We start from the raw sequence: 70,896 nt of genomic DNA, 5'->3' as shown, positions 1-70,896 counted from the left end.
CCTAAAGCCTGAAATACTAACTTCCAGGGCTATACAGAAAATATCTGCCAGCGCCTGCTCAAGCTTCTGTCTCAGCCCTGCCACCAATGTGCTGTGCAATCCTGGGCAAGTGACAGAACCTCTCTGGGCCCCCTCACCTACAAAACTGGGATAAAATGTCTTCCCGTAGCTGAGTGTTTTATTTGTGTTCTATTGCTGCATAACAGATTACCACAAACTTAGCCATTTAGAATAACGCCTGTTTGTGATCTCAGGGCACTGCAGGTCAGAAGCCCAGGTGGGTTCAACTGGGTTCTCTGCTTAGGGCTCCACAAGACCAAAGTCAAGTCAAGGTGTGGGCTGAGCTGGGCTGTCTTCTGGGGCTCTGGGGAAGAATCCTGCTTTCAAGCTCATTCAGGTTGTTGACAGAATCCTGCTCCTTGTGACTGAGGACGGACGCCTTGTTTTCCCTCTGGTGGCAGCCAGGGACCGCTCTCTGCTCCCAGAGGTCGCCCTCTGGTCCGGCCCTGAGGCTCCCTCCATCTCAGCAATAGAGACCCTCTCTCAGCCTCACATCTTTGCACCTTTGCCTCTCTTTGACTGCCTTCTCTGCTCTCCTTGGAAGGAAATCCTGCTTTCGAAGGGCTCCTGTGAAGAGGTTAAGTTCGCTCATCTCTGTCTTAAGGTCAGCTGATTATAATCTTAGTCACATCTACAAAACTCGCCTTGCTGTGTAACCAAAAGGCAAAGGTCATGAGTGCCATCTGAGAATTCTGCCCACCACGGGGCTGTGCCAGGGGAGACCGGGCACGTGTGTCATAAACACTGTCGTTACAGGATCGCGCTCTGTGCGCCTGCTGCTGAGACCGCCCGTGTGGAGAGACGGCGTTCACAAAGAATTCAGAAACAAGGCAGATAGGGAGCAGACCTTGCCTCTGCATGCCCCAGGATTTCTAGGCGTACCAAAGGGGAGCCTTCACCAAGGCGTCTGAGCTGGGCTGTGACGCAGGCAGGATTTCCACAGGCAAGGGAAGGTCCGGGACTGGCGGTAGGCAGGACTGCTTGCTCAAGGCATGACGCAGATGACCGGTATTATGTCATTCTTAAGTGGACAATGGACATGTATATTTTTTTAACTTGAGAGAGAGAGAGAGAGAGAGAGAGAGTGCATGAGTGGGGAAGAGGGGCAGTGGGAAAAAGAATCTTAAGCAGGCTCCAGGCTCAGTGCAGAGGCAGATGCCAGGCTCGATTCCACCACCCTGGGATCGTGACCTGAGCAGACATCAAGAGTGGGACGCTCAACCGACTGAGCCACCCAGGCGCCCCAACAACGGACACATTTTTAAGCTTTTGTATAAACCAGCCTATTCAAGGTTAAAACAGCATCAAAGTTAGCATCCATGGACTGCCTCCCAAATGCCAGACATTATGTTAGTTACATCGTATACTTAGGTCCTGAGTCTCAAAGGGCCCTACGTGGTAGGAATTTTGTTCACAGCTCTATTGCAAAATTTGATTCACATACCATAAAACGTAACCATTGAAAGTATACGGTTTGGGGGCACCTGGGTGGCTCAGTTGGTTAAGTTTCAGCTTGGTTTCAGCTCAGGTCAGGATCCCAGGGTCGTGGGATCAAGCCCCACATCAGTGAGCGTGGAGCCTGCTTGGGATTGTCCCTCTCCCTCTCTCTCTTCCTCTGCCCTTCCCTGCTCGCTTACTCTCTCCCTCTCAAATTAAAAAAAAAAATTGTTTTTAATAAAATAAAATAAAAATGAACAATTCAGTAACTTTTAGTATATTCACAGAGTTGTGCATCCATCACCGTAACCAATTTTAGAACCTCATCACCCCAAAAAGAAACCCCGTGCCCCTTACCGTCACCCTCTAGTCTCTCCGTGCCCTGCCCCCTGCCCTAGGGCAACCACGAATCTCCTGGGTCCACAGTTCTGCCTACTCCGGACATCGCATATACGTGGAAACACCTATGTGGTCTTACACGACGACTTCCTTCCTTTGCATGATGTTTTCAAGGTTCGTCCGTGTGGTGGCGTGTAACAGCATTTCGTTCCTATCTACTGCCAGATATTCTATTGTGTGAATCTATTACGTGTTGTTTCCCTGTTCGTCCGCTGACGGACATGCGCGTTGTTTCTACTTGTTGGCTGTTATGAAGACAGCTGCCGCGACCACTCGGGTACCAGACGTATGTTTTCACTTCCCTCAGATGTACGACCTAGCTCATGCACTAACTCTCTACTGAACCCACTGAGGATAAAGGAGGAATTTTTATCTCCACTGTAGTTGAGGCAACTGAGGCTCAGAGAAGTGAAAACAGCCACGCAAGATCAGAGAACAAAGCAGGCTTAAACTCCGAGCCGTCCAACATCAGAGCTCTATAGGTCCTGCCTCTGCATAAATATATAAAATAGTACAGAAGTCTCTGAACCCTTCTCCTTTTAAAATATTAATTTCTTGACAGCGGAGCTCTTTGTCTGCTTTATCCGATATATCCAAAAAGTTCTGGTGCCCGGAAGAGGCTTGACACATAGTAGGTGCTCGATACATGCTTGTTGAGCGAAGGGGAGAATGAGTAAGGAAGTGTGGGTGCTTGGAGGTGGGAGAGTGAGGTGGTGGGAAATCCGCACCATAACTGTTGGGCCACAGTTGTGCCCGACGTGCTGCCAGGATGAGTTTTTCAGACTCTTGGAGCTGGTTCCAGCCACCCCTGCAAGGGACGTGCTCTTCCCCCGCAGTCAACCTTGAAAGGCCGGTCATCTCTCCAGTGGCGCACGGGTTCCTGGAATTCTGCGCCTGGGAGACTATTCACGGACAGGCAAGACGCTGCGTCCTCTGAGTTCCTGTTCTAAAAAAGGAAACTGCCATCTGTGGGTAAGAAGAGGATTAGGACTTCAAGGCCTCAGCTTCCTTGGAAGACATTTTCTGCCCGAGTGAGACGGCCCCAGGCTATTCTGGGGCCTCCCGTTCTGGAAGGGCTGAGAGTAGGCTGGCCGCCTTGGAGCATGGGGGAGATAGCCCTGGTCGGGTCTGAGGAGGAAATCTTGTCTGGGAGCCAAAACAAAGGGCTGAGAGCCGGGACAGTCTGTGGATGGAGGCCTGGCGACAGCCTTGACTCCAGGGATGACGTCCGGGAGCTTGGGCAGACACATAAAAGGGCTCAGATTCTGGGAAAGCCAGCCATTCTCTCTGTTTCCAGAGATCCTGAGAAAGATACGGCAAGCCCGCCTCTCAATATGCTGAAATGGGGTGGAGTGGGGGTGGGGGAGAGAGGTGCCCTAGCAGACAGGAGGGGCTAGTTTGGGTCCTGACTGTGACTTGTGCCCTTGGCCAAGTCTGTGCCCCTCTCAGCCTCAGTTTCCCTGTCTGTAAAAAGTTGAGGGTCCTCTTCAGCTCCTGGGCTCTATTCTGGGGCTTAATTCTCTTTCTTCCTTTCCGTGCTCCTCTTATCCTGAAGGACTCACTCGCTAGTCTACAAGTTCCCATCCAAGTCTTACTAGAAATCCTGGACACTGATGCTGTAGCGTCAGGGCTTTCTTTACAGGTATATGGAGGCTCTTCTGGAGTCACCTGCCTCTTACTCAGGATTTCTTGCATCCTGTACTAATCCACTCCCAGCCCCAGCCCCACTCACCCAACAGCTGGGCTCCCATAAGCACCTCCCACTCAGCCTATTCAAACCAAACCCTCACCCCCCCCCCCACTAAGATGCCCTGTCTCACGTGGCCAACGGTCAGCAAGTGGCACTCCCACTCACCAGCAGCAGCAAAGCCGGATGCCGACAGAAAGGTCCACGCTCGCCACCTTTTCTGGGCCTGGTTTCTCCACGGGTAAAACACAAGGGTTGCATGTGACAGGCGTCTATTGCACTTGATGGTGTCTAAGCCTTGCTGCAGGCCAGGATGCTCTGATTTTATTCCATACCTATCATTAGCCTGCAAAGTGACCCTGGCCAAGTCATTCTTCTCTGTGACCTGTTTCCCCATCAGTAGTTGAGACGGGTGGACCAGAGGAGTTTTGGACTTGGGGAAATGGAAAAAGCACTGACGTTGAAAGCAGGAGGCTTAGTTATCAGTTCGCCTTGCAGCCCTGGGCCAGTTCCTTCTGAAGTCAGGCCACAGTTTCCCCCTATATCGGATGGGGAAGGTTGGGCTACCTGCTGTCCTGGGGCCCTTATTCTCCTATGATATTCTGGCACTCTGAGATTAAGCCTCTTAGGTCATTTAGGTAAAACTCCAGGATATGTTTGTCTCCTCTCATCATTCTGGAAGCTTCCAGATTGTTCTTCGGAACAATTGAAGGTGCCTTAATCACCCTGGCTCCCCAAGCAGTTAGAGAAAAGTTGGCCAGCAGGAGCTTATATTCCATTATTTTAAACAAAAAAAAAATTAATATTGCATTCACAGCCTGTCTACAAAGCCCAACCAATTTTCTGAATTTCACTAAAACACCCTTGAACATCTACTTAACAAATCACTGAGCGTGTCTACATAATAGGAAGTACATAACCTCTATAAAATATGAGGTATTGACCTCATTGCTTGTTATTGACACACAGTAACATTACACAGTATTGGGCACACATTGTGTTTGTTTTCTTTCAAAGAACATGTACCATAATGTAAATTATAATGAAATGATATATCAAATAAGTGAATACAAGGACCACTTAACATAATAAAACAAGTAATCCAACTTGAATGATCACCCTAATCGATAGGAGAGTTTTTGGAGTGAGGTGTGGGGCAAGAGAAGACGGTACCGTGAGTAGTGGCTGAGGCTGCCTGACCTTGGTCTGTGTCCAGACCCAGGAACTGGCAGATGCCCTTCCCTTCTTGACACTTTCGACTCCGGAAGCGAATGTCTCTGACCCAGTATCCGAAGCCATGGATGAATCGTCGGGACAAAATAAATCAAAGTGGACATGTGTTTGCTTTTCCTTGGTTTACAGTTAGTTATACAGCTCTGGGACCACGGTCCCCTCATTGCATTTTTAACTGCGACATGTCTGCTCATGCCATGAGCACGCTCACTGGTAATCACAATTGGTTTGTCTCCTTGACAGGCATGAGTGATGGCCACGTGCTCACGGCCAAGCTCATTCCACCTGTGTGCCCCCACCCTTAACACCCTTCACCACGTCCGCTTTTTCGGCTAATGAGTGCCTCTGTGGGCCACTGGGGCTCACCCACTATCTTCGCAGGCTTTTCGGTGTATTTTTCGCTTAAAATGTGAGCAACATTGCTCAAAGATGTGAGCAATAATGTCCAGCTCTCCTTTGGCCCTCTTCTGCCCCCACTAATCCCATGTCCCCGAATGCCCCCGTTTCTCTTTCCAACAAGCACAGATCATTACCACCTGCCTAGTCCCGTGCTACTTTGCCCTTAAAAAATGAAAAGTGGCGAAAGAAATATACAACCAAGCAAACTCTAGCTTCCTCTTCTCTGATGCTTGCAGAGGAGGGCGTTGCCATTCCCACATCCCACCCTCAAGAAAAAATAATATGGCCCAGTCCCACTCCCATGTGCCCCGGGCAGAAGTCTGTGACCCCCACCCTCTTCGGTGACCAGATGTCCTCTGACCACACTGGACTTTGGCCCTTTCTACATTGTCCTGGTCACTGGCATGGCTTCAGTCACTACTTCTAAGCCCATAAACCTCTACATGCCCCCTCTCCCCTGAACTTCAGATCCACTGCCCTGGATTTCCAACACCACATGACCATACCCTCAGCACCCTCCTGAGGCTCCAGCACCCCTCCTTGTCCCTTCTCCTTCACCCTTCACATCTCATCAATAACCATGTTGCTGATTTTGCCTTGGAACCATGTTTCGTCCAGATCCCTCTCCTCTCCATTCAGAGACCACCACCCCTGTTTCCGGCCCCGGCATCTCTCCCCAAGACCATGCGACAAATGCCCTCCCAGCCCTGCCTCCTCTGTCCGGTTCGCCCCGCCCCACCCTCCTGGCAGCTAGAGTATCTACAGCAAACTCTCCTCTGATCGTGCGGTGCCCTCTGCTTGAGACGCTTCAGTTTGTCAGACACCCAACTTAATCAAGGCTAGGCAGGAATAAATTTAACGTTAGGGCAATGGACTCTCTCAAGGAACCATGACAAGGGCTGGAATGAAGGCCATGTTGCCTTGACTCAAATACTCCCAGGATTCTCGCTCGACGTTTCGCGTTTCTGCCTTTCCTGGTGCAATTGCTTTCACTCTCTCCTTCTTCACGCCGGTTCCCTCCATGGGAGGGGGAACATGGCCACTTGCCGTTGCCAAGCCTTATAGATCCTGTCTTCCTCCCTCTATCACCACCAACACCAACTACAAGCTTTAGTTCTAAGCTCAAAAGGTGCCAGGGGCAATCGCTTGGGTGAGGTGTCCGCCCCAGACCAATCAGCTGTAGCCAGGCAGTGGGGTCATGTAGCAGGGAAATGGCCACAGGGGGCCCATCTCAGCGTATCAGAGCGTTCCTAGAGATGAGGGAAACTGAGCAAGGCAGGCAGCCACTCGGGCTAATGGTAGCTGCTGCAAATGTCTCTACACTCATTTTAGTGCTGCTCTTAGGTTTCAGTCGGGGTCACGTGGCCCACGAGAATTTGATCAAAGGCACAGGCCTCCGTAGGAAGACGCACGTCCTCACAAAATTCTGCATACAATTTCAAGAGATGGAGGGGTGCCTGGCTGGCTCAGCAACAACGCATGCGACTCTTGATCTCAAGGTCATGAGTTCGAGACCCCAGTCGGGTATAGGGATTCCTTAAATAAATAAAACTTTTAAAAAGAGAGAGAGAGAGAGATTTGTAGACCGTCTCAAGCTCAATCTGTGGATTTCAACTTAAGAACTCATGCCTTGGAGTAAAAGTCCTTTGTCTGGTTTCCTGGCATGATCTGGTCTCCCCGCCTCTGCACTCCCCTCTGCCCAGAACCTATTCTTCAGCCACGCCTACTCCTCAACAGGACAGGGTTGGCTTCACTTTTCACTTTGCACCTCTCCATCCCCACACCACACTTTCAATTTATCCTGCAAAATTCAGCTCATGGGCCCTCTCCTTCAGAAAAACATCCCTCCTGGGGCGCCTGGGTGTCTCAGTCGGTTGGGTGACCAACTTCAGCTCAGGTCATGATCTCACGGTTTGTGAGTTCGAGCCCCGCCTCGGGCTCTGTGCTGATGGCTTAGAGCCTGGAGCCTGCTTCGGCTTCTGTGTCTCCTCCTCTCTCTACCCCTCTCCTGCTCACGCTCTGTGTCTCTCTCAGTAGTAAATAAAATTTAAAAAATTAAAAAATTTAAAAAAATTTAAAAAAATTAAAAAAAATTAAAATTAAAAAAATTTTTTAAATTAAAAAATTAAAAAATTAAAAAAATTAAAAAAATTGAAAAAATTAAAAAAATTAAAAAATTAAAAAATTAAAAAAAATTGAAAAATTAAAAAAATTAAAAAAAAAGAAAAACATCCCTCCTTCCAGCCTACCCAAGCTGAGTTTCTAGACTCAGATTGCCTCTAGATAGCCACACCCGTCATGGCAAATAATTCCTAGGAAGGCTTGGAAAAAATCTGGAAGCTTTCCGGGTAGCAACAGAAGCATAAAACACAGACATTTGTGAAGAGCCACTCTTGACTGTCTCTCAGTAGATGTTACTGTGGTCTGGGTGCAATGGGGCAAATCTGGTCTGCCTTCTGTTTTTGTAGTGGGAGCTGAGCCCGTGAACAGGCTTTGAACTCAGAGTAGTTTTTACAGCCGTAAATGGTTGGGGAAAAAAACATATCAAAAGAAGAAGAATATTTGGAGACACATGAAAATTACATGAAATTCAAAAGGCAGGGTCTATAAATAAAGTTGTATTGGAGGCGGCCAGCCTCATTCGTTTACATACTGTCCATGGCTGCTTTTGCCCTGCAGTGGCAGAGTTGAGTAGCGGTGACAAAAACCAGATGGCCCACCGAGCCTAAAATACTTACTTTCTGAACCTTTGCAGAAAATGTTTGCTGACCTCTATTCTAAACCTTCCAAACAACCACCATATCTCACTGACGGTAAGACGTCACCAGTCGTATGACACCATCGGCTTAAGTAACCACCGAGGAAGAAACGAGGCTGCTAATGAGACCTTTATAACAAACCCCAACATCAGAGATGTTACTGCTTGGGAGGGGGATGCCTCTTTGGAATTGACTAAATAGATTGTTCCTGAATGCTGATTATGTGCCAAGTAATACGTTAGCATTTTATATTCATTTTCTTAATTAATAATTCTTAGTTATTCCTTATCCCTAATGAAACATTTCCCAAGAGGAAATAGCTACTATCTCTATGTTGCAGCAGAGGAAACAGTTCAGAGAGGTTAAGTGACTCACCCAAGGCTACACGGAGGAGTCAGAGCGGCTGACTGAACGGCTGCCTCTTTTCCACTCCGCCAGGCTGTCTCTAAGTGCCTGTCCAGATGGCCGGTCCCTTCCCCGTGAGCTCTGTGCTTCGGCATAGTCAAGAGGGACTGAAGGCTCTCCTGGTCCCGAGGCTTTGCACATGCTGTTCCCTCTGCTGGCGCACCCCCGCCCTTCTCATCCTTCCCGTTCCAGCCAACACATCGCTTTCCTGAGGAAGACTTCTCAAAATGGATGAGTGCCCCCGTTTTTGGATTCCCCATAAAGGGCCTGCTTATCTCTCAATCTCTCCAGGGCTTAGATGACATTCTTCAGAGGCAGGAATTTTTCATCCCTACAGCCCAGTACCTAACACAGAGCTTCATGCAGAGTCGGTATCTGGTGCATGTGGACTGTGTGAGTGAACGAGGCCGTCCCAGACATAAGGAGGACAGCGGAGGAAGCCCCAGCCTGGCTGCTGAGGACTTGGTCACTTCTGTACAGCGGGGCTGACCTGGCATCTGCCGCTCCCCCACAAGGAACCTCCGCGTGCTTGTGTCCCTTGCTCTCTACTGCAACCCCCTCGACAGAGGGCAAAACGAGGCAGGGGGAGAAGACGCATAATAGCTCGCACTCACATAGCGCTTTGTGACATGACAGGCAGTGTTCCGAGCGCTTCACAAGATCACCTCATTTCATTCTCCCGGCAGCCCGCTTCCTAGATGGGGAAGCTGAACCGCCGCAAAGTTAAGTCACCTGACCACGCTAGCAGGCAGCAGAGCTGGGATTTGAACTCATACAGTTTGGCCCCAGGGTCTGGCCTCATACTACAGTGCTATACTTCTAAGTCAACAGAGCCTGCTGAAAAGGGCAGAAAGAGCTACTGAGACCAGCCTCTGGCAAAGGGCTGGTTGTAACCAAATCTGACTTCCGGTCATTCCCTGGCTTAGCAGGCATCCAGGCAAAACCAGCCTCACTTGTCTCTTCCCTAGGAAGAGAAAGTAGACCAAACCACAGAGGGTAACCTTTCCTGGGAATTTTATTTAAGGAGGCGTGTATCATGCTGTCCACCATCCGGGAGGCCCTGAGTCACTAAGCGGACAATGGCTCCTATTATGGTTTCCCAAGGGCCCAGATCTGCAGGAAGCCATGGCATCCTGGAAGCAATTGACTCTGCTTCCTTGGAAATCCCAACGTGGGAGTGCGAACTGGAGCCTTACTCATCGGGACAACCCAATGCTAGTGAGTTAACACACACTGGGCAGGTAGCAGAGGAAATCTTGTTCTACCTGTGAGAGCTGCAGTCACTGTTCTGAGCTCCTGTCATCTTGGGCCGATGGTTAGGACACTCAGGGTCCAGCTCCAGATGGGCCACATACTGGCTGTGAGATCCCGGGGGGCTCACTCACAATCCTGGGCCCAGGGAGGATCTACCCTCATGGGAGACACGCCCAGGCTATGGGTACCCGAGGGCAGGCCTCACATTCACCTTTAACCACCGCCCCCCGCAGCACTCAGCACGGGGCCAGGGACAGAGCGGGGACTCTGTAAATGTTGGTTGGAAGAATCCAACTGAGGTGATAGTGCAGTACTGGGTTTGAGGGGCTCTGACTAAAAATAATAAGAATAATGCAACCAGCTTCCATGTGTTTTTACTCCCCACCCCCCCCCAACAACCGTATGAGAAAGGAATGACCTTTTTTTAAATGTTGATTTATTTTGAGAGAAAGAAAGGGGGGAGGGGCAGAGAGAGAGTGACAGAGAATCCCAAGCGGGCTCTGTGCTGTCAGCACAGAGCCCGATGTGGGGGCTCGAACTCAGGAACCGTGAGATCATGACCTGAGCTGAAATCAAGAGTCAGATGCTCAACTGACTGAACCACCCGGGCACCTCAGGATAGGAATCATCTTTATCCCAATTTTCCATTTTTGGAAAGCTGAAGTTCTGAGAAGTTAAATGACGCACCCAAGATAGCACGACTCGTCAAAGAGTTGCATTCTTGCACCAATGGTGGCTGCCATCCGAACTGAGTTGTTTGAATGAGGACCTATGTTTTGTTCTTAGAATCCTGGCCTGTATTTCCCAGGTTGGGGGGCAGCTGCAAAATGCAGAGTAGGAAACACCAGCTCTTGGAGACGGCCTCCTAACCTGTGCATACTATGTCAGGGTTCAATTTGTTCAGCAACACAAGAATCCCAAACTTATCACGGGGGAGTGGTAATAATAAACACTAAAGGGGCGCGTGGGTGGCTCAGTCGGTCAAGCATCCGACTCTTGATCTCCACTCAGGTCATGATTTCACAGTTCCCGAGATAGAGCCCGGTGATGGGCTCTGTGCTGGGCAAGGCGCCTGCTTGGGATTCTCTCTCTCCCTCTCTCTCTCTCTCTCTGCCCCTCCCCCTGCTCACTCTCTCTCTCTCCCTCTCTCAAAATGAATAAACTTTTTAAAAATTAAAAATTAAAAAAAAAACAAACAAACCCTGTGAGTGCCACCTTGTGGTGAGTGCCGCTATCACATGTCTAATTGTGGTGCTTCGACAACTGAGGACACATTAATGCTGTGGTTTCCCAGGCCACAAGGGCCACAGGAAAAGCGAGGGCTCCAAAGACCTCCACACGGCTGCGTCCCCAGGGCCCGAAGCCCAGACTTCCAGGCCCAGAGAGTTCACAAATGGTTTTTGATGGCCCAAGGCCAAGGCCCCAGGCACTCCCCAGGCAAATGGGGTCAATGGGTCCTTGATCCCAGGGGTGCCATGTCCTGAGCTCCTGCCAGAGCCACTTCTCCCCTCCCTGCCTCAGTCTCCCTCCTCCCCATCCCCCATGCCCATCAATAGTACCCACTTCCACAGTGGGGATCCTCCCCGGTCTCCCCACCTTCCCATCCTACCCAATTGGCAGATCTAAATATTATGGGCATCCTTCCATTTCTCTCCTTTCCATCACTGTTCTAGTCCAAACCACCAGTCTCAATCCTGTACAACTTCTTTTTTTTTTTAATTTAAAAAAAAATTTTTTTTTTTACCGTTTATTTATTTTTGAGACAGAGAGAGACAGAGCATGAACGGGGGAGGGTCAGAGAGAGGGAGACACAGAATCCGAAACAGGCTCCAGGCTCCGAGCGGTCAGCACAGAGCCCGACACAGGGCTCGAACTCACGGACCGCGAGATCATGACCTGAGTCCAAGTCGGCCGCTTAACCCACTGAGCCACCCAGGCGCCCCATCAATCCTGTACAACTTCTAAGGCCCACTTATGGACCTCACCACCTCCACTCTTGACTCCAGGGCTATCTCTCTGTGCTATGACCTGAGTCAACTTTCTAGAAGGGAAATCTGAGCAATGGAAATTTCTCTGTAGAAAACCTCCAGGGGACAAAAGTAGGAGAAATGTGCAGAATGGATATATAAAGGATAAAAAATTAATATGTGAAGAAGTTATTTTTAATAGTACCCAATGCTTGGCCTATACCCATTAAATCCCTGCTCCTCAAAGTGCATCTGGGACCAGCAGTGTCTTTTGTCAAAGACCTAATTACAAGACATTAATAAAAGAAACTGAAAAAGACACAAACAGGTGGAAAGATAATCCGTGCTCATGGATTGGACGAATTAATATTGTTAAAATGTCCACACTACCCAAAGCCATCTACAAATTGGATGCACTCTCTATCAAAATTCCAACAGCATTTTTCACGGAAATAAAAAATACAGTCCTAAAAGTTATATAGAACCACAAAAGACCTGGAATGGCCAAAGCAAACTTGAGAAAGAAGAACCAAGCTGGAGAGATTATGCTCCCTGATTTCAAACTATGTTACAAAGTTATAGTAATTAGGGGCGCCTGGGTGGCGCAGTCGGTTAAGCGTCCGACTTCAGCCAGGTCACGATCTCGCCGTCCGTGAGTTCGAGCCCCGCGTCGGGCTCTGGGCTGATGGCTCGGAGCCTGGAGGCTGTTTCCGATTCTGTGTCTCCCTCTCTCTCTGACCCTCCCCGTTCATGCTCTGTCTCTCTCTGTCCCAAAAATAAATAAAAAACGTTGAAAAAAATTTTTAAAAACAAAGTTATAGTAATTAAAGTATTAGTAGTATTGTGATGCAAACGAACATGTAGATCAATGGAGCAGAACCAAGAACCCAAAAGTAAACCCATGCATATATGGTCAATTCATTTATAACAAAGAAGCCAAGAATATACAACGAGGAAATGACAGTCTCTTCAACAAATGGTGCTGGGAAAACCGGCCGGCTACATGCACAAGAATGAAACCGGACCACTTTCTTACATCATACACAAGAATTAGTTCCGAATGGATGAAAGACCTGAACATAAGACCTAAACTACAAAACTCATAGAAGAAAACATAGGAAGTAAGCTCCTTGACATCAGTCTTGGAGATGGTTTTTGTAATCTTGCACTAAAAGCAACAGCAGCCCAAGTAAAAATTAACAAGTGAAATTACATCGAACTACTAAGCTTCCACACAGCAGAGGAAACCATCAACAAAAGGCAACATACAGAACAGGAGAAAATATTGGCGAATCATATATCTGATAAGGGGCTAATACACAAAAGACTTTAAGAACTCATTCAAGGGGCGCCTCGGTGGCGCAGTCGGTTAAGCGTCCGACTTCAGCCAGGTCACGATCTCGCGGTCCGTGAGTTCGAGCCCCGCGTCAGGCTCTGGGCTGGTGGCTCGGAGCCTGGAGCCTGTTTCCGATTCTGTGTCTCCCTCTCTCTCTGCCCCTCCCCCGTTCATGCTCTGTCTCTCTCTGTCCCAAAAATAAATAAACGTTGAAAAAAAAATTTAAAAAAAAAAAAAAAAAAAAAAGAACTCATTCAACTCAGCAGCAAAGAGACCAAACAACCCAATTAGGAGATGAGCAGATCTGAACAGACATTTTTCTAAAGAAGACATCCAGACGGCCAGCAGACCCATGAAAAGATGCTCCACATCACTCCTCATCAGGGAAAATGCAAATCAAAACCACAATGAGATACCACCTCAAAACTGTCAGAATGGTTAACATTAACAACTCAGGCAGCAACAGTTGTTGGCGAGGATGCGGAGAAAGAGGATGTCTTTTGCATTGCTGGTGGGAATGCAAGCTGGTGCGGCCACTCTAGAACACAGTATGGGGGTTCCTCAAATAATTTAAGACAGAAATACCCCACGATCCAGCAATTCCGCTTCTGGGTATTTACCTAAAGAAAAATGAAAATACTAACCTGAAGAGATATATGCATCCCATGTTCCTTGCAGCATTATTTATAACAACAGAGACACGGATGGACAGCCCAAGTGTCCATCAATGCATGAATGGATAAAGAAATCGAGGCATATGGAATATCATTCAGCTGTGAAAAAAAAAAATGAATGAAATCTTGCCATTTGCGACAAGATGGATGGATCTTGACGGCATTATGCTGAGTGAAATAAGTCAGAAAGAGAAAGACAAATGCTGGATGATCCGTCTTATATGTAGAATCTAAAAGACTAACAAACAGACGAGAATAAAGACAAAAACACAAGCTCATAAATACAGAGGATAGATTGACGATTGCCCGAGGTGAGGGTAGAGGTGAGAGAAATGGGGGAAGGGGGGTGACAAAAAAAAAAGTAAAAAACAAGGGGCTCCTGGGTGGCCCAGTCAGTTCAGTGTCTGACTTCGGCTCAGGTCACAATCTCGAGGTTCGTGGGTTCAGGCCCCACATTGGGCTCTCTTCAGACAGCTCAGAGCCTGGAGCCTGCTTCGGATTCTGTGTCCCCCTCTCTCTGCCCCTGCCCTGCTCACACTGTCTCCGTCTCTCAAAAGGTGAATAAACGTTACAAAAAAAAAAGTAAAAAAACAAAACAAAACATGTTCATCTGTAGTCAAGCTCCGTGAATAGTAACTGTTCAGTACTTTCCTATGTCGGAGATGGCTTGCTTCCCTTATTCATACCTAAGAACTGATGGTAATGACTAAATAAATAAAGAAAGAAATAGGTCAGGTAAAAAAAGACATTGAGGCTTTTAAAGAAAAGGAAGTAGCAACTCTTTCCCGGAGCCAGTAGGCAAAAAGTAAAGCAGGTGGAAGCCAGCAAAATAAGTTATAAATAAAATCTAAAGCTGGCAGATGGGGCATGTGGAGATCGGGAGAGAGAGCAGAGCTAGGCTGCTGTGTGACCCCATAAAGCCACTTGCCCTCTCTGGGCCTCGGTTAACTATATGATAAATGCAGGCCGGCAAAGAGGAGGTGGACTCCTCTTCCTCTCTGAGGTCCCTGAGTCTGAGCAGTGAGGCCCCATGTTCGGCTCTGTGGCTCTAGGTCCGGTGGAGCGACGGAAGAAGCAGAGGCTTCTTGGGGTCAGATGGACATTCCAATTGTGATTCCACCACTTACAGGTGGCCTTCACTTACTAGCTGTGTGCCTTCACCTCTCCGTACTTGGTTCCTTCTTTTTTTTTTTTAATTTTTTTTATGTTTATTTGTTTTGTTTTGAGAGAGAGAGAGAGAGAGAGAGAGAGAGAGACAGAGTGCAAGCAGGAGAAGGGCAGAGGGAGAGAGGGAGACACAGAATCCGAAGCAGGCTCCAGGCTCTGAGCTGTCAGCACAGAACCCCACACAGGGCTCAAACCCACGAACCGTGAGACCATGACCTGAGCTGAAGTCCGATGCTTAACTGACTGAGCCATCCAGGCGCTGTTTGATTTCCTCTTCTAAATTGGAGGGTCGTGGGAGGTCTGCATGTGTGCTTTTACTGCAGTGCCTGACTCATAGGGAGCCTGTTTGTTTCATTTCCACTTCATTTCCCTAAAATGAATGCCGAAGGTAGCTTTGAAAATAAATCCCCACAGGCTCTTGCGGATGCAGGCTGGTGTGCAGAGCCTGGCCCCAGACCCACGGAAGGCCAGAGTTCCAAGGGACGTTACAGAGCTCCAGACCTCCCCACCACGGCCCAGGGAGGGAGGTCAGGCAGTCTGTGGACTGATCTGTACAGAAAAAAGTTGTGGGCCATTTTGAACACCACCCCCTTGCACCCCTCGAGTTGCAGGTAACTTAGCTACGGTCTCAGGAGCTGCGCCCCCGCCTAGCTGGCTGCAGTGGGTGGGGGTGGGGGAGAAAGGACTGGAAGGAAACTCGTATTTAGGTATCTACAGTGGCTAAGTGCTCCACAGACAGCACTCACCATCACAACAGTCGTACAAAATAGATACCATTTCCTTGTTTCGCAGAAGAGGAAACTGAGGCTCAGAGAGGTGAAAGGATTTGCCCAAGGTCTCCTGGCTAGTTCAAGGCGGAGTTGGGGCTGCGCTCAGGTCTGACCCCAAGGGTTGGCTTTTTTGCCATCACAGTGAGTATACATGTCCATCTGCCCGGATTCCAGGAATGAGAAGCTCATTCATCCCATTTTTCAAGGCCAGAGCTGCTCTGATGAGCGACGGGGCCATGCTTTGCTCTGCCCTGCCGTTTCCTGGAGAGTACCGTGCTGTGCAAAGGCTGCTGGAGGGAAAAATGGGGCCCATCGACCCCAAATTCATGCACACGCGTATGAGCGCGCACCCACACAGCCACCGTCACATGATGTTGCCCAGGGGGACTCCACGCTTCAGGAGCCCCCTAGGAGGGTTCTAGATTCTCTCTCAAAGTTCTGCATCCAGGCATCAACTTACTCAGCCTGGTTCTGGTGGCTAGGAATCTCACTGCCTTCTTGCCGGCCTCCCCGCCTGCTGTGCGGGTCGGTCACCATCCCTCTGCCACAGAGCCCTCCCGATCCCCCAGAGGCCTTCCACAGGAAACAGTCCCAGCACCTTCCTTGAGGGTCTCCACAACCCGGCCCCTGCCCACCTCTCCAGTGCCCCCGCCTCCCGCCCTCCCACTGGACAGCAGCCGTCCTGAACCACCCGTGGCTTCTCTCCCTCTTGCCTCCCTGCATAGTGGTTTCTTCTACCCAGACCACCTGCGCCCCGCCTGCCCTCTGTCACGTCCCCTGCCACACCCAGGCACTCCTCTGCCACTGTGTGCCTCTTGCCCCTTGCCAGTGAGTAATGTGCTGTGCTGAAAGCAGGCTTGTTCACCTGGGGTCCTGGGGCCCAGCCGGGCCTGGGAGTCTCTGGATATCAGCTCAGAGATGAAAGGCTAAAAAGTGGTGAGGTCAGAAGGAAAGAATACTTGCCTTAATACTTAAATCACTCGGTTTGGGGGCTGGACACAAGGGGCGTGAGGCAGTGTCTGTCTCCTGGCGTCCTGGATAAAGCCAGTGGTGACAGAGCCCAGACTTCCTAGTTTAGGATTCCTTGTTGAGTCAGACCAGCTTCACCTTCTCCTGTTCAGGGAGGAGGGAGGGAACAACCCCCCCACCCCCCCTGCCCACCGCACATGCGGTCACCTGCTGCTTTGTGCTGCCACCTTGTGGCCTCATGGGGAGAGCTTGTGTTATTTTTCACCCCAACGGCTAAAGCTTTCAAAGATTTGGGGTAAAACCAGTCTGAGTTGATTTGATCATAGTAAATTTGCCTCCCCATCTCCCTAATAAAAGACATATTTAAGTGCTAATCAGCAACAGACCACCAGTATGCCCACTCTGGGATGTAATTCCAACCAAAGCCGCAATCCATGATGCTCTCTCAATAGCTTACGACTCCTTCCTATGGATAAGTGTATGCTTTGTTTGTATTATGTCTTTTGGGATTTCGAGGATTGCCCATGATGGGTTGGGGAGAACGTACAATCATGTAGATTAACTGGCCCAGACAATCCAGGCTGCACTTACTTTGTTCCGGGTACTATTCTGGGACTGGGGACCCATGGAGAGCGACACAGAGCTGGTCCCTACCCTCATGGAGCTGACAGTCTGGGGGCAGAGACAGAGCTTAACCAAATAATCACATAAATATACAATCTGAAACCAAGATAAATGCATGGAAAAACATGTACTTGGAGCCATAAAAGCAAAATAATAGGGGAATCGTTTCTAGTTTGGGGGCTCTCAGGAAAGGCTTCCCTGGGGAAGGAACTTTTGAGCTGGGCTCTGAAGAGTGAGTAAGAATGAGGAGAACAGCACTGGGTGTGGACTGGCTTGTGTCTCCCAAATTCATATGTTGAAGCCCTAACTCCCAATGTGACCATATTTGGAAACAGGACCTTTAGAGACTTAATTAAGGTTAAGTGAAGTCACAGTGTTGAGGCCCTAATCCCATAGGACTGGGTCTTTATAAGTAGAGAAGCAGATCTCCCAGAGATCTCCCAGAGATCTAGAGAGATCTCCCTCTCTGTGGGAGCACAGAGGAAAGGCCATGTGAGGACACAGAGAGAAGGTGGCCACCTGCAAGCCCGGGAGACAGGCTTCACCAGAACCCGAGCCTGCTGACACGTTGATATGAGTCTTCCGGCCTCCAGAACTGTAAGAAGATCCGTTTCTGTTCGTGAAGTTATCTGGTCAATCTGTGCATTTTGTTATGCAGCCTGCGCAGACTAGTACAAGTCCATAGAAAGGTCCTGAGGAGGACAGGAGTGTGGTCTATGACAGGTGCTGAAAGAGATCTGTGTGCCCAGAACACAGAGAGAAAAGGAAGGGAGAGGCAAGTAGAGCCCAGCGAGGGTGGTGGGTGACCGCCTTGGGTCTCGCAGGCCAGGTCCGTCCAGGAGCAGTGGGAAATGAGTGAGGGCTTCAGGCAGAGGGTTGACATCAGGTGCTTTATTTTAGAAAGAACACCTGGTGCCACCTAGAAAGTGAATCGGAATGAGCCCAAGCGGCTTTCAGGGAGACCTGTGAGGAGGCTGTTGTGCGACCAGGAGACAGATGGTGGCAGTTTGTGCTAGGGAGGTGGTGGGAGAGAAGTCTCTTGACTGCAGATATTCATAGAAAGCAAAATCAGTGGGGCTTGGCGATGGAAATGGGGAGGAGGGAAAGAGGGCATCCACAATCGTAACTTCTAGATTTCAGGCTTATCCGCCAATACACAAGGGGGCCACTTCCTGACATGGGTCACTGGGGGAGGATTGGGTTTGAAAGAGAGTACGGACAGGTAGGGTTTCAGGCAGCGTGAGGTCGAAAGGCCCGAGGGTCATGCACATGGAGATGAGAATGGTCAGTCTTGCTCCTTCCCAGCGATGTGACTTTGGGTAAGTTACAGGTCAGTCGCCCACCTGCCTGTTCTCCCTCGGGCTGTCTGCTCTGCCCCAGCCCCATATCTGAAGCCCAGGAACCTAGGAATAGGGTGAGATATTGCTCCCCAGATTATGTTACCTTACATATCACATGGCACAGCTGACCTTAAGAAGGAAAGATGCCTAGCACGGGCCTAATATAATCACTGACTTTTCTCTGGCTGGCAAGCAGAAGAGAAAAGCAAAGATTCCACGGCACTAGGGATATTTGACACGTCGTTGCTGAAGATGGGGGGCCACGTGAGAAGGAATGCGGGTGCCTTGAGGGTTGAGAAAGAGGCCACAGCCAGTAGTCAACAAGAAAACAGGGCCTCGGTGCTACGGCTCTGCCGATTGCTGTGTAACTGCGTTACTTCATGGCTCTGAGCCTCTGTTTCCTCATCCGTAGAAAGGAGCAGTGATCATAGCCTGCACCAGGTTACTCTGTGTGACCTGCAGTGCTCAATGTTTCATATACACTCAAGGGCTTTTCTTGAGACTGAATGAGTCCATTCATGGGAAATAAGTGAAACAGCACCTAGCATATAATAAGCGCTTGATAAATGTTAGCCATTCCTGGTTTCCAGGAGTCTGGCTCCAGGACAAAACCCAACGAGTAATCTTTCAGGCCTGACCATGGCTGTTACAAAGCTGTACCTGACAGGCCTCGGGGGAGGCTGCCTGCCCACACCACATGGGCCTAGCACGTGCACCGTGCGCCTGGAGGGGAGTTGCAGTCAGCATTTAGGCCTGGCTGGCCAATCTGTTACTCATGTCTGTATCCCTGGCTCCTCCATTTGAGGCCCCTATCAGGGGCTTTAGACAGAGGTCTTCCTCAAGTGAGATCTCCAGATCAGGACGGAGAAGGGAGCCGGGAGGACAAGACATTTTTCTCCACTCAGTAGTCTGGAATCCCAGCCCCCCGCCCCTCTTCCTGGAGGAGCCTCTTGTTTGGGGCTCCCTCTGATCCTTCGTGGTGTGGCTGAGCCACTCACTGTTCCACATTCTATTGGCCCCTCGCTTCCACTGTTGCAGGGGTTAAAGACTTGACAATTACACTCATTTGGCTTGTCTGAATCACCTACTCAGTTCTCTCCAGGCCATTGATCATTATCAATGATAATATTGATAGTTTCCTCTGCCTCCATCCATCTTCCCCTCAGTCCCCAACATGAAATCCTTGAAACAGGATTCTTTTAAAGGTTCGACGTCATATTACCCTTGGTCTGATGCCTTTGAGCGGGCTTGTTTCCAAGGGCACAATGTCTGCACTTTGTACTTAGGGCCTGGCACAACCGCTCCTGCCCAGGCTTCACCTTGACACCCCACCAGTCCTCTCTAGGAACTCCTGCGGCGGGCACCCACACAGGAGGGCCTTGCCCACGTGGCCTAGCTCCCACTTGTCTTTCAAAACACTGCTCTGGGGATGATGTCTTCCCGGGATCTTCTCCCATGCCCCCAGAGCACGTGCTGCTACTGTCATTGTGTTGTCCACCCTTTGTCACAATCTCACAGTACAGATCAGCTTCTTGAGGGCAAGAACCAGGTCTTATTAGATTTTGTGTCCCTGTGTGTAACACAGTCGCCCGCACATTGAAGGCATTCAGGAGATGTGTGCAAAATGAGAGAGGGAGTGATGAGGGGAGAGAGGAGGGGATAGGAGCAGGGAGGGGAGTTTGAGGGGGGGCGGCGGACAGGAGAGAAGGAAGAGAGAGATAGGGGAAGAGAGAAAAAAAACAGTGGAAAAATTCAAACTCTTTGCTTTGGTATTTGAGGCCTTGAAGAGTGGCTTCCTTTCCAGCCCCTTTCTTGGTGCCCTCCAGCCTGCTGAATGCCTTGAGTACCCAGAGCACAGCATACTCATTTATGCGTCTACACTTGCTATGACCTCTGTCTGGACCATGGAAACCCCTCACTTATCCTTCTCATCCTCTATGTGGTGAGCTTCTGGTCACCTCTCCCTCACCTCCTTTCAAATAGTAGACCTTCCTTCCCAGACCTCCTTGTTCTTCTTCCTAGCTTTATTTTTCTCCATCTGTCATTAAATATGTCATCTGTCCATCCATCCATCTGCCCATCCATCCATCTGTCCATCTATCCACCACCCATCGATCCATCGATCCATCCATCCATCCATCCATCTGCCCACACATTCATCTGTCCTTCTGCAATTTGACTCTTTCCACCTGAATGTAGGTTCCACGAAGGGAGTATTTTTGTCTGTTTTCTTCACTGCTGTGTCCCCATCAGGGAGAACGGCCCTGGCAGCAAGGTCTTCAATAGTCCTTACTGAATGAATGAATTCCTCCTTCAAAATGCAGTCCACCTCTTCCTTTGTGTGAAACTTACCTGCCTCATCTACCTCCCCACCAGGGAAATCCCTGCCTTGCTTGTGTTACTTCTGTGCCTTGTACACAGTTTTGTTTTCCACCTACCACACTGAGGGTTAGATGTCTACCTTAGCCAGGTTTCCTATAAAAAGAACCTGAGGCAAAAGCTTTGTTAAAGGGTACCATTCCCAGGAAGCAAGAGGGAGAGGAAAGGGAAATGAGATGGGGGGGGTGGGGGGAGTAAATACAAGGGTTTAGAGAAGTCAGATAGACTCTGCTATGTACTGAATTGTGTCCCTGGAGTTCATATACTGAAGTCCTAGCCCTCAGTGTGATGGAATTTGGAGGTGGGACCTTTGGTAGGTAATTAGGTTTAGATGGGATCATGAGTGTGGAGCCCCATGATGAGATTAGTGTCCTGAGTTGTTTTTTTTTGAAGTTTATTTTTATTCTTGAGAGAGAATGAGAGTGAGCAAGTGGTGGGGAGGGCAGAGAGAGAGAGAGAGAGAGAGAGAGACAGAATATCTGAAGCAGGCTCTGCACTGACAGCAGAGAGCCCAATGCGGGACTCAGATTCATGAACCATGAGATTGTGACCTGAGCCGAAGTCGGACGTTCAACCCACGGAGCCACCCAGGTGCCCCGAGATTAGCGTCCTTGTAAGAAGAGACAACTGAGAACTTCCTCTCTGTGTCTTCCATGCGAGGACACAATGAGAAGTCTGCTGTCTACAAGCTGGCAAGGGTGTCCTCCTCCAGAGACCGACCTTGCTGGCACCGTGATCTCAGACTTCCAGCCTCTAGAACTGCGAGAACACCTGTCTGTTGTCTAAGCCCCAGTCTACGGTGTTATAGCGGCCTGACCAGACTAAGACAGACTCACTGTATTTTGGAACAGCCCTGGAGCATGCAGGGCAGGCGGCAAGCCATTTATTTGCTGGGTTGTTCCCGTCTCTTGCTCACTCTGGGCATTAACCCCCTGCACTGCCACATCGTGCTGCTTGGCCGCTGGGCAGCTGCCGGGAAAGCCAGGGCCTCTGGGGGTTTGGTCCGGCCCAGCCAGTAGACGGGAGCAACAATCTCTCCTTGTCAGCCGGCGCTCCTCCGTCCGTGATAACCCGTCCACGTTTTGAGGCGGGACTTGATACTAAGGCCACCCCAGCCAGGAAGCAAGGCAGACGGGCTGAGCAGGTGCAGGGGGCAGCGATTTCCTGACTCTGCCTTTAAATGGCTCCATAACTGAGCTGGGCCTCTGCCACATCTCTAAAAGTAGATTCAGGTTGCCCGTTCGTAGCGTGGCTGAGAGAAATAAGGCGATGTCTCTAACATGGCCAGCCCACAGCTGCCAGGGATCACGCTTTTACTGTTGTTTCTGGCTGCTCGGAGTCTCCTGCGGAGCTCAGCACATCAGAGCTCTCATTCAGCGTTCCCTGAATAGACCCCCACCAGGGTGTGCAACACCTTGCTTCCAAATGCATAAAGAACAACCAGGGTTTAAACGAGGTGGGGCAGGGGCACTGGTCGAAGAGGGCTTTGTCGGTAACTGAGCTTGACTTCAAGGAACAGGCAGGGTTTCACTTAGCCCAACTGGATGGGAAGAAAAAGTGGATCTCTTGTCCCTTCCCCACCTTAGTTTTGGCCTCGACCACTGTACCATTCATGCTTGCAAAAAAATTAGTTGAATTAATAAACACACGGTGACTTGGCTTGCCCCCCCGTCACCACTAATTGTGTGTCCTTGAGAGCAGGAACCAACCCTTCTTCCTACTGTACCCTACTATACTTCGTACTATAGTGCAGTGTCTTAACTCGTGGACGGTGAGATTCGTTTGCAAGCAACGTAACCCAACTCCAGGTATTTGGACAGAAAAGCAATGCATTAAAGGATCTTGGGCATCTCAGTGCAACTCTGGGAGGCCTGGAGGACCAGCCTCGGAGGATACGTAGCCTTGAACAAGGCCACCGAGAGCCCCTACTGCTGCCACAGTGCAGTGACTCTGGCTTGCACAGCAAACACCATGACTTGGGTCCTGTGCTGCCTCGGGAAACCAAATTGAGCTACTGCGGCCGCTGCCCCCACCCTCACCATGACAGAGTCCACACGGTCCCTGCCTCCCTGACCTCGAGCTGCTGGGACTGAGCCGGAGAGGCTGATGCCTCTGACTGCAAAGCCCCAGCTGCATGTGGGGGAGGTGGGGCTGGGAAAGCATGGATAGGGCCCGCAGCTTCTGGGTATGGCACTTGCCACCCTCCAGGACTCAAGAGTTGGGAAGAGGTTTAGCACTGAGTGCTCTGAGAGAATTTTGGCTTGAGGAAGCAGGGTGCGCCCGTGCGCCATGGCAGGGAAGAATTCAGAGAACGTGCCGTCTCCCACGCTGGTCCTGAGCTCAAAAGGCATGCTGTGGAATAGTTTAGAATCAAGGCCGGAGAGGTAGGGCAGGGGCACATTCAGAGGGCCTTGAATGCCAGGATAAGGAGTTGCTGCTTTCATCCGTAGACAATGAGGCCATCGCAGGTTTTTTTTTTTTTTTTAATTTTTTTTCAACGTTTTTATTTATTTTTGGGACAGAGAGAGACAGAGCATGGATGGGGGAGGGGCAGAGAGAGAGGGAGACACAGAATCGGAAACAGGCTCCAGGCTCGGAGCCATCAGCCCAGAGCCCGACGTGGGGCTCGAACTCACGTGAGATCGTGACCTGGCTGAAGTCGGACGCTTAACCGACTGCGCCACCCAGGCGCCCCATCGCAGGTTTTTGAGCAGCTGTGAGACACGAAAAGTGGCAAGGAATAGAGCAGGTGATGGGCTGGATGGGTATTGAAGTCAGACAACCTGTATGTGCCAAGGACAGGCCTTTTCCCTACCCCCCAAAACACAGGACCCTCACATTCATTTCCTTCTCTAAAACCTCCCAGCTGAGTCACTCCCCCGGGGACCGAGATGTTGGCCACACTCCTCCACAGAGACAGAAGCAATGGGAGAGTTGTGTTTCTCTCAAGTAAACGCATAGTTCTCACCTTGCAGGATTATCTGAATATTCCATGATTATCTGAATAGTAAATGAGACAAAGTACCTAAAGCACTCATCACATAGTAGGACTTTAATAAAAGGTAGCTAATAACTATTTGTTGAGCAGTTACTATGTGCCAGGCACCCCTCACCACATCCCCGTGAGGCTATGTGCTATCCCATTTCGCAGATGAAATGTGGCCCAGATTTGCTCGAGGCCACCCTGGGAACAAGCGGCGGAACGAGGATTCGAACCCAGATATGCCTGTCTCTTGAACCAGAGCTCTCAGCCGCTGAGCTCTTTCTCAGGGCAGAGCTGAGCTTTAGGGTTGTGAATGCGGTGGCCGTAAGTTAGTGGAACGGGTTGCAGAGGGAGAGATGGGGGGCCATAAGCCCATTTAAGCAGCAGGCTGGCCTCCAAGCTTCATGTGCCTGTGATTCTTTTGGTGTCACTGGCCCCTTAAGAAATCCTGAATTCTCAAGGTCAGAGTCCGCTTTAATTCACCTTTGTAGCCTCAGCCCCTGGCCCAGCACCCAGCACAAGTAACACTGGGGGGGGGGGGGATGAATGAATTGAGTGTACTTTGTGCTCCCAGACAACTGTCCTGTCCATCTCCGTGCCCCCAGTGCCCGGCTGCGTCTGGCACGTGGAGGGTCCTCGTGTGGTCACCGGGCTTCTCATAAACCCAGAACCTTCCCCGAGAAGCCTTTAGACCTCGACTTCATCCCTGCTAGAAAATCGCCTCCCATCTACCTGGTCTTCATGGACAATTTAACCTTCCTAGCCCCCGTGCACTTCTTGTTGTCTGCTGGAGCCTGATTAGAACATCCATTGAATCCCCTTTTAACATACTGAGCCCTGGCAGTGCTCCCAGTGCGCTCCAGCCATAGCCTCAGCCCTTCCCCTCTCGGCCCCAAAACAGCCCAAACGTAGGGACGATCATCTCCATCTTCCCGAGGAGGAAATGGAGAGGAAGGCTGCCTGCTGAGTGCAAGACCTGGGATTAGAAGCCCAAGTCCTGTCGACTCTGAAACCTGGGCTTTTCTTCAGTCCTCACCACCGGTAGGAAAGCCGAAAACGTATCTTCCGTGCAATCAGCATTTATGTAATAAAAGGCCCTTCTGTGGGTCCAGCGTTAGAGAAAAGCGTACAACAGCTTCATCCCTTCTGTGTGTGTGTGTGTGTGTGTGTGTGTATACAGACACGCACATGTATACTTGCACACCCGGTACTCACTCCATAGATGCTAGAGTCACCACAGTTACCTCCAGGAATTCAGAGTCTCATGGATGTCTTGTTTATTTATTTATTTTTATTTTACTTTCCGATTTTTTAAAATTTACATCCAAATTAGCACATAGTGCAACAATGATTTCAGGAGTAGACTCCTTAGTGCCCCTTCCCCATTTAGCCCATCCCCTCTCCCACACCCCCTCCAGCAACCCTCAGTTTGTTCTCCATATTTATGAGTCTCTTCTGTTTTGTCCCCCCTCCCTGTTTTTATGTTATTTTTGTTTCCCTTGCCTTATGTTCCTCTGTTTTGTCTCTTAAAGTCCTCATGTGAGTGAAGTCATATGATACTTGTCCTTCTCTGACTGATTTCACTTAGCGGAATACCCTCCGGTTCCATCCACGTAGTTGCAAAAGGCGAGATTTCATTCTTTTTGATTGCCGAGTAATACTCCATTGTGTATATGTAGACCACATCTTCTTTATCCAGTCATCCATCAAGGGATATTTGGGCTCTTTCCATACTTTGGCTATTGTTGATAGTGCTGCTATAAACATGGGGGTGCACATGTCCCTTCAAAACAGCACATCTGTATCCCGTGGATAAACGCCTAGTAGTGTGATTGCTGGGTCGTAGGGTAGTTCTATTTTGAGTTTTTTGAGGAGCCTCCATACTGTTTTCCAGAGCGGCTGCACCAGCCTGCATTCCCAGATGTCTCGTTTATTTTTAAGTTAATATACCACAGAGTATATTAGCCAAGGTCCAGTTATGCCAGCAGAGAATTTGGTATGCAGAAATGAAAGCTGGTTCAAAATGGCTGACGCAGGAACGGAAAGGTCAAGCAGAAGACACTGAGATATCATGGAGGGAGCAAGGGCAGGGACTGCCTCACTCCTAGGGCTGGGGGTGGGCGAAGGGAAGAGGCTGGACTTGTTCAAAGTGAATACTTGGAGAAGGGCCCCGGGGGCCTGGGACCCAGCCCCTGGGGAAGGGGTGCAGGTCCCTGGCACTGTGCTCCTGAGGCGGAGGCATGGTGAGGATGTTCTTCAGGGAGGGGGAAAACCACGCACTGGATCAGGAGGGAGCTGCTCGTGCAACAGACGCGTCGCCGAGGTGAGGCCCGCGGGGAAGAGCAAAGCCACCGACGTGCTCAGGAAGCACGAGGGAAGGAGCAAGTCCCTTCTCCCCGCCCCACCCAGTGCTGGCCGAGTGCTTCCTCCCTCTCCCTCTCTCCTCTTTTCCCCATTCCTCACTTGCCAAGGGAGCAGGCGCACAGATCCTGACACGGGGCCACTGGGCAAAGCGGACCGATGTGGTTTGCTCGGTCCCAGCTCCAGCCTCAGAGCGGCCGAGTGTGAAAAGGTAGGGCTGGAGGTGAAAGGCAGGAGCTTACTAACTGACACACCGGGTAGGGAAGGCTCGGGGCTCCAAGCCAGCTCCCGAATCCTTATCCTGCCCCTTCCACTGACTCGCTCTGTAGCTGGAAGCAAGGCACTCTCCTTCTCAAAACCTCTGTTTCTTCTGCCGCAGAATGAGAGGGGAGCTCTGACCTCCTGCTTCTCAACCTGTGGTTCTCCTACCAGAAGCGTCACAATCACCCGGGAGCTTGTTGGAAACGCAGTCTCCGACCCCACTCCCGACGGCCGGGATGAGACTGTGCATCTTAGCAAGATTCCCGGTGCACAGTTAAGTCACAGAAGGACTGTGCTAAGTGCCCCTCCGTGCCAGGCCTGTGGCAGTGCGATGGAAAGACCTGAGGTTTATAGGCTGACAGGTCTGAGTTAAAATCCTCATTCTGCCCTTAGCTTCTCTTGACTTCAATTTCCTCGTTTGGAACAAAGCAAAACAAAAACAAAACCAAAGGTGGGGGAGGGATTCCATGAAACTCACAGGATCATGGTAGGGATGAAATGAGATGAGGGGGCGCCTGGGTGGCTTGGTAGGTTAAGCGTCTGTCTGTTGATCTCGGCTCAGGTCATGATCTCACCGTTTGTGAGTTTGAGCCCCTCATCTGACTGTACAAAGCCTGCTTGGGATTCCGTCTTTCTCTCTCTCTCTGCCCCTCCCTGTCCTCTCTCTTTCTCTCTCTCTGAAAATAAACAAAGAAACTTAAAACAAAACAAAACAAAATGACGCTCCCTACACCAGCAGGGCTCAAGATTATTTTGTAGATCTGTGAGAGAATCCGTGTAGATCAGGACACCAGGCCAGACTTCCTAGGAGCAGTACTGAAGCCAGGCCTCCAAGAATTCATAGGATGTGACCAAACCACCCTCCAAAGAGACTGGAATCTAAAAAGACTTTTTAAAAAAAATCCGGAAATGCCAAACATATGTTCTCTTCTCTAGAACTGTCTCTAGATGGCGCAATAGGAATGTTGTGACCCAAGGACTGTATTGGTTATGGGACCTTGCAGGTCGTAATGGCTTTTACTGGCCTCAGTCCCCACATGTGTAAAATGGAATCATTTTGCAGTAGACATTACTTACATAATGAAAAGATATTCCTGTAGTGGTTTATTTTTTAAAGAATGCCTCCAGGGTCACCTGGGTGGCTCAGTCCGTTAAGAGTCCAACCCTTGATTTCGGTTCAGGTCATGACCTCACAGTTCGTGGGTTCTAGCCCCGCATTGGGCTCTGCGCTGACAAGGTGGAGCCTGCTTGGGATTCTGTCTCTCCCTCTCTCTCTGCCCTTCCCCTGCTTGCTCTCTATGTCTCTCTCGAAATAAATAAAGATAAAAACTTCAGGGGTGCCCAGGTGGCTCAGTTGGTTGAGTGTCGGACCGGCTCAGGCCATGATCTCGCGGTCTGTGAGTTCGAGGCCCACATCAGGCTTTGTGCTGACAGCTCAGAGCCTGGAGCCTGCTTCAGATTCTGTGTCTCCCTCTTTCTCTGCCCCCCTCCCCTGCTCGTGCTGTCTCTCTCGGTCTCTCAACAATAAATAGATGTTAAAATTTTTTTTTAAATATATGGTCACATCTTTGTTCTTCAAATTAACTGCTCGAGTGCTCACCTGCCCGTCTCAGAAAAGACAATCTCTCTCTTAAGACACCGGTCTCCTTTCCAGCTAGCCAAGAATTCCAAAGGTTCTGGATTCCAAAGGATTTGAATTCCAAAGGATTCAAATCCTCACTTCACCATTGCAATGACTCACCACTGTCAGAAGGTGTCACTGTTCCACACCGCTGCTGCGGCAGCCCATCAAGGGCACCCCTCTCCTTCATTCCAACAGAAGAACAGCACAGCTAGGCATGGCCCAGAACCCAGCCCTCCGCCCCCCTGAGTGGTTGCTCCGCCACCAGACCCTTGTGGCGTGCAGCCCTTTGAGGCTTTTGATGCTCTTCCCCTAGCTCTAGGACCAGGGACAAGATCACAGTGTCCACTTGCTGGGTGTCTAGACTTTCAGACCTCGGGGAAAAGCACTTGGGAGGTTGGGGGTCTCAGGCCCTCTTCTCCAGGGTTGCTGGATTCCTACATATATATCGGCCTATGCTCCCTTCAGATTCTTTCCTTTACCTATGACCCCCTTTTTTCCTAGAACAGTGTGGTTGTGGCTGAGCCTGAGCCCAGAGACCCTGCACAAAACCAAGTAGGTCAGCACTAAGGCATTTTGCTTGAAAACCGCATTTCTGCCTTGCCAGTCTTCTGCTTCCTAGAAAGGTCTGGGAGACTCTGCATGGAGTCCATGAGTGAGGTCAGCCTGAGATTGGGGGTGCTGAACAGGAGGGGCACAATGAACCAGGGAGGGACCTGAGCCACACCCAAGGCTGGGGGTGGGGGAGAAGAAGGGGCAGAGCCAGGTATGAAGTTGAGCAGCCAGGCTGGTGGAAGGAGGGTGCCAGGTCCCATGCCCAGGTGGACGGGAAGATAGGATTTCAAGGAGGACAGAAAAGGGCTGTCTGGATCAGGCAATTCTAAGTCATAGGCAGTCTACCTGCGAGCCTTTAGGAGAGGGTCACGGGAGCCAGCGTGGGATAGGGATGAGGAAATGGGGGCAGGTTAGGAATGAAAGAATGGCATCGCTGGAAAAAACATAAAGATTATTTTTTAATACCACTAATGTTAGGGGCTCCTGGTGGCTCAGTCGGTTAAGCGTCCGACTCTTGGTTTCAGCTCAGGTCATGATCTCGAGGTTCGTGAGTTCCAGTCCCACATCGGGCTCCACGCTAACAATGCAGAGCCTGCTTAGGATCCTCTCTCTCTTCCTCTCTCTCTCTCTCTCCTCTCTCAAAATAAATAAATAAACTTTTTTAAAAAATCACTGATTTTAGGGGCGCGTGAGTGGCTCAGTTGGTTAAGCGACCAACTTCGGCTCAGGTCGTGATCTCACAGTCCGTGGGTTCGAGCCCTACGTCAGGCTCTATGCCAATGGCTCGGAGCCTGGAGCCTGCTTCAGATTCTGTGTCCCCCTCTCTTTCTCTGCCCCTCCCCTGCTCATCCTTTGTCTCTCTCTCTCTCTCTGTCTGTCTCAAAAATAAATAATAAAACATTTTTTAAAAACCGCTAATTAAGGACAAGAAGACAGACGCTCAAGAGGTTACGTGAACTGTGACCACTCGGCTAGTAAGAAGCGGTTAGTTGCGTTTAACATGTACTTGTCGAGCATCTGTATATGAAGAATTATTCCAAGCACCAGGAGAGATACCAACACGGTAAAGAGGAAGTCTTCACTGTCAACAAATAGGGGATAGAAGTCATGTGGTGCATGTAGGGGAGAAGGGAACAGGGTTGAATCTCCTAGTCTCCTTTTGTCTTCACAGACACCACATGAGTGGGATTTCGTTTTCTTTGATTGGCAGATAAGGAACTTTAACCTCAGGGATAAGATACACTAATTAGAAGGAGATGCAGAACTGAAACCCAGGTTTATCTGATGGCAGGATCTAAGTGCTTTTCCTAACACTAATATAATTCAGGCACTAAAAACCAAATGGGTTCAAAGGAAGAAACTGCCTGCCTCTCTCTGGGAGTTGTAGGAAAAGTTTCGTAAGAGTAGTCGTACTGGATCATTGAAAAAACTCGCAGACAGAAAGCCACCGGGTAGGAGAGGGTAAGGTGGAAATGGTGACCAGAGTGCATGGGAAAAACTGCAGAGTAACTTCCTGTATGAAGAAAGTCCCGGAACTCAGTTCAGCTGGAACCAGAGTCCATGGAGGGCAACAGTGGGGACAAGGGAAGAGTGGGAACTGAGGGCCATAGCATATACAGACCTTACTTAGCCTGGAAGAGAAACTTGAACGTACTCTGCAGATGCTATTTCAGCAGGGAAATGACACATACAATCCGAGCTAGGCTGTAGGAAGACGAACCTGTCAGCATATGTGGGTTGGTGCAAAAGTGAGAAATGGGAGGCCGAGGACAAGTTAGGAAGTTGCTGAAGTAGAGCAGGGCTGGAAATAAGTGAGCGGTCAGTGGAGCTGGAAAGAAGACAATGATTTATATTGCTGTAATACAGATGTGTCTTAATACAACCCATCTCTATTATAACTATATAATTGCTGAGTACATCTGTTCAGTAATAACAGAGATATTTACTGAGTACTTACTACAACCTGCGCACCTTGCTAAGGGCTTTATAAGTGCTAATTCATTTGCTACTCATAGCAGCCTTACGAGGTGGAAACTATCATTAGCCTCATTGTACAGATGGGGAAATGAAGGCTTTGAGCAAATGGGAAACACACCCAGGGTCATATAATTAGTATCTGCAGAAAACGGAACTCAACCCCCATGTGTTTGACCCCAGAGTCCATGCTGTTACCCACATGTTACATACTCAGCCCTCACGCCCATGTCTCCCCGGCTCAGCCTCCCCTAAATTAACAAGATTTTGATGGAAATGTAAGCCCTGTAGAGTGGGATGTGGAATCCTGGTTCAGCTACTTAAAAGCTGACTGATACTGGGCATGTTACTTGACCTCCCGAGCCTCTTTTCCTTCTGTGGACTGGAGACAGCAGACCAACTTTGCAGGGCCGTTGAGAAGACCCAAGGTGGAAGCCCATGGAATATGCCTGGGCAGTGCATGGACACTTAGGAACAAGTGGTCAAGGAATGCTCGTTGTTAATAAGAATAATACAAGGGCCTTCAGATGAGGGCAGCCAGGCTGACAAAAGGACTAGAGATTATGTCATCTGAAGAGCAGTTAAGATGAGTGGCTGTTTTGTTTTGTTTTTTTAATTTTTTTTTTCAACGTTTATTTATTTTTGGGACAGAGAGAGACAGAGCATGAACGGGGGAGGGGCAGAGAGAGAGGGAGACACAGAATTGGAAACAGGCTCCAGGCTCCGAGCCATCAGCCCAGAGCCTGACGCGGGGCTCGAACTCCCAGACCGCGAGATCGTGACCTGGCTGAAGTCGGACGCTTAACCGACTGCGCCACCCAGGCGCCCCAATGAGTGGCTGTTTTTATGTGGAGGAAGGGAACTGTAATAGTCACCTTCAAATGTACAGGGTTGTCACATGGGAGGAGACAGGGAAGACTGATTCAGCGTGGCTCAAAAGGGCAGAACTGGGACCGTGGAGGCTACTCTAGGAGTTTCTAACCACCTGAGGTGACTCACACTGGGAAAACCCTCTTTGCCAGATGGTGGGATCCTGTTACTGGAGGGTTTCCAGAGCAAATATTTACGAAGGTTTACAATAATTGTCCTCATGTATAGGTATGTAAGAATCACTCAGACAGCTTGCCAAATTGATGCGCCTGCTTCCAGAACTTTTGCTTCATAAGGCCTGGGGTGGGGCCTGAGACTTTGCACCTGTCACCAGCTCCCAAGTGACAGTGCAGCTAGCCCATGTTTACACTTGGAAAACCGTTCAGTTCCCAAGAGGGTAATAGCTTCTAAACCCCAGACCTATTTGGTTGGTCCCTAACGATGCTCCCAGACGTCAGAAAAATTATGAAATGTATCACATGTTTCACAATTGCTAAATGTGTTCAATGTGAAAGACTGCTCTTCATTCCAAGACTATGACCTTCTGACTTTTTCTGGTGTCGAAACTGCCTTTCTTTCGCCTAAGGAGAATGATAATAGATGATGGTTCTTTTGTTAGTTGGTTTCTTCACATGGCAAAAGAGCAAGCTGGAAACCCTGGGGTGGTTCTTCATTTTTAAAAAATCCTTTTGGTCCATGTACTTCTAACATCGAGGACGCGCTACCCCTGGGCGAGTAAGAGTTCCGATGCAGTGTTTTCTCTAAGAGATCCCTTCCAAAGTTAAGTTCAGGCGTCTTTTCAAAAGGCATTATACACCTCTTTGCCTGGCGGAACAGCTTACTCAGAACATATTTGACTTTTCATTAATGCTTCCAGTGATCATTAAGCACATCTAATACCATAAAGTGCTCTCAGACCCACAACCATGCCCTCAGGGAGGCTACTTACAGAGGACTGTTTGTCCCTCATTAAACCGCCCATGTGTCAGCTTGTTCTTCTGCCTATCATCCAAAGAATGTCAGGCTACCAAGCTTATTAAATCAGTGGTTTCATTTTACACATCAATTTAAGTCAATAGCCTGTGACTTTGAGACCACTTGTCTCTTACAAGGAATAAGGGTCATAGGCTCAATAAAAGATCAAAGAGAGGTGCCCCTTTCTGTTGCGAAATGGTAATGGCAGGCAATTCTCCCTGAGAACTCACTACATGCCAGAACTTACCTAGAGCAGTGAAGTAATTTGCCCGAGGTTAATTTATGGGAGTCAGGATTCAAACAGAGCAATCAGAATGAAATGGGCACCGCCAACCTTTACTCTGCCCAGTTCACTGGTGATTCCAACAGTGAGCTTCTGTAGTCTGGCCACTGAGTGAACGCAGATATTGTTTGTATGTAGTTTGGGTACATAAAACTATTGCTTTTTGTGTGTTTGTATGTAGTTATTTCTGTATGTGTGTACGTAGTGCTTATGTGCTAATCGTTTTTGTTTAAGGGATGTTCTGCTTGTTAGAAGAAATTGAAATGATTCTCATCCAAGAATCAGGCTCGGGATCAGTTGACTTGGAGACACTGGCCTTGTGCTGTGTGCTGGGCACATGGAGATTAGGAGATGGCTCTACGCCCCCAAGAACTGCCCTTGGGAATGCCAGTAAAGCGTGGAAGTTCTCTGGGCTGCGAGTGCCAAGGAGAGAGATCGGTAATGCCCTAATTTGTGCAGACTACCTTTCGATCACCGAAAGGTGATCACCGACTGGTCAGTCGGAGACACTGGCTTCAGTCCTTCCTATCTAGAAAGCACTGACAGCTGGTCATTATGGCAAGCTGGAAAAGGAGACTGGTGGCTGGATATCCTTTATAGTGGGCTGGTCTTAAGCAAACTGCTCGCGTGTCTGTTGAGAGACACAGGACAGGCCAAAGGGCACAACCAGCTACGTGGTCTGAAGTTAGTACCATCAAAATAACCATGGCATTCTGTAATGTCGGTAAGGGTGTAGAGATATAGCTATTCTTGTACCCCGTGGATAGCATTTGTGGAGAGCAATTTGTCAATTGGTTTTCAAATATAAAAAGAAATTTAAGAAAATTTCATGTGTTCGAAAATATGTGTGATAATGAAAATTTGCTGGAAATTTTCCCATCATAGATTCCCCCACAATGGTCTGTCAGAGTGTGGACTGTGTCTAGTTCACTGCTCTATCCCCAGTACTTTTCACGGTTCCTATACATCAATAATCTCCACCTAGAATTGATTCTCCTTCTCCTGCTGGATGTTGCTGTATCTTCTGGAACGATGGTCACTCCAGCCGTCATCATAGAAGATAACCTGAGAATGACAGTGTAGGCAGCTGAGAGGAAGATCTGGATCTTTCAAGATATCACCGAGCCGGTGAATTAACGAACTCTGGGTCAACCTATGTTCAGACTTCTTGCTACATAAGAAAATAAGCACCCTTCTTCTTGTGGCTGTTTGAGTTACGTGCAGCCAAAAGCATCACAAGTGAGAGACTGAGTGAATGAATGAATGAATGACTCCATCCACTAGTATAAGAAAGCCAACTCCCCTACAATCCAGTTAGTCTTATCTTGGAGACTTGGGTGTTCAGGAATTTGTCCATTTCTTCCAGGTTGTCCAATTTGTTGGCATATAATTTTTCATAGTATTCCCTGATAATTGTTTGTATCTCTGAGGGATTGGTTGTAATAATTCCACTTTCATTCATGATTTTATCTATTTGGGTCATCTCCCTTTTCTTTTTGAGAAGCCTGGCTAGAGGTTTGTCAATTTTGTTTATTTTTTCAAAAAACCAACTCTTGGTTTCGTTGATCTGCTCTACAGTTTTTTTAGATTCTATATTGTTTATTTCTGCTCTGATCTTTATTATTTCTCTTCTTCTGCTGGGTTTAGGCTGCCTTTGCTGTTCTGCTTCTAGTTCCTTTAGGTGTGCTGTTAGATTTTGTATTTGGGATTTTTCTTGTTTCTTGAGATAGGCCTGCTTATCTTGGAGACTTGGAAAACTGCTTACTCTTCTTTTTTTTTTTTTTAATTTTTTTTTTCCAACGTTTATTTATTTTTGGGACAGAGAGAGACAGAGCATGAACGGGGGAGGGGCAGAGAGAGAGGGAGACACAGAATCGGAAACAGGCTCCAGGCTCTGAGCCATCAGCCCAGAGCTCGACGCGGGGCTCGAACTCACGGACCGTGAGATCGTGACCTGGCTGAAGTCGGACGCTTAACCGACTGCGCCACCCAGGCGCCCCAACTGCTTACTCTTCTTAAGAAAGTCAAGGTAATAAGACAATGAAATCTTGACTACCTGAAATTAGTTTTCTGGATAAACTTTTAGGTGAAAGCGGCACTTCGCAAGGGAAAAGAACCTCTTATTAGGGCTGAAATATATATTGTTAATGTAATTATTTATTTAATTATTAATTTAATAAATATAATATTAAACTTATAAATATATAAGAACCTCTTATATATATAAATATATAAGAACCTCTTATATATATAAATATATAAGAACCTCTTATATATATAAATATATAAGAACCTCTTATTAGGGCTTAAATATATATTATTAATTTAATCATTTATTTAATTATTAATTTAATAAATATATATTTATATATTTATATATATAGGGCTTATATATATAAAATAGTCTTAGAGAAGTTTCAGAGTCAAGAAACATTCAGTCCAATCTCCTAAATGTTAGCAAGCATAAGCATAACTCGAAGACCTTTTTAAAAAGCCAATTCCTGGGACTCACCTCTGAAGGTTTAGACGCAGTGGGATGTGTGAGTCCAGGAACTGGCATTTTGGCCAGCGTTCTGAGGTGGATTGTCTGCAGACTACATTTTAAGAAACCCTATTCTGAAATTTCCAGTTTATGTCATGGAACTGAACCACAGGAAACGGCACTTCCCCCAGTAATCAAGGGAGCGTATTCAAGTGATGGAAAAATCCAGAAGATGAAAGCCATATTTTGGCTTATCTACTTCACCAGATTAAGACACTGATCAGGCAGGTTTAGGCCCCCCAAGTCTGATGTCCCTATTTATTAAAAACAATATGGATCGGGGTGCCTGGGTGGCTCAGTCGGTTAAGCGGCCGACTTCGGCTCAGGTCATGATCTCACGGTCCGTGAGTTCGAGCCCTGCATCAGGCTCTGTGCTGACCGCTCAGAGCCTGGAGCCTGCTTCAGATTCTGTGTCTCCCTCTCTCTCTGCCCCTCCCCTGCTCCTGCTCTGTCTCTCTCTGTCTCAAAAATAAATAAAAACATTAAAAAAAATTTTTTTAAATAAAAACAATATAGATCAATAGTCTGCTGCATTGCTACCCCTCAGACTAATCACAAGGACCAAACAATCTCAGTAGATGTATTGTATGCATATAAGGAGATGCTCTTTGTTAGGACTCTGGTATTTATTGAGCTCCTTCATAAAAAAAATTATTGGGGTGCTCGGGTGGCTCAGTCAGTTGAGTGTCCAAGTCTTAATTTTGGCTCAGGTCATGATCCCAGGGTAGTGGGATCAAGTTCCGTGTCAGGCTCCGCCTGAGTGTGGAGCCTGCTTGAGATTCTCTCTCTCTCTCCCCTCCCACCGCTCTCTCTTCCTCTTAAAAAAAAAAAAAAAACAACAATTTGTATTGATTAGGTTATATTCATTATGAAAGAAACGGGGACGCACATTATAGGAAGTCTGCTACGTTGTCAAGCTATAAAAGTGATTTTGCTGACTCTCCAGTTAATCTGAGAGCTTGTTCACCAGAACATCCTATTCCTAAGCATTCTGACTGGGCTTTCAAGTAAATAATGTAGAGTTATTAACAACAATGTGCATTCATGAAGAGACTCCCCACCAAAGGGAGCTTCCTTGACTTGGGCACAAATGAAAGGCCCAACACCCACGGGATGGGGAAAATATTTGCAAATCATATACCTGGTACGGGATTAATATATAGAATACATAGAGCACTCCTAAAACTCAACAATGACCAAAAAAACCCCAAAAACCACAAACCCGATTCAAAAATGGGCAAAAGATTTCAGCAGACATTTCTCCAAAGAAGGTATACGAATGGCTAATAAGCCCATGAAAAGATGCTCAACATCACTCATCATTTGGGAAATGCAAATCACAACCACAACAAGTTACCGCCTCGCACCCGCTAGTACAGCCACTATAAAGAAGAAAATGCAAACCAAAACCCAGAAAACAAGTGTTGACAAGGATGTGGGGAAAATGGAAACCCTTGTGTATTGTTGGTGAAGACAGAAAATGGTGCAGCTGCTGTGGAAAACAGTTTCCGGTTAAGCATAAAATTATCATCGGATCCGGCAAGCCCACTTCTGGGTATATACCCAAAAGAATTGAAAGCAAGATCTCGAAAGGATATTTGTCCACCTGTGTTGATAGCAGCATTGTGGACATGGCTAACACACGGAGCCAACCCAAGTGTTCATCAATGGATGAATGGATAAGTCAAAAGCAGTACATACAATGGGATATTTCGACCTTAAAAAGGAAGGAAATTCTGTAGTATGCCACAATGAGGATGAACCTTGAGGACATGATGCTAAATGAAGTAAGCTACTTCTATGAGAAACTTTGAGTAGTCAAACTCAAGTCAAGAATGGTGGTTCTTCTCTCTGAATGAGATGAGAGGGGGAGGGGAGAACGGGGAGTTATTGTGTAAAAAGCACAAAGTTTCAGATGAAAGGAATTATGGGGCTGAATGGTGGTGATAGATGCACTACAATGTGAATGTATTTAATACCACTGAACTGTCCCACTTAAAAATAGCTACAATGATCATTGTTGTATGTGTTTTACCACTATAAATAATCCTCTACCAACAATTAACGGACCCAAGGTAATCAACTGTATGATTTGATTCTGTTCATATGACCTTTACCTCTGGAAAAGACAAAACTACACAACTGAGAACACAGCTGCGGTCACCAGAGGCTAAAGGTGGGAGAAGGACATGACCTCAAAGGAGGGAGTTTTGGGGGGTGATGATTGTGTTGGTGGTTACAAGAACCCCTCCATGTGCTAACATTCATAAACGGTACACAGTCATAAGCCCTTTTGCTACGTGTTCACTTAAAAGGTAAAATTAATTAATTGACCCGACTGGAGGTTACTATTTTTCTCACCTCGACAATAGCAGCCCCAAAGGTTGAGGTTTAACGGAGACAGAAAAGAAGAATCAAAGATGCAGGCGGGTAGGCAGGAAGAGAGAATGAGAACATGCGGGCTGGGTAAACAACTGTTCTGAGTATGTCTTTGTTCCTTTCCTTCTTTGAGAGTGCTCAGTCTTATTGAGGCTTCTTCCTCCTCTTCCCAAGTGTAAACTATTCTGATCAGCAGTCACTTCGAGGTTTCTCCCACAAAGGACAACACACTTCAGTCTAACGGTGATGTTTAGGTGGAACTTAACTTTCCCAATTACCTAATAGTCCAACGATGCTCAGAATAGTTAAGGTTTGTGTGTGTGTGTGTTTTCCTTTTTTTTTTTTTTTTTTGTTATTGTTGTTGTGTTAGGATGGTTAAGCTTTTAAAGCAAAGCCCTCTCTAACAGTTCCAATGTTTGAGTTCAGGCAGAGGAAGCAGAGGAAAGGCCTTTTCCATAGTGGCTGCAGGGTAATATCGTGTATGAAGTTTGCGTTTCAATTGCTCCCTCTTGACTGGAGCTTCAGAGAGATAGAACTTGAGACAAATCTGTCATTTAACAATTTTTAGTAGCCACTTTTAAAAAGCAAACGCGGCGGGATGGGGCGCCTGGGTGGCGCAGTCGGTTAAGCGTCCGACTTCAGCCAAGTCACGATCTCGCGGCCCGTGAGTTCGAGCCCCGTGTCAGGCTCTGGGCTGATGGCTCAGAGCCTGGAGCCTGTTTCCGATTCTGTGTCTCCCTCTCTCTCTGCTCCTCCCCTGTTCATGCTCTGTCTCTCTCTGTCCCAAAAATAAATAAAAACGTTGAAAAAAAAATTAAAAAAAAAAAGCAAACGTGGCAAGTGAGATCAACTTCAATATTTTATTTAGCCCAGGGCATCAAAACATCATTTCAATGTGTAATCAATATAAAAATTATTAATGAAATATTTTGCATTCTCTTTTTTGTACTGCCTTTGAAATCCAGTGTGTTTTACACTTAAAGTACATCTCAGTTTGGATTGGCCACAAGCCAATAGCTAAGAGCTGTTGTATCAGACAAAACAGGTCTATTCTTTGTGTGTGTGTGTGTGTGTGTGTGTGTAAGTTTATTGGTTTTGAGAGAGAGAGAAGAGCACGCGCAGAGGAGGGGCAGAGAGAGGGGGAGAGAGAATTCGAAGCAGGCTCCGCACTGTCAGCACAGAGCCCAGTGCAGGCCTCAAAACCATGAACTGTGAGATCATGACCTGTACAGAAATCAAGAGTCAGACGCCTGACTCACTGAGCCACCCAGGCGCCCCTAGACTATTCATTTTTAAAGCCCAATGAATATTTGAGCCTCAGCCCACATTCTTCATTCATTCATTGGTCAACAAAAGCTGGAGTGTCTAACATCAAGCATTATGCTAGAAACTGGAAATACAAAAGTGAACGAGACATCATGTGCCCTAAAGCTGTCTGTGGGGGTGAAAGACACATAGATACTTTAAAAATAATGTGAAAGAATCGTGACAGATGCACTCTCTTTTTTGAGCACCTGAAAGGGGAAGGAAGTGCCATAAATGTAGTTTTAGAGGTGGCCCTGAGCTGGCTTCAAGGATGTGTTTAAGGTTAGCTCTACTAAGGACCTGGGTAAGAGCATTCCAGAGGTGCCGGTGTGAGCAGAGGCAATGAAAAAATGAGGGATAATGGGGTCCAGGGAACCACCTAAGAGTGCATGTGTCTGCAAAGATGAAAGAGAGGGAAGTGGATAGGTAAGCAGGACCAGTGTAGGACCTGATCAGTCATGTTTAGCTTCTAAAATAAAAATCTCTTACACTTTCCAAAATATTAGAAAAAACAACCTGCTTTCTACAGAATTGAGGTGAAACGCCGGTAACAGTCATGACTCCTCTGTACTGACTGCCCCAGAGCACCCCACCCCTGGGGCTTGCGACACTGCAGGGCACAGTGGCCGCTACTGCGTTTGCAATGGCTGGGACTCCTTCCTTCCTTCTTCCCCCTCCAGTCCTGCCTATCTGCCTCAGGCAAGTGGAAAACGGGGAAGGGTGCTGACCACAGCCTGTCCCTCAAAAGCCTTTTGGAGTTCAGGGACAGGTCTTCACGCTTCTGGAATGTTTCCTCGTGGATAAAATGGGGCTCACACTACTACCCACCGCCCAAAAAGAACTGCTGTGTAACTCAAATGAATCTACAGAAAGCGCCTCAAGACTAAATAAAAGGTGCATTATGTGGTCTTGTGGGCACGGAGTGACCTGACATGCCGAGGTCAAGGCCAGGTTTGCATCCTCTCCGCCGGCCGGGGCAGGAATCCTGGGCCAAGCTGCAGGGTGGCTGACCCAGGGCGGTGGGGAGCCCCCACCGCACCCGTCGGAAGTAACCCAACGCATGACCGCTTAACGCGACCCTCGAGGAGGCACCACTTAAGGAGCAGGGGCAGCAGCCGCATCCCTCGACCGCCGCCGCCCGCATCCGCACAGCCTCCAGCACCGCAGGGCGCAGTTGACCCCACCAGCGCGCGTGTCCCCGGCCACCCCTCCCCACGCGTCGGAGAGAAGAGGGTGGAGCGGCCTGACTCCCGCAGCCAATAAAAGCAGCGGTTTCCTGGTCCGATCTCCGGCGCGGCTCACCATTGGTCGCCAGCCGGGTCTCGGCCCACCGAACCTTTGCGACCCCAGCCAATCGCGAGGCGGCGACGCGACCCCAAGACTCCCCGGGAGCGGGCTGCGGGCGCCGCGGGCGCAGGCGGGCGAGGAGCTGGTGGCGGTGACAGGCGGCGCGAGCTGGCACCCCCTCCCTCGCGCGGCGCGCCGCTGGCCCCACCATGGAGCCCGCCGTGTCGCTGGCCGTGTGCGCGCTGCTCTTCCTGCTCTGGGTCCGCGTGAAGGGGCTGGAGTTCGTGCTCATCCACCAGCGCTGGGTGTTCGTGTGCCTCTTCCTCCTGCCGCTCTCGCTCATCTTCGACATCTACTACTACGTGCGCGCCTGGGTGGTGTTCAAGCTCAGCAGCGCGCCGCGGCTGCACGGGCAGCGTGTGCGGGACATCCAGAAGCAGGTGAGCGACGCCGGGCGGGGCACACCGGAGCCGGTCCGCGGCACTCGGTCGTGCGCGCTGAGAGCGACACGCCGGGTGCGAGGTGGCGGGCGGTGCGCCGGTTTTGGAGGGGGGTTTGAACTCAAAATGTGATGGGGGGTGGTGCTTCCCGGAGAGGGAACGGAGTGAGCAAAGGCCTTCGGGGGACAGAACGTTGCTCGGTGTCTGTGGAGTGCCTACTATGTGCGGAGCACGTGCGGGTCCCCAGAGGGATATAAAGGATCACGAGATAGGGGAAGGTGAGCCGTGCACAGGTGGCTGCCACCAGTCCCAAGCGGTCTCAGAGCGGGGAGGCCCTCTGGGAGGTGGAGCTGGTACTAGAGACTGGGAAGTAGGGAGGAAGAGGTGTCAGGGGGAGGGTCGGATTTGAGCCGAGGTCCAGAGCGGGAGAAGGTTGGAAGTCAGTTCCGAGCTAGGTTGGGGCGGGGCCTTGAGTTTGGAGTTTACTCTGTAGCAGCCGGGAGCTGTCTACTCCGGTAGACTGAAGGACTAAAGTGAGAAAGTAGCACCCAGCCAGGCGAGGAGCCTCGCGGCGGGGCTCTGGGCCTGGCGTTCACTCCTTGGGGAGGCATCTCCAGTAACTCTGGGAGTCCTCCTCCGTGTCTGCGCCCCCGGAGCCTGCGCCCCAGCCGCTGCTCACAGTGGAGCCTCCTTCTCCGTGCCCAGCGTTGGCATGAGCATCGGGTCTGGGCATTTTCTTGGCTCCCTCTGCCCCTGCTTATGTTCCTCTCTTAGGGGTGTTAGGTTGCAAGGAGCTTCTGTTTCCTGCCACCACCCTCACCGCAGGTGTAGCAGCCTCCATGTTCTGTTGGCGCAGGGCTGGGTGCTGCAAGCAAGAGTGGGAAGATGGATGCTGAGGGCCACTCCCATGAAGGATAAGACCTTGGACTGGGTGGCAGGATGCAGCGTCTGGAACTGCTTTGCGTGGGCTGCCCTGGCCTCAGTTGATCAGTCACAGCTCCAGAGCCCTGCCTACCTTCCCTTCCCAGCTGCACCCTCTTTCCTAGCTCTTTCCACTTGTTCAGATTCTCCATGTATTTGTCACCGCCCCCCCTCCCCCCCACCAATCAGAGTGTGAGCTCCTTGAAGGCAAGGACCGTTGTCCAACTCACATCGGGCCCATGGGGTCTGGCCCAGAGCAGCCCAGTGAGCGCTTGTTCACCTGAACGAAGCCATAGGGTTCACTGGACAGGAAGACAAGGGGCTTGCCCAAACCAGCCCACTGCCTTGGACCTGCCATGTGCCACCGCCTGTGCCCCTGATGTCCATCGTTTCTAATCTCACAGCAACCCTGGTAGGTCTTATGCCTGTTTTACAGGTGGAAAAATTGAAGCTGAAGCCGTAGTGATGTGTCCAAGTGGATATAGCTAGTAAATGGGGCTGGACCCCAGGCCCAGGTCAGCCTGGTTTTAGAGCCTGAACTCTGACCTATCTTCTTTCCCAGCCCTTTCCATTCCACCCAGAAGGTCTGGTTCTGTTGCCTCACACCTAACTCGTGGTAACAGCCATCTGACCAGCCACTTAAGTAGTTGCCCCTTATCTTGGCCGTCCCCACCTCTCTCTGGCACGTGGTCACAAGAACGTTGCCTCCCTGCCCAGATTCTTGTTTGGTTCGCATCAGGATCCAGTCCAACCGGTGGTTCAGGCTTTAAAACCTCAGACTCACTTCTTGTGGCCCATCCGACGCACCCACAATCCATTTCCTGCACCGCTGAGTTTGAAGTCCTGGGACTGCAGAGTCAGGCAGGGGCAAGGCCTGCTTGATGGTGGAATCCCACCTCTCACCCCTTCACAGAAATCTCTTCCTCAGTAACCCTCCTCTGCTCGAACACCTGTGTTTCACAGGGTGCTCTGGCCTCTGATGGTAGGAAAGTTCTCCCCCATGTTGAGCGGTTTGCCTCACAAACAGCTCTTGCTTCAATGCAACGTCCTCCACAACTTGGTTGCATGTGATAGGATCCAAACTCAGATTGGCCTGAACAAAAAGGGATTTTATTGGCCCAGGTCCTGAAAAGTCCAGGAGTAAAACTGGCTCAGGTATGACTGGATCCGGGATCGCCTGTCCCTAATCTCCCAACTCTCCATCCCTCTGCCATCTTTTGGCTCTGCTTTCCTGGGGGTTGACCTCATTCTCAGGGAGACCCGTTTCCCTGTGGAAACCCCAGCAGTTTCATCCAACCAGCTCAGCAACCCCAGTAAAATGGGAGCGCCTCTCCTAGAACAGGTCTTACTGTCCTGACTGGGATCCTGGGCCCATCCCTGAACCTGTCACTATGGCCCGAAGGATGGAATCAGACCTCAGTCCTGTGCCCACCTTCTGGGGCAGGGCTAGACTCAGCATCACCTGGACCAAAGGAAGATGGGAATATTAGAAGCATATGATGAGGAAATGGGTGGTCGAAGCTCACAGCGACAGATGTTCTTCTCAGTAGGAAGGGGACACTTCCTCCCGTGTTCCTGATAGGCATGGCACCTCGCCGTTTGCTCTCGGTGTTTTGTGTTCTGGTCACTTAGAGTAGAGGTTTTGCAAAGCTCTTCCTTCCATCGGATTGGTGGTCCTTCCCTGCCCCTACTCTCGCCCTTCAAGTGACACAGGTTAACACACACACACACACACACACACACACACACACACACATGCTGAGAACAGGGCTTGGCACATAATGAGCCTCAGTAATGAGTGTTAACTGTTATTCTGTTCTTGACCGTTAACACAAGCACATCTATCTTTCCAGGTCTGAAGTTGGACAGTCCTGCCTGTGAATCTGGGCTCTGCCCTTCACTGGTTGATTGACCAAATTATTCTGCTTCTCGGTTTTCTCACCTACAAAAGAGGGCTGGTGATCCCGCCCTGCTGGGGTTGCTGGGAGAAGTAAAGTACCCACAGTGTACAGTGGGTGCCTGGCACAGTGGGGGCACCCAGTAAATGGTTTTCCCTTGTCAGGTTGTGTTATGATGGCTACAAAACCTTTCCCGAGCTTCCCAGTTAGAGTTGTTTCCATAGCACTTTGATCCTGTTTTTTAGCTCTTTCTTCATCCTGCTTTGGGGGTGTGGTAACACCTCGGCTTTTCTGTTGGCCACACTAGCCGGGGAGGCTTCAGAGGGAAAGGCCTGTGGGCCTGCCAGGGCCTGGCAGGATGCAGAGGCTCAGTAAATTTTTGCTCACACGGGAAGGCGTCACTCCAGGCGCCCTCTCGTGAAAACAGGGCCGCGAGCTGCTCTGGGGACCCCTGGTGGGGCCAGCTCAGTCTCTGTCCCACTGTTGCAGGTGCGGGAATGGAAGGAGCAGGGCAGCAAGACTTTCATGTGCACGGGACGCCCCGGCTGGCTCACTGTCTCGCTGCGGGTCGGGAAGTACAAGAAGACGCACAAAAACATCATGATCAACCTGATGGACATTCTGGAGGTGGACACCAAGAAACAGGTGAGGGTGCCACAGTTCCCCGGCTCGGGGAGCAGGTGGGGCACTACCCCTGGTGCAAGTGACTCACAGGGAGACTTCAACCAAGAAGACCCCGACGGGGACGGGACCAAGACCCCTGGTCATCACAGAAGGCTCTGCCATCCTTCAAAACCTCATAGCTTTGGAAGAGATCAGTCATAGCCTTGTTCCCCAGGAGGGGCAAATTGAGCTCAGGGAGACCTGTTGATTGTCAGCAGTTCCATGGGAAGAAAGGTTGGGGTAATCGTGGGCAAAGAGGAGAGAGAAAATGCAACCTATTACCCCTTCCCAGTAAGGAAGCATTCTGGTAAAAAATGGGCTTTGGAGGCGGCAAGGAGGAAGGGTGACCCATTTGTTAATAGACTTAGACATGTGCTTAATCTTTGTCCTGTCCAATGGTTTTTCTTGAAACCTGGCATAAGGAAAAAGAAAATAAGTCTAAATCAAAGACAGCACAGGGGGATTGTATCACTTCTTCCTTCCTTCCTTCCTTCCTACCTTCCTTCCTTCCTTCGCTTCTTCCCTTTCTCCCTCTCTTTTCTTTCCTTTACTTTTTTCTTATCGTTCCTTCCTTCCTTCCTTCCTTCTTTCCCTTCTCTCTCTTTCTTTCTCTCTCTTTCCCTCCCTCCCTCCTTCTCTTTCTGTCACAATTTTATTTCTAATGGAAGATCACACAATACCCTAGTAGTAGGGAGTTATTAGATATGGTATATCCACACTATGGCATTTTGTTGTGAGGCCTTGGCCATGTTGCTTAATGTCCCTGTGTCTTTTCTTTTTTTCCTAAGCAGCTTTATTGATACATACTTGATATGAAATAGTGCACAGGTGTCCAAAGACAATAAATGTTGGCATATGTATGCACAATCAAGACAATGAACATACCCATTGCCCCCAGAAGTTTCCTTGTGCCCCTTGGGAATCCCTTGTTTAGCCCCCTACCTGCCTCTTCCCCCCACATTCCTAGGCAAATAATGGCCTGCTTTGTATCACTAGTTTGTATGTCGAGTTTTATATAAATGGCATCAGGCATTAGGTACTCTTTTTTATTTTGTCTGACAACTTTCACTCAGCATAATTTTTTAATGATTATTTTTGGTGGGGGGGAGGGGCAGAGAGAGGGAGACACAGAGTCTGAAGCAGGCTCTAGGCTCCAAGCTGTCAGCACAGAGCCTGACTCGGGGCTCAAACCCACAAACCAGGAGATCATGACCTGAGCCGAAGTCAGACGCTCAACCGACTGAGCCACTCAGGTGCCCCTCACTCAGCATAGTAATTTTGACATATATCCATGTTGAAGCAAGTATCAGAAGTGCGTTCTGTTTTACTGATGAGTAGTATTCCATTGTTTATGTAGATCACAGTTTGTTTACCCATTCACTTATTGATGGACATTTGGGTTGTTTCCAGTTTGGGGCTATTACCGAGTGGCTAGGAGCATTTGTGTACAGTCTCTATATGGACCTATACTTTCTTTTGGGTAAATACCTGGAAGTGGGAGAGCTGGATCCTATGATGGGAGTATGGTTAACTTTTTAAGAAATGGTTAAATTGTTTTCTAAAGCGGTTGTCGCATTTCACATTCCCACGAGCGTTCCAGTGGCTCCACATCATCATAAACTTGGTGTGGTTGGTCTTAATCCTAATGGTTCTGTAGTGGTAGCTCGTTGTGGTTTAACTTCCATTTTCCTAATGACTGACGATGGGCATCTTTCCATGTGCATACTTGCCATTTGTGTATCTTTTTTGGTGAAGTGCCTGTTCAAATCTTAGGCTGAGTCTTTTTATTGGGTTGCTTTCCCATTATATATTCTAGAAACAAGGCCTTCATCAGACACACAATTTGCAAATATTTTCTCCAGTTTTTGACTTCTTTTGAAAACCAGAGTTAACTTTGGAGTTCAGTATATATAATTTCTTTCATAGGTTGTATTTGTGATGTCTTATTTAAGAAGTCTTGCCCTAGTCCTATGTTTTCTTCTAGAAGTATTACAGTTTTCTGTTTTACATTTAAGACCTTGATCCATTTGGAGTTAATTTTTGCATATGGTATCAAATGTGGGTGAAAAAATATTTTTTTGTATGTGGATTTCCTGTTGTTCTAGCCCCTTTTGTTGAAGAGATAATCTTTTCTCCACTGAATTGGCTTTGCTCCTTTGTTGAAAATCATTGCCCATATACGTAGGTCTGTTTCTAGAATCTTCTGTTCTGTTGATCTGTTTGCCCATCTGTATGCCAATACCATACTGTCTCGATTGCTGTTGCTTTATAATAAGTCCCTAAGAATGAGTTGGGAAGTATTCCTTCCTTTTCATTTTTCTGGAGGAGTTTGTATAAAATTGGTATTATTTCTTCATGCAGTAATTAGTAGAATTAACAGTGAAACCATCTGGGCCTGGATTTTTCTTTGTGAGCAAGTTTTTATCTACAAAATAAAAATTTATAATAGCACTGTGGCTCTTCAGTTTGTTTCTTCTTGGTGAGCTTGGTAGTTTGTGTCTCTAAAGCTGTTTGTCTATTTCAGGTTGTATAATGAATTGACATTAGGTTATTCATGATACTCCCCTACTGTCTTTTGAACACCTGTAGAATCTGTAGTGATGCCACATGTTTCATTCCTGATATTGGTCATTTGTGACTCTTCTCTTCTTCCTGACCAGTCTAGCTAGAGGTTAGTCAACTATACTGATCTTCTCACAGAAGTAGCTTCGGTTTCATTGATTTTTCTCTACTTTTGGTTTGTTTGTTTTCTATTTCATTGACTTCTGCTTTGATCTTTGTTAATTCCTTTCTTTTACTTACTTTGCATTTAATTTTACACTTAATTTGGTCTAGTTTTTTTAAGTTGAAAGCTGAGGTAATTGATTTAGGCCTTTTTTTCTAATATAGATGTTTAGTGCTATAAATTTTCCCCCTAAGCACAGTTTTAAAACAATCCCACAGATTTTGAATCTTTTCACATTCATTTATTTCAAAATACTTTCTGGTTTCTCTTTTTTTCTTTTTTTAGGAGAGAGAGTGAGCGTGTGCACAGGCGAGAAGCAGAGAGAGAGGGAAAGAAAATGTTAAGCAGGCTCCATGCTCAGTGCAGAGTCTGACGTGGGGCTCAATCCCACGACCCTGGGATTATGACCTGAGCTGAGATCAAGGGCCAGACACTCAACCGACTGAGCCACCCAGGCATCCCTGGTTTTCCTTTTGATATTGCTTTCACTCATGGGTTATTTAGAAGCATGTTATTCAGTTTCCAAATATTTGGGAATTTCCCAGAGGTCTTTCTATTACCGATTTCTAATTTAATTCGGTTATGGTTAGAAAACATACTTTATATGATTAGAATCCTTTTCAGCTTACTGAGACTTACTTTATTGCCTAGAATATGGGCTATGCCCAGAAAATGTTCCATGTGCATTTTTTTTAACACGTATTCTGCTCTTTAGGGTGGCATGTCAGTTAGGTCAAGTTTGTTGATTCAAGTTTGTTCCAAGTTTTCTATATTCTTACAAATTTTCTCTCTGTGCTGTCAATTATTGAAAGAGAGGTATTGAAATCTCTGCCTGTGATTGTGGATTTAGTTCTCTTAGAGCTCCATCAGGTTTTGCTTCATGTATTTTGAAGCTCTGCTAATAGGTATATAAATGTTTAGGATTTTTATGTCCTCTTGATTGAATGATTTATGTCCTCTTGATGAATCCTTTTATCATTATGAAATGACTGATTTTATTCCTAGTTACCTTCTTTGAGATCTACTTTATCTGATATGATTAATAAAGTCATTTCATCTCTCTCTTGACTAGTGTTGGCATGGTGTCCACTTATATTTAAAGGGTGTTCCTTACAGGCAACATATAGTTAGATACTGCTTTTTAATCCGATCTGACAATCTCTGCCTTTTAACTGAGATGTTAAAGCCATTTTTATTTAATGCCATTATCAATAAGGTTTGATTTAAATCTGTCACCTTGTTCTTTGTCTTCTATTTGTCCCTTTGTTCCCTTTTTCTTTTTTTTTTTTTTTTTTTTTTTTTTGCCTTCTTTTGGATTATGGAATCATTTTTGTAATCCTATTTTAACTCTTTGGTTGGCTTACCTGTAACTTTATGTTTTGTTCTTTTGGCGGTTGTTTTAGGATTTATAGTTTGCACTTTACTTATCCCAGTCTACCTTCAAACAATAGCATCCTATGTCATGTATATTGTAAGGGTCTTAACATTAAAGTACTTCCGGTTCTCTTCTTTCCACCTTTGTGCTATCGTTTTCATACTTTTATATGTTGTAAACCCCACTATTATTTAAAAGTCTGTTATCTTTTGAAGAAATATAAATAATAAGAAAAAAATCTTATATACTTCCCGATGTAGTTACCATTTCTTCATTGCCTTGTGTTCCCGTCTGGTTTCATTTTCTTTCTGCCTGAAGGAATTCCTTCAACATTTCTTGTATGGTGATTTTGCTGGTGATGAAGCTTTCAGCTATTGTAATGTCTGAAAATATTTTTCTTGTTTTTGCCTTCATTTCCTTTACGTTTCTTTTTTATTTTGGGGAACTACATATAACATAAAATTTCTCATCTTAACCTATTTTGTTGCCGGTGGGGAGAGGGGCAGAGAGAGAGAGGGAGAGAGAGAATCTTAAGCAGGTTCCATGCCCAACGTGGAGCCCAATGCAGGGCTTGATCTCACGACCCTGAGCTGAAATCAAGGCAGACGCTTAGCCAGCAGACCCACCCAGTTGCCAAACCATATTTTTTAAGTAGGCTCCATGCCCAATATGGGTCTTGAACTCACGACCCTGAGATCAAGAGTCACATGCTCCACAGACTGAGCCCGCCAGGCACCACAGTCATCTTAACTGTTTTTCAGCGTACACTGAACAAATTCTATCTTTGTGATTTTGGCTACTCAGTGTACCTCATAAGTGGAATCATACAGTATTTGTTTTTTTGTGCCTATCTTGCTTGGCGTAATGTCCTAAAGGTTCATTCATCTTATAGCATATTGCAGAATTTTCTTCCTTTTAAAGGGTGAACAATATTTCATTGTGTGTGTGTGTGTGTGTGTGTGTGTATATATATATATATACACACACACACACACACACACACACACACACACACCACATTTTGCTTATCCATTAATCTGTTGATGGACATTGGGTTGTTCCCATGTTTTAGCTATTGTGAATCATGCCACTAGGAATGTGGGTGTACAAATACCTTTTCAAGTCCCGCATTCAATTCTTTCGGGTATATAGCCAAAAGGGGATTGCTGGATCGTATGGTAATTCTATGTTTAATCTTTTTTGAGGACCTGCCATACTGTTTTCCACAGCAGCTATACCATTTTGCGTTCCCACCAACGGTACACCAGGGTTTCAATTTCTCCACATCTTCACCATCACGTGTTATTTTCCGGGTTTTTATTTTGTTTTTTGATAATCCATCCTAACACATTTTAGGTTGCCTTCATTTTTGAAAGTTGTTTTCACTGGGTATGAAATTCTAGGCTGATAGGGTTTTTTTTTCGCTGTAAGTTAAAGATGCTTCACTGTCTTCTTTCTTGCATTGTTTCCAACAAAGCAACGTCTCATCCTGATCTTTCTTCCTCTGCGTGGAACATGTCTTTTTTATTTCCGGCTGCTTCTAAGATTTTAGCATTAGTTTTGAGCAATTTTATTATGATGCCCCTTGGTATAGTTTTTTTTTCCTAATTCTTATGCTTGGGATCCATTATAATTTTCACCAAATTTGGAAAATGTGGGGGTCATTATTTCTTCAAGTGTTTTTTTCTGTCTCCTGCTCTCCTTTGAGGACTGTCACACATCTATGAGACCTCTTAATGTTGTTCCAGGGCTCAGCTCACTGATACACTGTAAACATTGTAAAAAAATTTTTCTTTGGGTGTTTCCTTTAGGAGAGTTCGAATTGCTGTGTCCTTGAGTGCACTGCTCTTTTTTCCTGCAGTGTCTACTTTGCTGTTGATCCCAGCCAGTGTATCTTTCATCTCCGATGTTGTTTTCATTTCTAGAAGTTTGATTAGGATCTTTTTACTGTCTTTTTAACATCTCTACTTAATTTTTTGAATATAGGGAATATAGTAATATAATTACTGGTTTATAACAATTATTTTAATGTTCTTGTTTGCTAATTTTAATATCTCTGCCAAATCTGGGCCTATTTTATCAAAACAGATTGATTGATTTTCCTCCTTTTATGAGTCAAATCCTCCTGCCTCTTTGCATACCTGGTAAACTTCGACTGGGTTCTAGACATTGTGAATTTTACCTTGTTGGGTGCTGAATATTTTTGTGTTCCTGTAACTCTTCTTGAGCTTTGTGCTGGGACACAGCTATGTTACTGGGAAATAGTTTGATCCTCTTGGGTCTTGATTTTTCAGGTGGGGTCAAAGCAGCGGGTAATCTAAGGATAGTTCTTCCCCATTGCTGAGGCAAGGTCATACTCTCCCCATTGCCTTATGAACCCTGAGGTTCTCCAGTCTGCTTTGTGAGAACAGATATTCCTCCCTTCCCTGGGCGAGCCCTTGGCATTGTTGCCACTTTCCCGAGCCTCAGCCTCAGGTAACTTCCTTACGTGTATGCACCGATCATACTTCACTGAACGCTCGGTGGGCATCCTTTGCGGTTCTTTGAAATTTTCTCTGTGCCGTTCTCCCCTCCGGTGCTCTGTCCTGCAAACTCGATTCACCTTGGTCTTCTGCGGCTCTCAACACAGAGTTCACTGGGCTCCGCTGCCTTTCCCCTCCCTGCACTGCCTGATTCCAGGGAATTAGGCTGGGCGTTCACAGGGCTCCCTTTGTTTCCTGCCTCCCAGGGGTCATTAACGTCCTTGCCCAATGTCCACGATGTTGAAACTCTCGTTTTGCTTATTTTGTCTGTTTCCCGCTTTCAGGCAGCAGGGTAAATCTGGTCCCTGTTGCTCCATCTGGACTAGAAGCAGAAGTACACGTTGGCATGTTAATGTGTCTATTAAAAATTGTGTTTTCCAAGAATATTTAATGGCAAGGGATGATGGTCATAGTGTTAAATTTTAAAAAGCAAAGCAGAAAAATATGTGTATGCGTGCCTGAATTTGTGTGTTATGTGTGCGTTGTATTACGACATGCAAAATAGCCATACATGCTGTGGGAAAAGACTGAAAGTAAATACACTCCAGTATTAACACTGATAGCTAGGATGACATGAAGAAGTAGGATGGATGATTTTTGTCTTTATCATATATGCGGTTTCTTTCAAATAAATGAGCACTTCTATAATCTCAAAGAAAAATAATCTAAGTATTAAGTGTAACGATATTTGAAAGGACGAGATTAAACACTAGCAAACCCAGCACCAGAAACCCCATTCACTGTAACGAAAGCTAGTGGCATATTCTAGAAAGAGGCCATAAACGGCATGTAGAAATCCTGTGTGAGGGGCGCCTGGGTGGCGCAGTCGGTTAAGCGTCCGACTTCAGCCAGGTCACGATCTCGCGGTCCGTGAGTTCGAGCCCCACGTCGGGCTCTGGGCTGATGGCTCAGAGCCTGGAGCCTGTTTCCGATTCTGTGTCTCCCTCTCTCTCTGCCCCTCCCACGTTCATGCTCTGTCTCCCTCTGTCCCAAAAATAAATAAAAGAAAAAAAAAAAAGAAATCCTGTGTGATTGTGTGAGAAGGTTTGGGATGACACCTTCTGTGTGGAGAAGCCCCCAGTAGCCCTTGCAGCCTCCTTGTGACCCAGGGTCTCTCTTCTTGTGTCAACAGATTGTCCGTGTGGAACCCTTGGTGACCATGGGTCAGGTGACTGCCCTGCTGACCTCCATTGGCTGGACCCTGCCTGTGTTGCCTGAGCTGGATGACCTCACAGTGGGTGAGGACTATAGGGTCAGAGCTGAGGCACCGTGTTGGTTCAGGGGCCGCCACTATTCCGTCCATGACAGAAGCCACCACGTCTGTCCACCTAGCGCCAAAGGCAGGGCGTTCACTGCCTACCTTTCCATCTCTGAGCAGCTCAGGTTATTAGGCAGCACCTTCTCCTCTCTGGTGCAAATCTGCGTCCCTGTGACTCATGTCCGTTATTCCAGTTCTGCCTTGTAGAGTGAACACAATAAGTCTAGTCTCTCTCTTCTTCCTCAGGATTCATGATCCCCAAAGCTTTTCCTTTCCAGGGCAAACACCTTTAGCTCCTGTAACTATTCCCACAGAGCACGGCATCCTGCCACCCAGACAACCCCCCTTTTCATCAAGGTCCCTCTTAAGATGAATGAACATGGTTTTCTAAGCTGGGTCCGGCCAGAGGTGAGGGTGTGAACGCCTTTGACAGGCTCTCACGTCCGTTCCCCTACGCTGGGAAAGCCCTCAGGTCCTGTCCTAGCTCCTCCTTCCCTCTCCTCTCCAGATCCAAAGAGATGGGAAATCTATCCCAAGCAGCCAGCCCTGTCACGTCTCCCTTGTGCTGTGAGCAACCTCAGCTCCCATGAAGTGCCCTTTACCCAATCCCCCTTGAACCTGCACCCCACAGCTCTGCCTGGCTAACACACGTGTCCCTGCAGGGGGCTTGATCATGGGCACGGGCATTGAGTCATCATCGCACAAGTACGGTCTGTTCCAACACATCTGCACCGCCTACGAGCTGGTCCTGGCTGACGGCAGCTTTGTGCGATGCACACCGGTGAGTTCAGAGACGGGGGACATCCCACCAGCCTGCCCTGGGCATCAAGGGTCCGGGGTTTGGGGAGGGAGGGACCCTGGGGATGCTTCACTTCAAACACACCTGTTCGGTCTGGGTCTGTATTCATAATAATCACAAAGATTGATATAGCCCCTTAACACGTGCTCAAATACTATTATAAATGCTTCATACGTATTAAGCCATCTAATCCTTTGATAACTTCCTGAGGTAATATTATTAGCCACATCTTATAGATAGGAAACTAAAACACAAAGAGGTTGATAAACCTTCCTGGGACATACAGCGAGGAAATCCCACACAGCTGGGATTCAAACCCAGAATATCAGGCGCCCAGATCAATGCCCTTAACAATGTATCACTCCGTTCTGCCTCTCTCAGGGAAGTCAGGCCTGAGCCACAAAGCTCTATGCCATATGCTGTGAGGTGTAACTAAAAGTGGCAAGAGGGGTGGTTTGGAAAAAATAAAAGATAATTCTGCCCGGAGTGGGATGCAGACATTTAAGGTGTTTTACCCTAATGAGCAGGACGGGATTGAGACTTTAAACAAACTCAGATTGCCGAGCCTATCTAAGGGGCCCCTGGATGGTAGGGACAGAGTGACTCTTTAAAGGAAGATGGTTCAGAGAGTGACCAGGGTCGGTGGTCCCACAGAAGAGAGTCCGGGGCGGGCTTGAGAGCACCGGTCTTAGACAAGGATTCACACCAATTCAGCACGTTTTCTGAAACACTTGCCTGGGCCCAGCCTTCCAACCTGTTTATTGCCAGCAGAGAAAGGAGACAAACATTCAGGAATCGCTCCCCTTCTCTGAGGCCCGTTTTCCTCACCTGACAAATGCATCATCAGGAGGAGATGCCAGATGTGAAGCTCCTAGTGTAGAGGCTGGGTACAGTTATTACAGCTGCTGTCTGACAGTGTAGTGAGGTGGGGGCCCAGATGGCCCACTTCCACTGTTCCAGAGACTTCTGCCAGCCTGCTGCCGAGCTCCCCCGCTCCAGTCCCCTGCCCCAGTGCACCCCGCCCCGCCCGCACCAAGTGCATACAGCATGCGCAGTGACCACATGGGACTGTCCTCTTGGGTAAGGGCCAGACAAAGCTAGACGTTTTCAAAAAGCGCTTTGTTAAAATCCAAGAATCGGAATTAGAGGGACCAGGTGAGAAGTCTCCAAGACAAATACCGAAACGAGAAATGATAAGGTTAGAAGCGGATGGCAGAACCAGATGAGGTCTTGCGGGAAGAACGCTGGGTCGGGACTTAGGTGACCCTGCCTGAGCCCTGGCATCCCTGTGCTGACTTGTGGGATGCCTCGGGTCACATGGGAAGCCCTGCCACTTCTGAGAGCCTCACTTTCCTTACTGTTCAAGTGGGAATATGAGTGCTCTGGGCTGCCAGGGCGGGGCCGGGGGGTGGGGTAGGAGAAGGTTGGATTTCACAGCTAATGGACTGCGAAAGCCTTGTAGGTTTGAGGAATGGCCCGTTTTGATGTTTCTGGGCTCCTTACTCGGGTTCACACGATGAGATAGTGACAGCAGGAACTTAGCCGAGGCCCTGGGTCCTTTGCACCCCGTTGGCTGTGTGCCACGGTGTGGGGTCCGGGGATTCAGCCTCTCAGCATGTGTTGACTCTGACTCCCAGTCGGAAAACTCAGACCTGTTCTACGCTGTGCCGTGGTCCTGTGGGACCCTGGGCTTCCTGGTGGCCGCCGAGATCCGCATCATCCCCGCCAAGAAGTACGTCAAGCTGAGGTTTGAGCCAGTGCGTGGCCTGGAGGCTATCTGTGACAAGTTCACCCGTGAGTCCCAGCGGCCGGAGAACCACTTCGTGGAAGGACTGCTCTACTCCCTGGATGAGGCCGTCATCATGACAGGGGTCATGACAGACGAGGCAGAGCCCAGCAAGGTAGGCCAGGGTGTCAGCTGCCAAGGACCAAGGCCTGGGGAGAAGGAAGGCCTGGGTGGGCTGGGGCTGAGCCTGTTCCCCCACCCTGACCCTGGCAGCACATTCTTTGAGGCTGTGGCCTTGGTCAGCCCACCTGGGGTTTGGACCCTGAGATCTACAGTCAGAGCTGTCTGGGGCCCCTGGGTGGCTCAGTCAGTTAAGCGTCCGACTTCGGCTCAGGTCACGACCTCACGGTTCGTGAGTTCGAGCCTCATGTCAGGCTCTGTGCTGACAGCTCGGAGCCTGGGGCCTGCTTCACATTCTGGATCTCCCTCGCTCTCTGTCCCTCCCCCGCTCATGCTGTCTCTGTCTCTCAAAAATAAATAAATGTAAAAAAAAAAAATTAAAGTCAGAGCTGTCTGAGGGATGGAAGCATCCATTTACTCTGCCCTGACCCCCTGCCAGATAGGTGCGTGTCTCTTGATAGGTGTAACGTTTATCTTCACTGCAACCGCACTGTATACATGAGGAAACCGAGGCTCCGAGAAGTCATGTAAACATCCCCCAATGCAGAACCGAGATTTGAAGGATGGATTTGATGCCTCGGAATCTGGATTGATAGCCGTTTAATGTATAATTTTTAATAGCAGCTTTTTCGGGATTTGTATTCCTGAGAGACTTGGAACGTGTAAATGAGTGAAAGGAAGGAAAAGACCCAACCTGTCTAGAATATGTTATTCTACCCATAACAATATTGAAGTGTATAAAGAAAAAGGTAAAGTTAAAGTGGGTCTCTTTACCCCAGGCTCACTCCCAGAGCAACTACTTGTAACACTGTGCATTCTTTTTTTTTTTTTTTTGAGAGAGAGAAAGAATGCACAGGGGAGGGGCAGAGAGAGAGGGAGAGAGAGAATCCTAAGCAGATGGAATCCTCTGCACTAACGGTGCAGGGCCCAACTCGGGGCTTAAACTCACAAACCATGAGATCACGACCTGAGCCGAAATCACGAGTCCAACGCTCAACCGACTGAGCCACGCAGGCGCCCCATCCCTGAGCATTCTTCAAGGTGTGTGCACGTGTGCAGGTGGACGTGCCCTCCTTTCATGCCATGGTGTCCCGCAATTGCATGTAAATATTTGACCCAACCCATTGCTCAGCGATGAACATTTATCCTGCTTCAAGTGTTTTGCTCTTACAAATAAGATTGCATCAGAGATTCTCTACCATCTCTCCTTGGCCTCTTGTGCAAGCAGTTCTGTGGGGCTGAGTCCAAAATTTGGAATTCCTGACTTAAGGGTTTGAGCATATTAAATACTGACAGCTACAAGCAAACAGTCCTTCAGGAAAGTTGTGCTTCTGTCCGCTTCTGGTGACGGCGTGTGAGACTGCCTTTCCCCCACCTTGCCAGCACTGGATAGGATCGCGCCTTCATTTTGGCCAATCTGATAGGGTTAAAAATAGCATCTCGTTTTATTTTGCAGCTTTCGGGTCACGTTCGAGGTTAGAACATCTCTTTGTCTGGTTTTTCAGTTTGTTTGTCCTCAGCTGTGATCGCCTGTTCAAATTGGCATTTTCTGGTTTAGTGTGATGTACGCGTTTCTCCACGCGGTTACGTTGCCTTCAAAACGGTCATTTCATGACTGCTGAACATTGTGTTGAGCTAACGCCCTGTCATTTACTAAACCGTCGCTGCACAGTTGGAAATAAGTTGCTTCCAGTCTTTCCTTATTTCAGTTCATGTAGCCATGAATATCTTTTGTCTGTGAAGGGAATAATATCTGAAAGTACATCGAAGGATAGGTACTCTTCAGCCTCCTGATCTATACCGGTATACTTAAAACATTTTAAAATTGTAAAGGACTGAAAATCATCTGGTACAATTCCCTCTCTAAACAAAGAAACGAGGCTCAGAGAGGGAAAGAGACTTCTCTGAGTCCACCCAGCTAGCATGGGGCAAATTTAAATTCAGGTCTCTGACTCCTAGTTCAGTGTTATAATTTAGCATCATTCACGTTGACCGCTGTGCCCTGTGCGCGGGCGCCGTGCTGGGCACTTGCCACGTTGTCTCTTCTCGTCTCCCAACCACTCCAGGGCGGGTAATGGCTCCATTTTGCTGGAGGAAGTATACAGTGCTGAAAGCAAGGCTCGGGGAGGCTAAGAACCCTGCCCAGCGTCCGCCCAGTGTGTTGGAAGGAGAACAAGCAAATTGGCAAACAGTGTACAGGATGACCCCATTTTTACGGATCAGTGTGTATGCGCAGAAAAGAAAACCGAATACCCCGTGGTGTTTGTAGGTTCCTCTGGAGGGTGAGGCTCTAAGGGGTCTTCTCTTTCCAAGTTGCATATTTCTGCAGTGTTTCCAGTGTCCACGAGGCGTTTACGTCACTTTTGGAGTTGGGAGAAAATATTAATAGATTTTTATTTATTTATTTTTTTACAATGCTCACACTCCCAGAGGCCGCCATTCAAGGTTCTCTGCTGCCCAGGTTTGGCCTTGTTGTACAACAAGGAAAGGGGTTGAGTCCTTGCTCTGCCTCTTGCCAGCCCTGTGGCCTCAGATGCTCTGTTCAACCTTGATGGCTCTCAGTGCCCTCATCAGCGAGACGAGGACGGCTCTGCCTTGCAAGGTTGTGGAAGGGATAAAGAACGAACACATAGGTGCCAGTGACACCTGCCCGGAGCATGTTGTTGTGATTCTTCTCCTCCACGAGCTACCATGGGGCTTGCTTGTCTTGCCTCTGCTCCTGCCTTTACCTCTCTGAGGGTCCCCCGGCAACACCCTGCCCCTCCTGCCTGGCCTCTACTCTCTGCTTTCTCCTAACCCTTTGCTGTGCCCCAGCCAGGTGTGATCTCACCTCACCCGCCCCATCAAACTCAGATGCCTCTCCCACCCCCTAGAGAAGGTGGTCTGACCCGGGGCCCGAGGGCAGTGTGTGTGTGTGATTCCGAAGAAGCACGGAAAAACTGCCACAGAGTTTATATTTTTACTGCCATTTTACATGTGAAGAAATAGGCTGAGAGGGTGACCTGCCCAAGGTCAGATGGCGGGTGGCTGGGCCAGATTCTGGCCCCAGGTCGGGAGCCGGCACTCCTTCGGGGCCGCCAGCCTGCCTCTCTCCTAAAGCATCTGGCCGGATGTCATTTCCTGGGTGAAGAAGGTGAGGCCCAGGGAGTCTAAGTCATCCCAGGGCACACGGCTTGTGAAGTCCTGAAGCATTTAGGACTGAAGCAGACTGGCTCCCTATGAGATTCAGGCATTGAGGGCCACGGGCCCCGGTGCCAGGGAAGCTTGAGGTTCATTCTCTGAGCGTCCTTCACCGATGGGGGCTGCCTGGGGGAGCGCAGCGCCCAGAGGGTCGTGAGGCCCGCTCTAGGCGGCAGGGAAAGTGCCACGGTCAGTTAGTGCCGTCGGTCGCGGGACCCGGTGACGAGGGGTCAGCCTGGCGGGAGGGAAGAGTGCTCCCTGCCTGGAGCCGTGCGTTGTTCAACGTTTGCCCTTTCGTTTTCCCAGCGAGGAGGGGCAGCAGCCGGTGCGGGGAGGGGTGGCTGAGCCCTCTAGGCTGTCGGGAACTGGCTGTCAGGCCCTGGGCGCACCGCGTGACCACGCTCCGCTAACAGGATACCCGCTGCGCTCAGCCTCGCTGGGTTTTCAGGAGTCTCGAGGGTAGTAATAGACATGAAAGCTGTGAAAAGGCCAGGGGTGCGGAACCGAAGCCGGGTATCACCGTCACACCCTTGGTGGCGTTCGGTCCCCGTCTGTAGCTGACACGATGCCCTCTGTCATTGCAGCTGAATAGCATTGGCAGTTACTACAAGCCCTGGTTCTTCAAGCACGTGGAGAACTACCTGAAGGCAAACGAGGGGGGCCTGGAGTACATCCCCTTGAGACACTACTACCACCGCCACACCCGCAGCATCTTCTGGGAGCTCCAGGTGAGGCTCGGATTTCCCAGGAGTCCCGGCCTGCCCCGGCCGGCCGGGCAGGGAACCAGGATGGCTAGCATTGCAACCGCACTGTCTCCCTGGGGGAAAGAGCAGCTTTGTCCCAGGGAACCAGACACCCTGTTGCACGGCGACACGGTCGTTCCTCTCCGGGGGAACAGACCGCTCTCACTTAATAGCAGGCTGGCATCGAGCGTCTGCCACCGAGTGGGGCGCGGGGCCAGGTACCTGGCAGAACAGACACCTGTTCCGCCCTTGAGGGACGGTAGCCTCGCCAAGCTGACAGACTCTGGCACCGTGAAGGGCCGCGGGAACAGGAATTGGAAGCAGCTAGTTCTGCCTAGGGTCAGAGGTGGCTGTCAAGCTTGGCCTTGAAAGGTGAGCGAGAATTTGCTTTTGTGCATGGAGGAGTGAGGAGCAAGTGACATTTGAAACAGGGGTGTCGGGAAGGCCTCTCAGGGGGTGACTTGTGAGCAGGGACCCGAGCAGGGGAGGACAAGCCAGGCAGGGCTTGGGGGGAGAGCGTTCCAGGCAGAGGAAGAGCCAGAGCGTGGGTCCTCAAACGGGCTACGTGGGTTCTTTTTTTTCTAAGTCATATAACCTAAAAATAATCATTTTAATGTATAGAATTCAGTGGCATTTAGAACCTTCATGATCTTGTGCAACTACCACCAAAGTTGCTGAGGGCCTTTGGAGGAGAGGAACGGCAGTCAGGAAGCACCAATGAGGCAGCAGGAAGCAGTATGAGCCCCCTCCCTCACCTCCATCCACCCCAGATGGTCGTGGGAGAGGAAATGATACTGCCGAGGAGGCCTGCAGGGGCCAGCCAGGCTCCAGCTGAAAGCAGGGAGAGGAAGACAATATTGAGAGAAGAGATTGAGAACAGGGGGGGCTTTGCTGATGTCAGACCACGAGAGCACAGGGGAGGGCCTGGGAGACAAGGGGGTGTTGCATTGCAGTAACAGGTAACGGGGCACCTGGAAGCCCCTGGTGACTAGGTTAAACGGGGTGACAGGCCTAAAGGAATTAAGCCCGGTGGTCTCCTAGGAGGAGGTGGTCAGTTCTAATAGGTCTCTCGGGCCGAATGTGATGGGGCCGTGGTGAGAAGTTGGAGGAGTGAGGCATGGAGAGTCATCAAGACCGGGGGCCTCGGGGATTCCCCCACCTCCGTTAGCCCTCCCTCGGACAGTGTCAAGGCCCAGCAGTTGGCGGGCAGTTTTGCCAAATGCGGGAGACACCATAGGGAGTGTCTTTGTTAAGAGCAAGGACACTAAAGAGACAAGAGAACGAGGACCAGCAGAGGACACTGGGGAGGGCATCTGAGAGGTAGCAGTGACGTGCAGTAATCGCTCCTCACGCGTTAGCCGTGTGCCAGACCCCGTGCTCGCATGATCTTGATCTTCCTCACAGCCCTGGGAGGGGGAGTTCTCTGGTCTTTTCCACTTTACAGATGGGGAGACTGAGGCTCAGGTCTTCCAAAGTAATGCAACTCAGTAAGAGATCGAGTATATTAGCAACTACCCCAAACTTAGAGCATTAAAACGTCTGCCAGATTATGACTCTCATTTTTGGTTCTGTCACAGCTTTCTGAGGGGCAGGGATTGGGGAGTGATCTGGGTGGCTCTGGCTTAGGGTTGCAGTCAAGCGTCATCCGGAGGCTTGCCCAGGGCTGGAAGATCTGCTTTCCAGAAGGCTCGCTCGCACGGTTGTTGACAAGAAGCCTCCGTTCCTTGCCATGTGGGCTGCTCGAGTGTCCTCACGACAAGGCAGCAGGGGCCTCGGTGCCTGTTATGACCTGTCTCCTCACTCCGCCAGTCCCCCCCACCCCGTGCTGTTCGTTAGAGCAAGTCCAGCCCACGCTCAACCAGAGTAGCAAAGAATTTGTGGGTTGTTTTTTTTTATTTAAAAAAATTTTTTTAATGTTTATTTACTTTTGACAGAGAGAGAGAGAGAGAGAGAGAGAGAGAGAGAGACAGAGCATGAGCGGGGGAGGGGCAGAGAGAGAGGGGGACACAGAATCTGAAGCCGGCTCCAGGCTCCGAGCTGTCACAGGCACAGAGCCCGACCCAGGGCTCGAACTCAGAGACCGCGAGATCATGACCGCGGTCGGAGTCGAAGTCGACCGAGCTGAAGTCGGATGCTCAACCGACTCAGCCACCCAGGCACCCCAGAATTTGTGGGTTTTTTAAGATTACAGAGTTAGAATTCATAATGAGGTTCGTCTTATATTTTTGTGCTGTTAAGCAGTGGCTGTCCGGCCTGAAGTTAAAGGCAGAATCTTGTATGATGGGTGATTTACATGGACATTTGCACACAGGGCATCTGGGTGGAGCACCACAGTGTCCATGACAGTGGGATTACAGAAGCTGGGACTTCTAGAAAGAAGGGGTAATAAACCATGTCACCTGCAAGTCTTTTCCCCCCTCCCCTGAGGTTATCTCCTCCTCCTCCAGGCAGCCCTATACCCTAGTTCCTCCTTGCTGAATCCACCCTTTAATCAACAAAACGTGACCTGGCCTGGGTGCTGAACTGCCCAGTCCGTTCCTGTCATACCTGGGCCAGCCCTTCCGTCACCCAGCTCAGTTAGTTAATCAGCAATACCTGGGGTCAAGGCCAGCTACGTGATCTGCCGGGCCCAGTGCAGAAAGCAGGGGAAAAGTACCATCAAAGGCACTAAATGATAAAGCCTTTTCTTTTCTCCCACAGTCTCTCTCTTCATAAATATTTGCTATTTAATGTTCTAAGTAAAGAAAAATTAATAACTTAAATTATTGGAATGACTTTACTGTTCATCTTTTAAGTACAAATATAAGAGCGTTTAACTCTTCATGCATATGAATTTCATTCTTAATGGACCAGTAGAAATGCTGCACAAAACCAACTCAGCTATTTTTATCTCCCCTCCCGGTGACATGCCCATTCCACGAACACTCCAGGGCGGCTTACTAACAAGTAAGGAAGGACTGAAGAGGAAGAAGACTCTGAGCAGCCCCCCCCTTCCCTTCCTTCTTATGTCCTCATTGCCAGCCGGCATAAGTGGCTGGCTAATACAGGGAAGTAACACAAGTAGGAAATGTTACATGGGGTTCTTGGCTGTTCATGTTTCTTAGAACGTCATTGCCACAGGGCCTGCCTTTGAGGTTTGGGGTCCTGGCTCAGGCCAGGCCCCCTGGATCTGTAGTGGGGCCCAGCAGAGCAGAACAGGCCAGTAGCAGGCTGGGCCCAGGTGAAAGGCAAGGGCAGGCAAAGAGCAGGGGACCAGGAGTGAAGCCAGGGACACGGGACCTGAGGTCACTCAGAGGCAGAAAAGATGAATGATGGGGCGGACAGGTGGGAAAGGAGAAGGGCGGGACGGGGCATGCTGTTTAAAACTTGAACTTTTCTAAGGTTGAGATTTGGGGAAAGGAATGGTTCTAGCTGACCCTTGCGGGCAACAAAGGACTGTTTGTAGGGGAAAAATACAAAAGGCGCTTAAACGTGAGAGAGGTGATGGGTCCCACTCGTCGTTAAAGACGGGGTGGAACAAAACTACAGGAGTCTCATCTGTCACCCGCAGGATGACGGCGAGGCAGAAGTGGGAGAACGCTGTTTGGCCTGAGTGTGGGGAAACAGCGCTCTCTTGTGTTGTTTGGGAGGGTATAAAATGGTACAAAGTCTTGAAATAGTATCCATTGAAATTGCATATACTCTTTGAACCAGAATTTTCCACTTCTAGGGATTTATCTTACAGGTAAATGAACATGCAGATGGGCAAAGATACATATACAAAGGACGTTCGGCGGAATAGTCTGGAAATAATCTAAGTGCTCATCAGTAGCGAACGGATGAAATCAATCAAGGAACATCCACATAGGAGAGCAATGATCCGCAAACATTCTCTGTGAACGGCCGGATAATAGTTAGGTTTTGTGGACCATGAGGTCACTCGAGAGGCTGCCTCTACCCATGTAGACAATATGTAAATGAATGGGCCTGGTTGTATCCCAGTAAAATGTTATTTGTGGACCAGATTTACCCCAGGAGCCCGAGTTTGTGGGTCTCTGCAGTAAGTACGGTGTTCGGCACCCACGGCCAAGCATGTGTGCTGGCTCTCTGTGTGCTGATGCACAGGAGACAGTGATGAGCAGGAGGCTGTTAGATGCCATCTGTGAGCTGTCTTTATTTGTTGATTGATTTATTTTGAGGTGGGGGAGAGAATGAGTGGGGGAGGGGCAGAGTGAGAGAATCAAGCAGGCCCTGCGCTGAGCCCCAACTCGGGGCTTGATCCCACGACCCTGAGATCACGACCTGAGCCGACATCAGTCAGCCTTTCACTTGACTGAGCCCCCCGGGCTCCCCAGGGAGCTGTTGTTTCTTAAGCCCATCTGCTTGTCTGTGCACGAGATGTCTCTGATTCCTAACGGTGGTTGCGTTTGCGGAGGGGAAAGAAGTTGGGTCGGGGAGGAAGGAAGTGGGGTCGGGACTAAGGGGGGAAACGGGGTGAAGGACTACGGGAAAGGAGGCCTGACCTTTGGACTGCTGGGATTTCTGCTGTGGGCGTGTGTGGCTTTTCCGAAAGCAAGCGAGGGAACAATAAAAGCCGTGCTGCACATTGCACTCCCGTGTCGTGTGCCGAGACCCAACAGCAGAGCAGAGCGCGGACGGGTCCCTCCCTCATGGGAGCAGGCTGCCAGCGGGAGAGCTCCTTCCAGGGGACAGGAGGGAGGAGTCACTCAGCCTCCAAACTCAGCACCCTGCTTCCTTTGGGAAGCCACCACTGACCTCTCTGCTGATATGGGCCCTGCGTCTTTGAGTCCCAGCTCTCTCTACACGGTAGTCCCATGGCCTGTCTCTTCATCACCTGCGGACAGGGACAGGGATCACTCCAGCGACCAGCATGGAACCTCCTAATTGTTGAACGAGGACAGGACTGTCCTTGGCTTCAAGAATGGGGTAGCAGGTGGACAAGGACACTCGGGAAGACAGACTTGGAGCAAGAGGAGGGGGAAGATACTGAGCTGGGGGCCAAGGTCTCCGCCGTTGGGGCTGGGCAGGCTTGCCAGCTGGTGGGAGCCCTGGAGGAGCTGGTGGGCAGCGCAGGGTGTGGTCGAATTGGGGGGGTAGGCTGTGAAGGGCCACAGGCACAAGAAGAGAAATGGCTAGTTCTGCCTAGGGTCGGAGGTAGCTCTCAAGCTTGGCCTTGAAAGGTGACGAAGAACTTGCTTTTGTGCATGGAGGGGTGGGGAGCGGTAACACGTTGAATAGGAGTCAGAGAAGGCTCTCAGGGGATGCTGTGAACCAGTGGGCTTGTCGATAACCCTGAGCCAGACCTTGCCCGCTCCAGTGAGAGCCACCCCTGGCTGTGCGACCTCAGGGAAATTGCTTAAGCTCTCTGAATATCACTCTTCTCGTTCAACAGCATGTGTTTTTCAACCACTTATGAAATGCCTGCTCTGTGCCAGCCACTCTGACCCCAACAAAAAAAACAGCAATTATAACTACCTTATTTTGCTCCAGGCACTGGGCTGAGTGCCTTCCAGTTGGTATTTCGTTGTTCCCTCTAGTCCTGTTTTACAGATAGGGAAACAACGCTCAGAGAGGTTAAGTAACCACCCCAGGCCGTCGCAGTGGGTAAATGTCCGAGCTGAGAATCAAACCCAGACCCGGTTGGGCAAATCCCGGGTACCACCGTGCCCCTCCTGCTGGAGGAGTGTGCCCCGTCATGCTTTCCCCGAGCACGGACCAAGGACCTGGCCCTGACGCATGGAGACACAGCCTTCGTGGGCCTGTTGTCTCTATCGCCAGCCTTTGTCTTTCAGGACATCATCCCCTTCGGCAACAACCCCATCTTCCGCTACCTCTTTGGCTGGATGGTGCCTCCCAAGATCTCCCTCCTGAAGCTGACCCAGGGAGAGACCCTGCGCAAGCTGTACGAGCAGCACCACGTGGTGCAGGACATGCTGGTGCCCATGAAGTGCCTGTCGCAGGCTGTGCACACCTTCCACAACGATATCCACGTGAGCCGGGGCAGGGACTGATCCTGGGCACGCTTGCCCTCTGGGCCTCCGTTTTCCCAGCTGTAAAACGGGCCTGCTCAGCAATGGCCCTGATGGGGAGCCCTGATGGCTCAGCGAAGGCATGGGGGCTGCTAATGAGCACTTCTGTGAGCATATTGTGTCCACTAATGCGGTGAAATGGAGGTGCTCTCGGCTGCGGCCTGGGGGATTGGGAGTGAAGCCAGAGAGGGGGTTCCCTGGGGAGGGGTGGGGTGGGGTGGGCCAGCCGTGAGCCTGTCACCTGTTGGAGAAAAAGCACCAACGCCCCTCTCCCTGGTCCACCCAGGTCTACCCCATCTGGCTGTGCCCGTTCATCCTGCCCAGCCAGCCGGGCCTGGTGCACCCCAAGGGAGATGAGGCAGAGCTTTATGTTGACATTGGAGCCTATGGGGAGCCGCGGGTGAAGCACTTTGAAGCCAGGTCCTGCATGCGGCAGTTGGAGAAGTTCGTCCGAAGCGTGCATGGGTGAGTGGCCCAGAGGGTGGTGCATTTCCTCCGGCCCCAGAGTGCTGCCACAGGGGTGTAGAGCAAGGGCCACGGTGATCAGTCCCGGGGCCAGACCGGCTGGCTGCCTAGCGAGCGTGAGGTCCCAGCAGCCTTGGTTCGGGAAGCACCTCGCGAAAGTACAGAGGTGGGATTGCAGGGGTTCTCACCCTTCTTCCTCCACTCCTCCTCCCATGAACACACCAGCATCCCCCAGCTGCTCGGGCCAGAGCCCCACCATCACCCTGCTCCCCCTGCCAGAGCAGATGACGCTGTGGTTTTAGATAGGTTCGGGGCTGCTGCTCCGGGTCGGAAGAGCACAGCTGAGGAGGGAGGGGTTCATGACTTGAAAGCCACACCGGGCCCTGGACGGCATCGCTCAGAAACTGGCCTGGAACAAACGCTTGATGCCTTGAACACGGACACATCTCAAAATAATTAGCTGATTGGGAAACACACACACACACACACACACACACACACTCAAAACAAAAACCAGGATAAAGGAGACTTGTCTGATTCCATTTACACGGAAGTCCAGAATCCATGGGGACAGAAAGCAGCTCTGCCTGGGTCAGTGGGGGTGACGGACGGCACAGGGGCATGAGGAAAGTTTTGGGGGTGATGGCCCGTGGTCATGGGCTGGACTGAGGTGACAGTTTCAAGGTTGTATACAAATGTCACACTGAGTCAAGTTGTACCCTTTACATATGGGCAGTCAATGAAAAAAAAAAAATGAAAAGAAGGCAGCCCAGTGGCCCCCTCGGCAAAATGGGGGCGAGCGTCCCTGTGCCGCCCTCCACCACCAGCTCGGTAGGGGGGTTGAACGAGAGATCCTCCAGGAGTACTTCCCGCGCCACAAGGCGTGTGACGCGTGGGGGACAGCTGGGGTCCCGCGGGTCCTTTTCCCCTGCCTGCAGCCTCCCCTCCTGTGCCCTGCAGGTTCCAGATGCTGTATGCCGACTGCTACATGAGCCGGGAGGAGTTCTGGGAGATGTTCGACGGCTCCCTGTATCACAGGCTGCGGGAGCGGCTCGGGTGCCAGGACGCCTTCCCCGAGGTGTACGACAAGATCTGCAAGGCCGCCAGGCACTGAGCAGGGGCTGGCCCCGAGAGACACAGACATGTGGGTGGGCCCCGTCCCCCAGGTGCAGGAGGCATCTTCTCTTCAGGCAAGCTTGCCGGCCCTCCCAGATCCACCCTTCCAGAAAGAAACCCCTCCAGAGATCTCACCCGGACCACCCCAGTGGCTCCCAGGGGCGGCCGAGTGGCGTGCAAAGGACGTGGGCTCCGGAGTCAGACATACCTGAGTCCAGTTCCCGGTTCCGGCACTCATTAGCTGTGTGACTCCGGGCAAGTCACCCAACCCCTCTGAACCTAGCTCTTTGCCCGTTGAAAGGGGGCAACAGTACCCGCCTGCAGGCCACAGTCATCCAGGTCGAGCGCCTGTCTCCTCGGAGGTGCTGGATACGTGTAGCGGCGGTTACTATGGCTTCCCGTTCAGCACCTCATCTGACTGGCGAGCTCCAGATTCAGCGCCGGGTCCAGGAAGGCTCCGTGCGAGGTCACCTGGGCGCAGGTTTGGCTGGAAGGGTTGAAGGGATGCCCCAGAGCTGGACTGCGGGTGCTTCAGTCAGCCAGGAGCACTCCGCGCCGAGAGAAGGAAGGCTCCTCTCTCCCCCTGGGCTCTTGGGAGGGCAACAGATGGGGCAGGCAGGCCCAAGATGTGCTGTGCCAAAGGTCCCAGTCCAAAGTTCCCTCTGCCGCCCTTAGTAATGCCCTGCCCCTTGCCCCTTCCCGCTTAGGCTTGCGGGCCCATCCCAGCCACCCCCACGTCTCAGAGAGGACCTTGTCCTCAGAGAAGACAGCACGGACTCCTGCCCTAGCCCAGGTGGAGCGAGTGGCTCCTGCTCTGAACTGGGTCCGGAGATCCTGGGCCCGTCCTTGGCTCCTCAACCCTCCATGCCTCATCTGGCCCCCAGAGCGTGCCTAGTCACGGTGGGGGTGCATCCACGCTGCTCTGCGGCATGCGGTGGGGGGTCAGGGGTGGACCACACCAAGCAGGAAAATGGAGACTTGGTGAGGATTCTCGCTGTGGGGCCGGAAGGAAAGACCATCAACTTGATTTCTCCAACTACTCATCCCCCTTCGTTCTCCCCCACCCACAGCTGTAGTTAATTTCAGTGCCTTACAAATCCTAAGCTCAGAGAAAATCAGCTCCGTTTCCCTTCCAGAAGGAAGGGAGCCTCCCCAGGGCCTTCCCAACTCGTTAAAGTTTGATTGTTTATGCAACTCCATCTGAAGAACCGCCCGGCCTCAGCTGAGGACCCAGAATCTGAGAAGGAAGTGTGTCTTGTGGGGAGCTGGGATTAAGCCAACTGTGCCAGGCGGTGACATTCTGAGAGAGAGCACTGCCCGAGAGGCAGGGGCTGGCTTTAAGTCCCTGCTCCCTTGTCAGCAAGCCATGCGACCGTGGGCAGGTCATTTAGGCCTCTGAGCTGTGGCCCCTCTTTCTACTCGGTACAGCCGAGACCTCCCCGGGCCCTCCTGCTGTGGGAGCACATGCCTGTCTCAGACAGTGTGCTTGCAGCGCCCCTGGAAGGTCAGGTGAGAAATAAATCCTCCAAGTGAACACTTGGGCTGTCTCTCAAGGTCCTTCCTTGGGTCCGAGACCAGCTGTCGTGTCGCTTTCAGAGACGCGCACCTGTGGCTTGCAGGGATGTGTCTGTCCCGTCTCTGTAAGTTGCCAGAATCCTGATGGAACCAGTCTCAACACACTGCAGAGTGTCTTAGCGTGGTCCTGTGAGTGCCGGGCGCGTTCATGGCACTCAGAAGGCAAGGGGACCCCCCTTACCCATTTGGCCCCATGGGCGGGGGGGTGGGGGGGTGGGGGGCGGAACGTGAAAAAAAAATAAGAAACCTCATTCTCCAGCTTGTCTGCAAAGCATGTGAATTCTGGCTTTAGCTCTCATGTGGGCCCCTGTGCTTCCCACTCGGTGCTAATCTGATGATCCTACTTCCTGTAGAGGAATGGTTTGCCCGAGCAGAGTAACCCATCAAATAAGGCTCTGTCCTTTCACCAGAGGGGTCTCCATCCTTAAGCCGCTGGGACTGTGGCCAGAGATGCCAGCAGCCTCTATCATGCTAGATGATAGATAGTCCTAGGATAACCAAAATCCTGCCCTTCGCAGACCTCCCCTGGAAACTGGAGCTTGGAGGGGAAGGTCTTGGGATCACGCCAGCCTCAGGTTAATGTTTTGCTCCAGTGATCTCTTGCCCGGAAAGGGGTAGACTTCCAAGCATGGCGAGCCTAGCTACCGGCACTTTCCTGCAGCCAGTCCCATCACTGTCCCTCCGTGTGGTGGTTTGGGGTGCGGTGGGTGTGGAAAGTGAAGGAATAGGCCTCTCCCCTCCAGAGCCCCGAGTTTTTTGGCTGGAAGGATGCATAGATCAGATATTGCTGGAAGGGAAGGGAGGGGGTGGGGATGCGCGTGGCAGTGCATGGTGTGTGGTTATTGTTTGTCCGGTGATCACGGGGACCAAGGGGAAAGGCGCGGGTGTCCCCCAACAGGCTCTTGGCTGCAGGCGCTGTGCCCACTGTCTAGAACACTTCCCATCCCCGTGGCTGTGTGGCTGCTGCTGCTGCTGCTGCTGTAAAAATAAAAACGTTACCTGGAAATTAGCCTTTGTCGTTTCTTGCTTTGGGGACCACAACGTGGAGTCAGGCTGGGGCTCAAGTGCCGGGGCAATTTCCCTCTCTGGACCTGCATGCCGGGGGATGAGGGCTGAAAGACAATGTGGGTGGGGGTGGGGGGGTTGCCAAGTTTGTCTCGGGCGATTTTCCAACCGGTTTTCGAGTTTGGCATCGGTCACAACGTGACCTGGCATAGGTTTCAGTAGGAGCCCTCTGACCTCAGCGGGGAGGGTGGAAGCCAGGAGACCAGCAAGAAGGGCCCAGGTGAGCAGGGATAGTAGCTCAGATCAGGGAGGGGACTGCTTGTCAGACACGGTTGTCGGGAGCTCTGGGCTACAGTGCTGGCTTGGTCACTGGAACCCCTTCCTTCCAGCTGCTGGAGCTGCGTTCCCCAGCCTCCCTGGCACTCAGGTGTGTCCTCGTGTCTGGGCTCATCGGGACGCGAAGAGAAGTGGGAGAGACCTCCCACGTGAGGTTCTGGCACGTTCCCCTTCCATGAGCTGGATTCCAGCGACAGCCAGCACATAGGCTGTGGCTGAGTCACAAGCAGGAAGGAGCCCGAATCCCTGAGTAGCCGTGTGCGGAACTGCCCGCCGCCTGTTCCGGGGGCAGGAAATAACGGACGTTGTGGCGGAGTCACTGTGCACGTGGGACTGTTTGCTAGAGCTCTTCGATTCACCCCAGTTGGCTGTCAGGCCAAAATGAGCAGAGATGTGAGAGCTGCGTTTAGGACAATAATGTTTTAGGCAAACACGTGGGTATACACGATGGACGTCTTCCTAAAATACGTGTGGTATGAAAGGTCCCATCCTGAGGTTCTTTGGGAAGAACGCTTCGGAGATCTTTTCCAGTTCGGTGTCTCACAAATCTGGATTTTGTGAATTCTCTTTAAAGGAGGAAAAATCTTTAGTGCTCCTTAAAATAGAATTCGTATTTCACGCCTTAAATGTCGCCCTGCATTGGAACAGCACACGACACACAGTATCGTATTTAATCTTAATCCTGGACCCAGAGCAGGCCCGTTTATACCTGCTCAGGCCAGGAACGGGAAGCTCAAGAAAGGGCAAGTGATTTGCCTGAAGGCCACGGGGAAGCTATTAAACAAGGATGCAACCCCGTCATCTAATCACAGCCTCAAGTCCGGGAAGAGCCTTAACCAGCGCCAGGTGAGACAGATCTCGAAGCTGTGAAATGAGGCCCCGTGGCTGAGCCGCACACACAGCGGGTGGGCGGGAGGTGAGGGTTCCCGCTCGGTCTGCTGAGAAGGGAGGCAGGGAGCGTTCTGCTTCCTTCCAGGGCAGTTCCTTCCACCAGGAGCCCCTCTTGCCTGAACAGACCCTCAGCCCACACCTGCAGCGTCCGTGCACTAACATTCATGCAATCGGTTTTCCAAACTCGGCTCACGTAAGAAAAATCAGACTACGCAAGTTAAATGTAGACGTATTTTTTAAATACGCTTTCGTGGGGTACCTGGGTGGCTCCGCTGGTTAAGTGTCCGACTTTGACTCAGTTCGTGGGTTTGAGCCCCACATCGGGCTCCGTGCTGACAGCTCAGAGCCTAGAGCCTGCTTCAGGTTCTGTGTCTCCCTCTCTCTCTGCCCCTCCCCCACTTTCACTGTCTCTCCGTCTCTGTCTCTCCCTCTCTCTCAAAAATAAATATTTAAAAAGTTTTAAATATGCCTTCTAGTTCTATCTTGGTTATTAAACGGCCTATAGGTTTCGTCTGGCATGACTAATGCCAGTGACTGCTCTGACAAGCTGTGTTGAGAAAATAGGTTTTGTTGAGGTCTAGGAAGGGGTATTTTGATGGTGCTAGGGGTTGAATGTGTCCCCCACTACCCCCCCCCAAAATTTGCATGTTGAAGCCCTGATGTGATGGTATTGGGAGGCGGGGCCTTTTGAAAGTAATTGGATCATGAGGGTGGAAACCCCAGGATGGGATTAGTGTCCTTATAAGAGACTCAGAGGGGCGCCTGGGTGGCTCAGTCGGTTGGGCGTCCCACTT

The 70,896-nt window shown here is 49.7% G+C and overlaps 1 protein-coding gene across 1 annotated transcript; it reads left to right on the top strand.

Annotated features, from left to right (window-relative positions):
* The first annotated feature begins 40,321 nt into the window (after positions 1 to 40,321).
* DHCR24 (24-dehydrocholesterol reductase) lies at positions 40,322 to 68,876 on the top strand. Its single transcript, XM_043575079.1, has 9 exons — positions 40,322 to 40,695; positions 44,004 to 44,159; positions 51,932 to 52,037; positions 52,720 to 52,838; positions 54,494 to 54,757; positions 58,527 to 58,670; positions 64,478 to 64,675; positions 65,001 to 65,179; positions 66,140 to 68,876. Exons 1-9 carry the CDS (start codon positions 40,465 to 40,467, stop codon positions 66,291 to 66,293), a joined length of 1,551 nt encoding a protein of 516 aa, XP_043431014.1. The 5' UTR covers positions 40,322 to 40,464; the 3' UTR covers positions 66,294 to 68,876.
* Positions 68,877 to 70,896: the final 2,020 nt, after the last annotated feature.

The sequence above is a fragment of the Prionailurus bengalensis genome, chromosome C1 (assembly GCF_016509475.1).
Source record: "Prionailurus bengalensis isolate Pbe53 chromosome C1, Fcat_Pben_1.1_paternal_pri, whole genome shotgun sequence".
NCBI classification, from domain to species: domain Eukaryota; kingdom Metazoa; phylum Chordata; class Mammalia; order Carnivora; family Felidae; genus Prionailurus; species Prionailurus bengalensis.
The sequence above is the reverse complement of the archived record's forward strand: the minus strand, read 5'-3'. Positions and strand labels throughout refer to the sequence as shown.

Coding starts and splice junctions, on each gene's coding strand:
- DHCR24 (XM_043575079.1), top strand. CDS start 40,465: ATGGAGCCCGCCGTGTCGCTGGCCGTGTGCGCGCTGCTCTTCCTGCTC. Junction 52,038..52,719: donor GCTGGATGACCTCACAGTGG/GTGAGGACTATA, acceptor GTGTCCCTGCAG/GGGGCTTGATCATGGGCACG. Junction 65,180..66,139: donor TTCGTCCGAAGCGTGCATGG/GTGAGTGGCCCA, acceptor TGTGCCCTGCAG/GTTCCAGATGCTGTATGCCG.